Source organism: Macrosteles quadrilineatus, unplaced genomic scaffold (genome assembly GCF_028750875.1).
Source record: "Macrosteles quadrilineatus isolate MER2022 unplaced genomic scaffold, UCM_ALF_1.0 Scaffold_2__2_contigs__length_208266976, whole genome shotgun sequence".
Lineage (NCBI taxonomy): Eukaryota > Metazoa > Arthropoda > Insecta > Hemiptera > Cicadellidae > Macrosteles > Macrosteles quadrilineatus.
The window spans coordinates 81,581,854-81,653,942 of NW_026542595.1; the positions used below are offsets into that span (position 1 = coordinate 81,581,854).

Sequence of the window (72,089 nt, forward strand, 5' to 3'; positions counted from 1 at the left end):
TAGACCACTTCTAGATGAGCTAGAGACTTGAAATTTTCGGTGGTTGTAGGTCTAGTGCCCAAACCACCCATAAAATTCCAAAAAGTCGCATTTTCAAATTTTAACCCCCCCGAAAATTCGAATTCCCCCCCCCATGTTATTCTTATGGGGAATAACATTAAAAATGGCCGACTTTCGTGTTCCCATCTGAACCACTTAGAAACGTGCTAGAGACTTCAAATTTGCGTAGTATTGTAGTAAAAGATCTTACATTACCGGTGGAATATGCAAAAGTCCCATTTTCAAATTTTAACCCACCCAAAAATCCAAAACGGCGGACCTCTGAAAACGAAAAAACACTTTTTTTTCAACCGGATGTAGCTCGAAAACGGTAAGAGCTAGAAAAGATTTGACAGTATATCCAGGAACAGGAATTAAATTTTCTACAAAACCCTCTTAGGCGTTTTCAGAAAATCGCACTCCTTAAGCTTCAAAAAACGCCCAACTTTCAAAATTTTGTAAATTTTTTTCAAATTTTTATCGGTTTTTGCTATGTTTTCGTACCTAAATAATTATTTTTTGCAAATATTATTAATGTTTCGTATTCTCCTTAGTTTACTTTACATTTCACCCTTTACATGTATTTTCGTAACTTTACTCCTTGACCCCCAAAAACTTAATTTTAATGTGAAAATTTGATTGGTTTTTACCGGTTTTACCAGCCCCATGTTATCCTTATGGAGAATAGCTATGTAATTTTAATACTTTGGTATGCTCATCTGATTAGTTTAGAAACGTTCTAAAGACTTTAAATTTTTGTAGTATTGCAGTATGGGATCATCCGTTAATGGTGGAATTTGCAAAAATGCCTTTTAAAAATTTTAACCCCCAAAAAAATCCAAAATGGTAGACGTATAAAAACGAAAAAACACGGTTTTTAATACCGACTATAACTAAAAAACGGTAATAGCTAGCAAAAATTTGAAAGAATCTTCATGAACAGGAATTAAATTTCCTACAAGACACTATTACGCGTTTTTAGAAAATCGCACTCCTTCACCTAAAAAAAACGCCCTACTTTCAAATTTTGGTAAATTTTCTTCAAATTTTTAACGGTTTTTGATAATTTTTCGTACATAAAAATTTTTTTCTTCAAATATTATTAATGTTTCGTACTTTCGTCGACGTCAGTTCCCACTGATGTTGGCCTATTGCATGACCGGACACAAGAGCCAAGGTCAGACAATAGATTCAGTCGGTGTTGATTTACGGACCGATTGCTTCACGCACGGGCAACTATACGTCTTGCTCAGTAGGGTCAGACATCCAGACCATATTGTTGTTCTCGTACACCCCGAACGTGTCCGAGATGGAATCGCATACGCAAAGAACATCGTGTATGGCGATCTCCTTCTCTAAACCTGATTTGACATTAGCAGTAGGCTAGGGGATCTGCTTAATCAAAACTCCCCGTTGTGACTTGACAACATCGGCAGTACGATAGGGGGCCTGCCTTATCAAAAGTCCCCGTTGTTGTATAAAGTAGTTAGTAAAGTTTACTAACTTGTACATTTGTAAATAATTGTAAATATGGTTCCGACGTTTCCTGGCCTCCCCGTGGCGGAACTGGATATGCCATAAATTGTATGGCTAACCGACAGGGAAACAAACATTACTTGATCTATTTTCATAAATATATACATGAATATCTACTATAATCTATTTAATTCATATGATACTTTACTATTATCAACTTATTCACTTATCAATCGACATACTAATCAATCTACTCATCTTATACAACAGTTCTCTAATTTGTACATTTGTAAGTAATTGTAAATATGGTTCCAACGTTTCCTGGCCTCCTCGTGGCGGAACTGGATATGCCATACAGTTTGTGGCTAACTGACAGGGAAACAAACATTACTTAATCTATTTTCATAAATATATATACGTCATGAATATCTACTATAATCTATTTTCTATTTACATCATATATACATGAATATCTAATATAATCTATTCACATCATATAATACTTTACTATTATCAACTTATTAACCTATCAATGAACATCAATATAAATTTACTTATCTTGTACAAAAGTTTACTAACTTGTACATATTCAAATAATTGCAAATATGGTTCCGACGTTTCCTGGCCTCCTCGTGGCGGAACTGGATATGCCATAAAGTTTATGGCTAACCGACAGGGAAACAAACCTTACTTAATCTATTTTCGTAATTATATACTTGAATATCTACTATAATCTATTTACTTCATATAATACTTTACTATTATCAACTTATTTACTTATCAATCTCCTCTAATAAATTCATGAAATCGTTATTACTTTAATGTCGATTTTTACTATAACGAACCCTTCTCTCCTCATATTATTACTTCCTTTGACCAAAAACTCAATTGTAAAAATACTTGACTAACATACTCACTTACCGCAACTTAAAAAATGATTTTTTTATGAGGTGTTCCTTAAGCTAGAAGTTATCTTACTCAAAGTTAACTTATATAACTTAATATTGACGGTTTCACTTCTTGCTTTGTTACAACTTAACTCTAATCTACTAATGACGACTAACAGCTAGGGGGCCTGGGGGCGGAGCCCCCAGCGAGCCAAAGGCGAGTATATATATATATATATATATACGTCCGTGAACGCGATAACTTGAGTAATTTTTGTCCGATTTTGATGAAAATTGGTTTAAAGGTGTAAAGCGGGATAAACTTGAATGAGTTCGCAAACCAGCACGATCGGACCATGGGAATGGGGCTTTACGGGGGGTTTTATGGGGTAAAAATTGGTTTTTCTCACTTTTGACCCTCAAAACACAAAATTTCCCGATTTCTCTTTAGACCTTTTTAAAGAGCTTAAAAACACAAATAATTTAGTATATAAAAGTATGTTTATTCGATTATTAGTAACGGAGAACATTAAAAAAATTGTAAATTTAAAATTCCCATGTTATTCTTATGGAGAATATTGTCAAATGTTGTAGTTTGCTTGTTTATGGATATATTTTGATCAAACTTGGCAAATTTATTTATTTTGTACTAAGCTATCAATATTTTACTCAAAAACACACTTTACTAGTTTCCTTGTAGCAGCAAACCTAGGTACTCGTTAAACCTAATGTTGTTAAAATATATTTAACTGAAAATCAATTCAGACAAATGGAAATTCGCTTAGTCGGCAGGACCTGGGATCACAAGAAGAAAATGTTCATTTATTTTACATTAAGCAACATTGAAATAAGATCGAATATGTAGAAGAACCTTTTAAATTATAATTTAAGGATCTGAAAGTCGTGCATGTTAGTGTTTTAATCATTGGCTTGTGAATTAAACAATTTATTAATCATTGATCGATGATGTAGAAATAGAGTAAATGATGAAGATAGTTCATAGAAAATATATTATGATCTAAATTTGGTTACATATCGGGGAGAATCCCTGTTTTTTCATTGTTGAGCCACAAACAACAAACAATTATCTACAATCTGTATCAATATGACTTCATAACAACAAAAGCCAAGTTAAATTTGGGTCTTTTTGTAGGTGTGAGTAAATTGAATTTTAGCATTACTTGTGCGTTTATATAAATGGTAGAATTCAATTGATTCCATATATTTAGGATACCTCGGTGTGAACTACCAACTGTTCTATTGATACAATAGGGGAGGGATGATTTAGTAGGTGGTTAATTGTTCTGTTGTCAAACAATCGTCAGCGATCAATAATTTATCTAGATGGACCTGTTATTTCACTTTTGATAAAACGTATCTATTCTAGTGTTATCTAATTAACTATACAGCCCGATGTGTAACTCACTGATCAGGTATACTAATGTTTGGGCACTTCTAGATGAGCTAGAGACTTGAAATTTTCGGCGTTTTGTAGGTCTAGTGCCCAAACCCCCGGGAAAATTCCGAAAAGTAGCATTTTCCCCTTTCAACCCCCCCTAAATTAACAATTTCCCCCCCCATGTTATTCTTATGGGAAAAATACCGACTTTCGTACGCTCATCTGAACCGTTTAGAAAAATGCTAGAGACTTGGAATTTGCGTAGTATTGCACTATAGGATCTTATGTTACCGGTGAAGTTCGTAAAAATTCCATTTTCAAAATTCATCCCCCCCAAAAAAAATTCCATTAAAATCCCGGTTTTTGGAAAAACACGTTTTTTTTAAAACGGCTGTAGCTCGAAAACGGTAAGAGCTAGAATCGATTTGAGGAAAAATCGTGAGTTTGGAATGAAATTTTCTACAAGACACCATTAAGCGTTTTTCGAAAATCGCACTCCTTCACCTTCAAAAAACGCCCTACTTCCAAAAATTTTGAAAATGCTCGATTTTTTTACGTGTTTTTAATTTTTAAAACGACTTTTCGTTCGTATATTTGTACTTTTTATGCTCCCAACATTGAAAGGAAACTGCCTCAAGTGACCTTCTATAATTTTAACGTACTAAAAAAAATTTAAAATGGCGGATATTTAATCGAAAATATTATTTTTAACGTATTTCTTATGGAGAATTAACATGCTTCGACAAGCAAACGTCAGTAGGTGAAATATGGGCGTTTGGCGACAGAAAAAGCATTTTTGTCACTTCTAGAGTTGCTACGGAGCTGAAATTTTTTGTAAAATCTTGTCTGGGTACCAAACCATCCAGAAAGTCCCAAAATTTAGTCTTTTCCAACCGAAACCCATTAAAAGAAATCCCTTAAAACCCTAGTTTTTGGGAAAAACACGTTTTTTTACAACTGCTGTAGCTCGAAAACGGTAAGAGCTAGAATCGAATTGAGGGAAAATCGTAGGTTCAGAATTAAATTTTCTACAAGACACTTTTCTCAAAGAAGGGATCATATCGAAAATCTGCCTCCTTCACCTTCAAAAAACGCCCTACTTCGAAAAATTGTGAAAATTCTTGATTTTGTTTTTGTTTTTAATTTATAAAACGACTTTTCGTCCATATATATGTACTTTTTATGGTCTTAACGTTGAAAAGAAAATCCTTTGAGTGACCTTCTATAATTTCAACGTGCTAAAAAATTTAAAATAGGTAGTTTTTAACTCTTTTTTAACGTATTCTTTATAGAAGATTAACATGCTTATACACGCAAACGAGATCTAAATGTAAGTAGGTGAATTATGGATATTTAGACCAATCCCATTCTAACCCCCCCTCTTTCATCCCCATTAATAAAATTTTACCATTAGCAACAGGGTGCAGCCCTATTATTTTTTTAAATTTATGACAATAGCTAATTTGCAACCAACAGGTGAGTGAGCTTAGCGAACGAGCTAACCTAAAGGCAAGTGAGCGCAGCGAACAAGCTCCAACCTTAAGGTGAGTGAGCGTCGCGAACGAGCTCCAACCTAAAAGTGAGTGAGCGCAGCGAACGAGCTCCAACCTAAAGGTGAGTGAGCGTAGCGAACGAGCTAACCTGAAGGCAAGTGAGCGCAGCAAACGAGCTCCAAACTAAAGGTGAGTGAGCGTAGCGAACGAACTTCAACCAGGATATGATTGAGCCATGCGTTTAGTTTAATTTTTCCCATCTTTCCCACCCCAAATTCGTGTTTAAACCTGAAATTTTACCTTATTTTCCCTATTTTTGGTGATTTTGACTGCGCAAGGGGTCCATTCTTCATGCCGATGATTTTTACCAACCCCCCGCCCCCGAAGGGGGCCTAAGATTATTTTAAAATATTATTTTACCTCACTCTAACTCCCAAGACTTTATATCGATGCTTATTGATGTGAAGAAAGTTTTAGGGTTGTGACTTAGCAAATTTAATTCATCATAGCACCGGCCCTACATCGAGACTCTAACATGCCAAGACTGGTTTGGTTTGCACTAAACAACCCCCCTATGGAATACTTCGCAACTGCCAAGTTATCACTACGTCTTTTACGCAAAAAGCAAAAATGTTTCCGGACAACATCCTGTCCCCCGTGACAATTTCTCATCACGGCTACTATTAAAAGGGGGCCTGGGGGCGGAGCCCCCAGCGAGCCAAAGGCGAGTCTAAATACTATACAATCCGATGTGTAACTGACTGGGGATACAAATTCTAGACCACTTCTAGATGAGCTAGAGACTTGAAATTTTCGGTGGTTGTAGGTCTAGTGCCCAAACCACCCATAAAATTCCAAAAAGTCGCATTTTCAAATTTTAACCCCCCCGAAAATTCGAATTCCCCCCCCCATGTTATTCTTATGGGGAATAACATTAAAAATGGCCGACTTTCGTGTTCCCATCTGAACCACTTAGAAACGTGCTAGAGACTTCAAATTTGCGTAGTATTGTAGTAAAAGATCTTACATTACCGGTGGAATATGCAAAAGTCCCATTTTCAAATTTTAACCCACCCAAAAATCCAAAACGGCGGACCTCTGAAAACGAAAAAACACTTTTTTTTCAACCGGATGTAGCTCGAAAACGGTAAGAGCTAGAAAAGATTTGACAGTATATCCAGGAACAGGAATTAAATTTTCTACAAAACCCTCTTAGGCGTTTTCAGAAAATCGCACTCCTTAAGCTTCAAAAAACGCCCTACTTTCAAAATTTTGTAAATTTTTTTCAAATTTTTATCGGTTTTTGCTATGTTTTCGTACCTAAATAATTATTTTTTGCAAATATTATTAATGTTTCGTATTCTCCTTAGTTTACTTTACATTTCACCCTTTACATGTATTTTCGTAACTTTACTCCTTGACCCCCAAAAACTTAATTTTAATGTGAAAATTTGATTGGTTTTTACCGGTTTTACCAGCCCCATGTTATCCTTATGGAGAATAGCTATGTAATTTTAATACTTTGGTATGCTCATCTGATTAGTTTAGAAACGTTCTAAAGACTTTAAATTTTTGTAGTATTGCAGTATGGGATCATCCGTTAATGGTGGAATTTGCAAAAATGCCTTTTAAAAATTTTAACCCCCAAAAAAATCCAAAATGGTAGACGTATAAAAACGAAAAAACACGGTTTTTAATACCGACTATAACTAAAAAACGGTAATAGCTAGCAAAAATTTGAAAGAATCTTCATGAACAGGAATTAAATTTCCTACAAGACACTATTACGCGTTTTTAGAAAATCGCACTCCTTCACCTAAAAAAAACGCCCTACTTTCAAATTTTGGTAAATTTTCTTCAAATTTTTAACGGTTTTTGATAATTTTTCGTACATAAAAATTTTTTTCTTCAAATATTATTAATGTTTCGTACTTTCGTCGACGTCAGTTCCCACTGATGTTGGCCTATTGCATGACCGGACACAAGAGCCAAGGTCAGACAATAGATTCAGTCGGTGTTGATTTACGGACCGATTGCTTCACGCACGGGCAACTATACGTCTTGCTCAGTAGGGTCAGACATCCAGACCATATTGTTGTTCTCGTACACCCCGAACGTGTCCGAGATGGAATCGCATACGCAAAGAACATCGTGTATGGCGATCTCCTTCTCTAAACCTGATTTGACATTAGCAGTAGGCTAGGGGATCTGCTTAATCAAAACTCCCCGTTGTGACTTGACAACATCGGCAGTACGATAGGGGGCCTGCCTTATCAAAAGTCCCCGTTGTTGTATAAAGTAGTTAGTAAAGTTTACTAACTTGTACATTTGTAAATAATTGTAAATATGGTTCCGACGTTTCCTGGCCTCCCCGTGGCGGAACTGGATATGCCATAAATTGTATGGCTAACCGACAGGGAAACAAACATTACTTGATCTATTTTCATAAATATATACATGAATATCTACTATAATCTATTTAATTCATATGAGGCAGGTCATAGCAAAACTGGCTAAGTGAAAATACATAAATTTTTCAGGAAGCACAAAAAACATATATCTTTTGTTCTGTTAAAGTTATTAAGTTGTAATTTTTTTTGCAAGTACATTAAGTACTTAAATATCTTGGGAAACAAATATTTTTCAGCTGTTACTATTAACTAGCCAGTAAAAATACATTAAACATACCACTTAGCCAGTTTTGCTGTGACAGACTAAAAATAACCAGTTTTGCAACAACCATTGTTATAAAAAAACCAGTTTTGCTTCGGCAAACATTTTAAAATGGCATATAAGGATTATAAAATAAAAGCATAGGTTTGACATATAAAAACTTTTAATAACGTTCTTAACTCCCTAGATTAGCATGACGTGAAACAATTATTTTAAAAATCAAGACTTACTCTTCAAAAGTTGATGTGTACACAAACTGAAAGTCACGTGATCATAAGCTGCGCTACCATTGGTCGGTAAGCAAATGACCAGTTCTGCTACAAAAGTCGGGATGGAAATGGCGAGTTTTGCTGCAACCGCTAAACTTAAAAACGATTTTTAAATAGGAAATAGCCAGTTTTGACATAAAGTGAGCACACGGTCTGGTGTATTGACTCCCATAGAATAATAAAACGTCAAAATCTCAATTTCGAAAAAAATGTCACTTAGCCAGTTTTGCTATGACCCGCCTCATATGATACTTTACTATTATCAACTTATTCACTTATCAATCGACATACTAATCAATCTACTCATCTTATACAACAGTTCTCTAATTTGTACATTTGTAAGTAATTGTAAATATGGTTCCAACGTTTCCTGGCCTCCTCGTGGCGGAACTGGATATGCCATACAGTTTGTGGCTAACTGACAGGGAAACAAACATTACTTAATCTATTTTCATAAATATATACGTCATGAATATCTACTATAATCTATTTTCTATTTACATCATATATACATGAATATCTAATATAATCTATTCACATCATATAATACTTTACTATTATCAACTTATTAACCTATCAATGAACATCAATATAAATTTACTTATCTTGTACAAAAGTTTACTAACTTGTACATATTCAAATAATTGCAAATATGGTTCCGACGTTTCCTGGCCTCCTCGTGGCGGAACTGGATATGCCATAAAGTTTATGGCTAACCGACAGGGAAACAAACCTTACTTAATCTATTTTCGTAATTATATACTTGAATATCTACTATAATCTATTTACTTCATATAATACTTTACTATTATCAACTTATTTACTTATCAATCTCCTCTAATAAATTCATGAAATCGTTATTACTTTAATGTCGATTTTTACTATAACGAACCCTTCTCTCCTCATATTATTACTTCCTTTGACCAAAAACTCAATTGTAAAAATACTTGACTAACATACTCACTTACCGCAACTTAAAAAATGATTTTTTTATGAGGTGTTCCTTAAGCTAGAAGTTATCTTACTCAAAGTTAACTTATATAACTTAATATTGACGGTTTCACTTCTTGCTTTGTTACAACTTAACTCTAATCTACTAATGACGACTAACAGCTAGGGGGCCTGGGGGCGGAGCCCCCAGCGAGCCAAAGGCGAGTCTAACTAAATATACAGCCCGATGTGTAACTCACTCACTCACTCACTGATCAGGTATACTAATGTTTACCGACTTCTAGAATAGCTAGAGATCTGAAATTTCGTACAATTATAGGTATTAGTCCCAAATCACCCAGAAAATTGCCAAAAGTGACATTTTCAAATTTCAACCCTCCCAAAATAATTCAAGAGGGTGGATTTTAGAAAATCCCGAAAAAGGCGTTTTTTTTAAACGTTTATTGTGCTTAAACCGTTGGTCTAATCAAAAAACGGAGCACACTTACTGTATTTAGAATTAAACGAGCTACAATTTTATAATATAAAGTTTCTTTCTATCTCCACCCCTTCCCCCCTATATTTCGCTCTAAACACAAAATTTTGGAATTTTTCATCATGTTTTTTTGTTCAAACGTCCGTCGCGGCTCAACCGTAGGTCTGATCAAGAAACGGATAGCACCTACGTATCTTTACTTTTGACGATCTACAACTTTGTATTTTAAAATTTTTTTCCATCTTCACTCCTTCACCCCCAAATTCATGCTTAAACTTGAAATTTAGCCATTTTTCCTTGTTTTTTGGGGGGTTGGCTGCCCTGGAGAAGGTTAAAATCCGTTTTGGGTATGTTTGACCTATTACTTGTTTTTAAATATGCCTAAAGTTCATCCTTAACCGATTTCGGAATTTTTACTCACCCTACTTAACCCTCAAATTCGGGGGGATAATTTTAGTTAAAATAAAAAATCCCGATTTTAAAGATTCTCATCAATTAAAAATTATATAAACGCAAGATTATATATAAACAAACAAATGTTTTGTATACAAAATTTTATGGTGTACATTTTGTTCCATTGTGCCTTTTACCTATCTATACTCCAACCCCCTCAAAAAACCCCATTTCGATAGTTGTGTCCTTGGAATTTAGGAATAAGCCTACTTACACACTCATTTTAGCGATAGAACATTGAAATTTTAGCGGTGTTGGTATTCGGTTCAAATTACCTTAAATATAATTAAAATCGATATTGTCTAATTTTAAACCCCCCCCCTTGGTTTAAAATATCCCCCATGTTAATCAAAAAGAGAATTTGCATGCGAGCAATAAAATGGTATTTTAAGCATATTAAGGTCTCAGTAAAAATTAGTAAGTTATTCATGGTCGTAAGTCATTTGAAAAATAAAAAAGAGGCCAATCTCATCTTATACACCCCCGAACCTACAACACCCCCCTTTAAAAAAAAACTCAAATCTCATGTAAAACTGTTTCTCGTCGTTCTAGATATTTTTAATTTGTGTAGGTTTAATGTTGTGAAACGGTAGTTTTTTTTTAGTACAACCAAGTTGAAAGTCGTTGTTTATGTCACCCACCCCCATAACCCCTCTTGCAGAAACTGTACAAGTGGCAATAATATTAACTTTTATAATAAAAGTATACTATTTTTTATTTTTTAATGTTTTTATTACAATAGCGTGGCTTGCCCCCGAAGGGGGCCCATTCCCTTCAATGATGATTTTAACCAACCATCCAGCCCCCGAAGGGGCCTAATTTTATTTGTAATATTTTTGCCTCCCTCTTACTCCAAAGATTATAACTTTATTGCAACACTTATTGAACTCAATATAAGTTTTACAGTAAATTAGCAAATTTTCAATCTTAAGAGCAGCAACTCCACATCGGGACTGTAACATGTCAAGACGTGTTTGATATTCACCACAAACGACCCTTCTATTAAATACTTTCAACTGCCTGATTTTCATTGGTTTTTTAACGCTGAAAAAAAAATTACCGGAAAAATTCTTGCCCCCCGTAGAAAGAACATTCCCACTATCCACTTCTAGAATAGCTAGAGATCTGAAATTTCGTACAATCATAGGTATTGGTCCCAAACCACCCAGAAAATTGCCAAAAGTGACATTTTCAAATTTCAACACCCCCCCCCCTAAAAAAAAATCAAAAGGTTGGATTTGAGAAAATACCGAAAAAGGCGTTTTTTTTTTAATTCTTATGTTATTCTTACGGAGAATAAATATTAAATTTTAAAACTTTGTAATGCTCATCTGATTCTCTTTGAAATGTGCTAGAGACATGCTATTTGGTAGTATTGTGGTATGGGATCTTAAAAAGAAATCTCAAATTCTAATTTTAACCCTTCCTCATAATCTAAAATGGCGGACCCCTAAATACCACAAAACACTGCTACAGCTGAAAAACGGTAAGAGCTGGAAAGGATTTGAAAGAATTTGCATGGACAGGAATTACATGTTCTACTAAATACTCTTAGGCATTTTTCGAAAATCTCACCCCTTTGCCCCCAAAAAACGCCCTACTTTAAAAATTTGGTAAATTTCTTTAAATGGTTTTCGGTTTTCGCTATTTTCTCCTTAGTATTTTTTTTTGCAAATACTATTAATGCTTCGTGTTCTCCTTAGTTTTCTTAAAATTTCACCTTTTACATGATTTTTCGTAACTTGTCTCCTTGACCCCGAAAACTTAGGTTTAATGCCAAAATTTGAATGGTTTTACCACTTTTACGAGCCCCATGTTTTTCTTATGAAGGATAAGATTGAAATATTGACTTTGGTATGCTCAACTGAATCGTTTAGACAGGTGCTAGAGACTTGAAATTTGAATAGGGTGTAGACTGCCAAATCCCCATTTTCAAATTTTAACGCCACAAAAAATTCAAGTTGGCGGACATCTAAAAACGACAAAACACGTTTTTTTACAGCTATAACTAAAAAACTGTAAGAGTTAGAACAGATTTGAAAGAAATTTCAATGTCAGGAATTACATTTTCTACAAAACACTGTTAGGCGTTTTCCGAACAACCCTTCACTCTTAAAAAACACCCTTTCTTTCAAAAACAGTAAATTTCGTTCAAATTTCTTATGGTTTTCGCTACTTTTTTATACCTCAGCAATTTTTTTTGCAAATATTGTTCATTTCCAAAGAGTGACGTTTGAAAATAGTAACCCCCCCCCAAATGTTGAATTACCCCCCCCCCCATGTTATTCTTACAGGTGCATAGCCCCACTTTTAGATTAGCTGGGGATCTGAGATTTGGCACGATTGTAGGTCTTGCACCTTTTTCGAAAAGTGACATTTTATAATATTAAACTTCCCCTCTGAAATATGGAATCCCCCCCTTTGTTATTCTTCTAGGGAATAACCTTGAAAGTGGCCGACTTTGGTATGCGGATATAACAAGTTTTGAATCGTGCTAAAGAATTAAAATTTTACAATAGAGTACAACGTTACCAAAAAATAACCCTTACAATTTTCATAAGCCCCATTTTCACGTCCTAACCCCCCAAACCCGAAATTCAAGATGGGGGACATCTGAAAACCACATAAGACTGTAGTGTTTAGTATTTTACAAACTTCTTATTATTGTATTATTTTACTCAGGAGCATATTTTCTCCGAGGATATTTCCAACAATCCCCCTTACCACCCTAGGGGGGCTGGGTTGAAGAAGATGTTGAACGTTATTTTGAATAATCCAGAAAATTTTCAAAAGTGACATTTTCAAATTTCTACTCCCCCAACAATAAAAAAATTGCGGACAATTAAAAACGACAAAACACATTTTTTAAACGGTTATAAATTAAAAACGGTAAGAGATCTTCCCCACCTTCCAATCTGGGTAAATTAAGAGCGATTGACTTATCCTAAATAATTCTTACACCATCTCCCCGACAAACATGTACGCTTTTTCGGACCAAAAATAGGTTGTATACCTACTGTACTGTGATTCATTAATGTAAAACTACTGTAAAAACTTCATGGACGTTTATCTATGTGTTTTTTGGACAATTACTTGGGCTCCAACTTTAGTCGTCTTGAATCTTCTGAACTGATTTATATAATTTCCCCAGCAATCTAATCTTAAAAATATATACATAGGGTATGACAATCTAGGTTCCTGAAATTTAATTTACGATGAAACTTAAAAAAGCTCATAAAAAACGTTTTGGGGTGTATAATTCCGGATTGCATATTTACTAATAACGTAAATACATTACAGTAGAGTAAAACTACATTTAGTATGATTCATAAAAATATACCACCGAACAATAACTTATAGGCACTTAAAAACGTAAACGTTTCATTGACAGTTTTTGGAAAGAGATCCATCTGTTAGCCCAAAGTACCAGGGGACCGAGCATATTTCTTGGTGTTTGAGAGGTTAAATAACAAAGGCCTACGATATATCTACGATTTCCATAATTATAAAATACAGTATAAAATATGTTGCAATAACCCCACCACAGCTAACATGCACACTAAATAAATTTATATTTGCCTGATTGGATTATCACTAAAATAAATTCTTCTTAAAATGTTACGTTTTCCCTTGATTAACAAATAATCAAAAATAGTATAATATGAAATAAACAACTTTTCCATTTTTTTCGTTCGTAAATGTCAAATTAAGTCGTTACGGTGTTTTAATTTTTACTACGCACTCAGTCTTAAATGTGTTTTCGCTACACTAATGTGAAATGACCTGTTTTCGTCGTAAGTTTATTACCTGTGAAAATCCATCATTACATTCTTTACTACAGAAAAATAATGTTTACTGTGCGAAAGTAATGTTGACTATCTTTTTGGGATTTCACCGACGTAAACAAACAAAGATTTGTTATTGTTTTGTCAACTATTTTAATTTTCAACGACCAAAACTGTAAACCCAAAGTAAATATTAACTTGACATTTAAGGCATCGCCTAAAATAAAGAAATATCCAATGTCTGTTTTAATTAAGAAAATAATATTAGTCTTTGTAGTGTAGTGTTTGTAGTTTTTTGTATTGTTCAAAGCACTAGTGAAAGTTGGGTTATACATATTCTCGACCATTTATAATCTCGATAAATCTCGCACCTCAAACATGGTCTAAAAATATGTAATGACTCACTTTCTAATCTTGTTATGTAATATACTATTAAGTTCTTGTGTTCGCACCTTAATTAAGTACTCGTGTATTACCTATACTATTTTGTATGTCGGCCGTAGTTCATTAACGGTTGTAATTTTACGCCAGCTGCTTTATGATAATGTAATAATTATTAGGTTCTGAAAAACACCATAGTAATAGCATTTAAATTTGGAAGAAAGATTACAGTCTTATTAGTTACAAGTTACAATAAATTACTTTAATGTGTTCAATTGTTATGAAATTAAGACTAAATTGCTTTATTGTGGCTGTTATTTAAAATTGGTGAATCCTGTAGATTATACACAGACTTCTAAACATACTGCAGATTTTACTAGCATAACATTATTTTTTAATGCTCATACTGATAAATACTTTTATGACAGCTACTACTAGCAATAAATGCTGTGTAGCTTTATATTTTATATGCTTTCCGCCTGTTGTAGGAATATTTTCTTTCGCATTATTACGGGTAAATAATAGCTTGGTACCTTGCCGATGGTTAGGGCAGTATTATTACTTCGAATTGTCTAGTAGAATTTCAATAACGAGGGATCTGATTTAATTTTTAAACTAAACTATATACACTGCTATTTGAACAATATTGTCGCGTATCCATTCTCACAGGAGGAGGAGAGGGGGTCAGTGCCTACGTCAGAACCCCCTCCATGGTAGTAGTAGAAGGGGTAACTTTCACCCCGACGCCGACGTCTCATTTCTTGCTCAGCCACGTTCCTTGTCGGTTCATACTCCTGCTTGGTTCTTCCTTTGCTTTAGAAAATTCTTTGTTTTTCTCAAGTTTAGCTGACTTTTGTTGGATTTAAGTCTTCAGTGCTGTTGTGTAGCATTTGAGACTACTGAGTGGTTTTTATTGGAAATTTATTGGTTTTTTTCGTCCGTCAGTTATTGTTTTATAGTTTGGAGTTTTCACTGACTGTTTGAACAACTTGTTGTTAGAGAGTTGATTAGTTGTTTAACAGTAAATAGAAGTAGAAATCAAATATTGTGTGGTTTTTACTGTAGATTTAAGTTTTTTTGGTCAGCTAGTACGTGTTGCCATCGTTTTATTAGTTCTTATTTATACTTTGGTTTACTGACTACTACAAAAATTAGTAGCCAGTAGTCTTATTTCTTGTTGTTAGTTAATAATTTAGTAGGTTTAGTTTTTGAGTAGCTGGCTTGTATAGCTGGCACCATTTATAGATTTAGTAGTCAGTGGTCTCATTTCTTGTCAGGTGAAAATCGAGTACTTAAGTTTTTGAGTACCTGAATTTTATTTCCACCATTTATATTTACATTCCCTAACGGCTTTTAGTTGTTTTTGTCGCTGGTGCCGTACAGTATAAGTGGTTTTGGTTTTTAGTTTTTCACCGTATAATCCCAGGGATTTTTTAGCTTAATCCTGAGTAGGTAACATCTTTATTGAGCCTACCTTTTGTTTAGTAGGCTAAGTTAATTTGGTTTTTTAAGACTGGTTGTGTTATTAGTTACTTTGTACCTGCTTAGGGACTCTTTGTAGTGCTTTACTTAGACGCAAAACTTCTGCGTTTAATTGTTGTTTATACAGTTTGTCTCTTAGTTCAATTATCGTGTTAAATTCCGGAGTTATTAAGTATAAACATGGCATATACTTGTGTTGCCAGTGGATCGTTTCATCAAGGGGATTCGAGGTTTACTTACAGCAGAAACGCCCAATGTGTGGCAAACTCAGCCTGTGCCATCGCTTGGAAGTCTCTGGGGAAAGAATTCTCTACTTTTGCCATTGATTCCATACTCTTAAGTGGTGATGCATTGTATAGGTCATTACGTAATGAGGGTTGTGTTGGTGGCAATAGGTTTTTGTTCCCTGATGAAATTCCACACGAGTTTACGGTTGCTGGAAATGAAGTTCGTGTTGATATTTCTTATGTATATGATGCTTTGTACCCAGTAACTCGTGATTTATTAGATGATAGCATCGCAGAGCTCGCCTGTGAGTTAGAGCTATTGTTTGTAGGAGCTACTGTGAATGTCGGGTTTTTATTTACTGGGTTGAACGTGACTGTTGGCTTTTGGCACAGCCAAGATAAATACTTTTTGTTTGATCCACATGCAGTAAATGAACATCGTCAGCATGACATCAGTATCAGGGGCAACAACTTGGCTCGACTGTTTGCGTGTGATAGCTACATATCTTTAGCGTCCCTACTGCTATGTAACGTAGTGTATGAAGCCAATGCACATCAATATTCGATAACACAATTGAAATTCGATAGCCATGTCGCATCCGCTTCGCTTGACTTTGTGTTCAACCCTGTTATCACACCACTCCCCAGTTTGAATTTTACTCCTACCCCACATTGTCCTAGCCCTGAATTTCTAATTCTTAACGATTCTATCAACGAATCACTTTCACAGTGCCCCAGTCCTGATTTCCTCCAAGATCCAAAATTGAATACCCTATATCCAGTTGTAGTGATTTCTCCTTTGAGAAAGTTTAAATCCCTCCCCAATCTCGAAACTCCCCGAAAAGGACCCGGAAGGCCAAAAAAATTGAAACGTGGGCGTCCTAAAGTTTTAAACACGACTAAGGACGAACAAATTGCTGCCGCAAAGAAGAAATATACGGATAATCACCCGGACAAAAATGTAGACGATGCTCGCCGTCACCGAGAAACCCACCCTGATTCTCATAGGGAGGCTGTCCGTATATACAGCCAATCTCATCCAGAAGTGAATAGGGAGGCTGTAGGGCGCTACAGCCAATCTCATCCAGAAGTGAATAGGGAGGCTGTAGGGCGCTACAGCCAAACTCATCCTGAAGTGAATAGGGAGGCTGTAGGGCGCTACAGCCAAACTCATCCCGAGGTAAATAGGGAAGCTGTTGGAAGATACAGTCAAAAGAATCCAGACGCCTCTCGGCAAAGGGTAGCCATTTTCCGTCTGAAAAATCCTATGCTTTCTGAGCTTCGTCATTTGCCAGCAGCACTTGCTAGACATATTTTTCATCACGGTCCAATGGGTTCTTGGGAGGGGGAGTTGCTGAACAATATTCCTGCTTTTAATCTCAACAAAATTAGCCTTTGGGATGATAGTATTTTCAAGTGTTCTTACTGTGGTGCTCGACTATTTGAAGAGGAAAAGGGTAGAAAGAAGTGGTGTTGTGGTCAAGGGGCAAACAACGTTCTTAATCTACAGCCTCTTCAGGAATCGTTCTACTCAGATCGCCGTTTTCTCGATAGGGCTCGTGCTTACAACGACATGTTTGCGTTTTGTGCATTAGAACTATCTGGTGGGTACAGGCATCCAAGTGGTCTTTCATTTTTCAAAATTGAAGGGAGAATGTACCACCAGGTTTACAATCTGTCCGACTCTGGTCAAAAGTTTACTACTAAGGCTGGGGACGTTCAGTTTGTAAATCGTTCTCGCATGTACATCGATGACGGTGAAGAACGTCGGAATATTGCCTTGGGTAGATCTCTCGACGGTGGCATAATTGACTTAATTACGCGATTTTTGTCACAGGAAAATCCGTACATTGTTCACTATCGGCGTTTAGGTAGTGAACCTGCAGTCAACGCTCACTTGGACTTCCAAGTAACAAGTAGAGCTACCCATGGCCCTATTCTAGGCGACAGGCAAACAGGTGTTGAGGTACACGCTGTTCTAAGCACTGAGGAAACTGTTTACGAGCCCCGTAAGCTTACGATTTGGAAAGTTGGCTCTGGTAGGCCCAGTTCCATAAATCTGTTCAGTCCCCTTATGGAGCCATTTCAATATCCTCTGCTCTATCCCCATGGCACTTTAGGCTGGCACATAGGACGCTTGGACAACTTTAATAAGAAATTGTCGCAATATGATTATTCGCGTTGCCTCCTACTATCCGATCCTCGGTTTTCGCATCTCGGCCGACTGTCTCAAGCTTGGCAGGTCGAGATGTATGCAAGATACGAGGAAGAAAGGCTTAACTATATAAAGTTTACGCAGACTAAATCAGTTGAAAATGCCATGCGGATAGGACCGTTGGATGAAGTTGAGACGGTTACTCGAGGTGGACATCAAGCAGGACGTCAGGTTTTGAACGACATTGCTAATGATGAAACTGTTCAGGGGGAGGGTGGGATACAAGCTGGCAAAGTTTACCTCCCAAGTTCGTTCACAGGGGGGCCGAGGTATATGAAATTGCGTTACGAGAATGCTATGGCCTTAGTTTCTCGTCTCGGCTTTCCTACGTTTTTCCTTACATTTACCTACAGTGCGACTTGGGAGGAAAACAAAAGGGCTTGTCCTCGAGGCAGTGGTCGTAGTGATCCCAGTACAGCCTGCAGGGTCTTTTACATTAAGCTCCTGGAACTTCTTCGGGATCTACGTAGCGGAGCTATGTTCGGTCGTTCTGTGTACATAGTCCACGTTATCGAAATGCAGATGCGGGGCCTTCCACATGCCCACATCGTGTTCAAAATCGAAGGCGATGGACCTGTTCAGGCAGCAGACATAGACTCCATCATTCGAGCTGATATCCCGTCGAAGGAAGAGGCAGGTGGCAGATTAAGGGCGTTGGTTCTGAGACATATGGTTCATGGTCCTTGTGGCACGGATCACAGAACCGACTTCCCTTGCTGGGACTCTGACAAAGGTAGCTGTACGAAATTCTTCCCTAAGCCTCCCTGTGAAACAACCCACGTAGATGAAAGAGGGTTTGTACAATATCGGCGTGATTACAATAATGAAGGGAGTATAACGTCAAGGAACAGATCGATTCCTGTGCATGACGGCTGGGTTGTACCGTATAACTCAGCATTGCTTCTAAAATATGAGGCACACATCAACTTAGAGGTAGCTTCCACTCGACGAGTGATTAAGTATCTATTTAAATATCTAATGAAGGGTGGCTCGCTTCAGAACGTCAAAGTTACTCCTTTGAGTAAACAAGACGATGAAGTCGAGCACTATGTGACTAAGCGTATGGTGGGAGCCAGTGATGCATGCTGGCGTCTCTTGGATTTCCCAATATCAAAGTCTGAGCCCACCGTTGAATGTCTCCCTGTTCATCTAGAGGGAAAACAGAATGTGTGTTTTCGACCTAACAACTTGACACACGCCACTTCTGGAGCTACCTCTGACTTGATCTTTTATTTCAATAGGCCTCGTGACCCAATGTTTGACAATTTGACGTACCAGTGTTTTTTTGAACAATACATTGTTCACAGCAAACGTCCAAGTAGTGCTGAGGTTTACGAACATCCAGACGGTAAGCACTTCTTAACTTCCAGAAAACGTGGCCAAAAGATCTGTCGACTCTTCTGGGTTTCACCAAACAGGAGTGAGCAATATTTTCTTCGGCTGTTGCTCATGATAATACCATGCCGTGGTTACGCCGATCTGCTCGCTCGAGGTGGTGATGGTTGCACTACATTCCAACAAGTAGCACGCACCCTCGGTTTGGTTGAAGATGAGGACGAGTACCACCAGGCACTGAAGGAAGCTGCTCGATTTATGGTCGGCCCGAGGCTCCGCTCTTTCTTTGTTCTACTTTGTAACATGGGAGCTCCCGCGGCCCTCTTGTGGGATGCTTTCCGGGATACATTGTGTGAGGACCATTTGGAGCGGAATCCTCTTGATCACGACGTTGCTTTCAAGCTGGGTCTGATTGAAATCGATCGAAGTCTTCGCCGTCAGGGATCCTGCTTGGCCGACCACGGTCTGCCCATTGTAGATGACGACACGACCGAATTGGGTAGGGAACTACTCATCTACGGTGAGAATCAACAGAGATCACTGGTAGATGAGTGGGAACCAAAGCTTTCCAACGACCAGAGAGTGGTGTTTGATTATGTAAGATCGATATTACATGGCCAGGTTGGTAGTCGGTCCATAAAACTTATCTTCCTCGACGGACCTGGTGGCTACGGCAAGACCTTCTTAATTCATGTGATCCTCGCATACGTTCGTAGTCTTAACAGGGTTGCTATTGCTGTCGCTAGCTCCGGCATTGCTGCTGGTAGTCTGCCTGGTGGCACGACAGCACACAGTATGTTTAGGCTGCCACTTGATCTCGGCGATGGCACTGGGTATTGGAACTTGACCAACGGATCTCAGCGTGCAGAACTCATCAGAGCAGCCCAGCTCATAGTTTTTGATGAGGCCCCGATGGCTCACCGGTACATTTTTGAAATCATCGACAGATCTCTGCGTGACCTCATGAATTCACCTGAGCCATTTGGGAACAAGATCTTCCTCTGCTGCGGAGATTTCCGTCAGATCGCACCAGTTGTAGCTAAAGCTCGTACTCCAGCAGACATTGCTTGTGTGTCACTGTGTGCGTCATCTCTGTGGTCAAGCTTCAAAATCTTTTCCCTGTCCACCCCTCACAGAACTTCTGGCTCCACTGCGTACTCCGAGTTTCTCCTAAAAGTAGGCAATGGAACAATTAGATCTGTAGATTTTGAAGAAGGCCGTGGCTGCTCAAGTCTGATTCCTTTGAGCGGTATTAGATATGTGACATCACTTCACGATTTAGTTGACTTTGTATTCCCCGTTTGTGACCTGAGCCATACAGATAGAATCGCAGGCCGGGCTATTCTTTCAACCATGAACACCAATGTCCAGCAGATCAACAACGCCGTTCTTAATCTGACTGACGGCTTCGTTCATGAGTTGAGAAGTGCTGATTCCGTGGACAAGGAGCACGACGACGGTATGGATGTGGACGTTCACTTGTTGAACCAGGCTACTGGCAAGGGCGTGCCAGACCATGTCCTGCGACTCAAGATTGGCTCCGTGTGTCTCGTCATGAGGAACCTGAACATTGACAGCGGACTCGTAAACGGCACCAAAGTGATCGTGACCGCTATTAGACCTCGTCTGATCACGGTGCGACTTCCTGGACAACGCGATTCGATTTGTATTCCCCGGATTCAATTCGTTTTCCCGTTTGTCGAGGGGTCTCCGCTTCGCGTCCGCCGTCTCCAGTTTCCTCTCATGCTGGCCTATTCCATGACTGGCCACAAAAGCCAGGGCCAGACGATTGATCGTGTCGGAGTCGATCTTCGCAGTGACTGTTTCACGCATGGTCAACTGTACGTCCTTCTCAGTAGAGTCAGACATCCTGACGACATCGTTGTTCTGGTCCATCCTGACAGGGTCCACGAAGGAGTTGCCTATGCAAAGAACATTGTATACGACGAGCTCCTTCGTTAATTCCTACTTTGACCTAAGCAGTAGGCTAGGGGATCTGCTTTAACAAAACTCCCCGTCGTGATTTGACATCCACGGCAGTACGACAAGGGGTCTGCCTTAACAAAAGTCCCCGACCTTTAGTTTGTTATTGTGTGTTTTGTGTGTTTCGTGTGTTTTTGTGTGTTTCTTGTGTTTTTGTGTGTTTCGTGTGTTTTTGTGTGTTTTGTGTTACTGTTTGTGGTTCCGACGTTTCCCGGCCTCCCCGTGGCGGAACTGGATATGCCATACAGTTTGTGGCTAACTGACAAGGAAACAAACATTACATAATTGATTCCCATTACTATATTTATAAATATTTACTACCATCTTTTTAATTGAAATACTATTACTGTTTATCTATATAACTGTAAATAAAATGGTTTCGACGTTTCCTGGCCTCCCCGTGGCGGAACTGGATATGCCATACACTTTATGGCTAACTGACAGGGAAACAAACATTAGTTCATAGATATATATTTTTTTATACATAAACTACTGCCAATCCACTACCCCACAGTATTATCATAGACTAAGCTATGATTTATCTATGGTATTATTAATATTCTTCTATTAATACATATACATTTTTACTACCATCTTCTAACTTAATATACCAAAACTTTCAATTTCAACCAATGTTACTTTCGTCAATAATATCACAATTCTTCATTAACTATATAAACAATTTACTTCATTTACTATATCGATAATTATAAAATATAGTTCCGACTTTTCCTGGCCTCCCCGTTGCGGAACTGGATATACCATACAGTTTATGGCTAACCGACAGGGAAACAAACATTACTTAATCGATTTTAATTTATAAATATTCCTGCTTTGTTACAACTAAACTCTTATCTACTAATCTTTTTTTATCAGCCTTAAGAATGATTTTTTATAAGGGGTTCGTTAAGGTGGAGCTTGAAATTAACTTGCCAACCTCCTCTAATGTAGGGGGCCTGGGGGCGGAGCCCCCAGCGAGCCAAAGGCGAGTCTAAATACTATACAATCCGATGTGTAACTGACTGGGGATACAAATTCTAGACCACTTCTAGATGAGCTAGAGACTTGAAATTTTCGGTGGTTGTAGGTCTAGTGCCCAAACCACCCATAAAATTCCAAAAAGTCGCATTTTCAAATTTTAACCCCCCCGAAAATTCGAATTCCCCCCCCCCATGTTATTCTTATGGGGAATAACATTAAAAATGGCCGACTTTCGTGTTCCCATCTGAACCACTTAGAAACGTGCTAGAGACTTCAAATTTGCGTAGTATTGTAGTAAAAGATCTTACATTACCGGTGGAATATGCAAAAGTCCCATTTTCAAATTTTAACCCACCCAAAAATCCAAAACGGCGGACCTCTGAAAACGAAAAAACACTTTTTTTTCAACCGGATGTAGCTCGAAAACGGTAAGAGCTAGAAAAGATTTGACAGTATATCCAGGAACAGGAATTAAATTTTCTACAAAACCCTCTTAGGCGTTTTCAGAAAATCGCACTCCTTAAGCTTCAAAAAACGCCCTACTTTCAAAATTTTGTAAATTTTTTTCAAATTTTTATCGGTTTTTGCTATGTTTTCGTACCTAAATAATTATTTTTTGCAAATATTATTAATGTTTCGTATTCTCCTTAGTTTACTTTACATTTCACCCTTTACATGTATTTTCGTAACTTTACTCCTTGACCCCCAAAAACTTAATTTTAATGTGAAAATTTGATTGGTTTTTACCGGTTTTACCAGCCCCATGTTATCCTTATGGAGAATAGCTATGTAATTTTAATACTTTGGTATGCTCATCTGATTAGTTTAGAAACGTTCTAAAGACTTTAAATTTTTGTAGTATTGCAGTATGGGATCATCCGTTAATGGTGGAATTTGCAAAAATGCCTTTTAAAAATTTTAACCCCCAAAAAAATCCAAAATGGTAGACGTATAAAAACGAAAAAACACGGTTTTTAATACCGACTATAACTAAAAAACGGTAATAGCTAGCAAAAATTTGAAAGAATCTTCATGAACAGGAATTAAATTTCCTACAAGACACTATTACGCGTTTTTAGAAAATCGCACTCCTTCACCTAAAAAAAACGCCCTACTTTCAAATTTTGGTAAATTTTCTTCAAATTTTTAACGGTTTTTGATAATTTTTCGTACATAAAAATTTTTTTCTTCAAATATTATTAATGTTTCGTACTTTCGTCGACGTCAGTTCCCACTGATGTTGGCCTATTGCATGACCGGACACAAGAGCCAAGGTCAGACAATAGATTCAGTCGGTGTTGATTTACGGACCGATTGCTTCACGCACGGGCAACTATACGTCTTGCTCAGTAGGGTCAGACATCCAGACCATATTGTTGTTCTCGTACACCCCGAACGTGTCCGAGATGGAATCGCATACGCAAAGAACATCGTGTATGGCGATCTCCTTCTCTAAACCTGATTTGACATTAGCAGTAGGCTAGGGGATCTGCTTAATCAAAACTCCCCGTTGTGACTTGACAACATCGGCAGTACGATAGGGGGCCTGCCTTATCAAAAGTCCCCGTTGTTGTATAAAGTAGTTAGTAAAGTTTACTAACTTGTACATTTGTAAATAATTGTAAATATGGTTCCGACGTTTCCTGGCCTCCCCGTGGCGGAACTGGATATGCCATAAATTGTATGGCTAACCGACAGGGAAACAAACATTACTTGATCTATTTTCATAAATATATACATGAATATCTACTATAATCTATTTAATTCATATGATACTTTACTATTATCAACTTATTCACTTATCAATCGACATACTAATCAATCTACTCATCTTATACAACAGTTCTCTAATTTGTACATTTGTAAGTAATTGTAAATATGGTTCCAACGTTTCCTGGCCTCCTCGTGGCGGAACTGGATATGCCATACAGTTTGTGGCTAACTGACAGGGAAACAAACATTACTTAATCTATTTTCATAAATATATACGTCATGAATATCTACTATAATCTATTTTCTATTTACATCATATATACATGAATATCTAATATAATCTATTCACATCATATAATACTTTACTATTATCAACTTATTAACCTATCAATGAACATCAATATAAATTTACTTATCTTGTACAAAAGTTTACTAACTTGTACATATTCAAATAATTGCAAATATGGTTCCGACGTTTCCTGGCCTCCTCGTGGCGGAACTGGATATGCCATAAAGTTTATGGCTAACCGACAGGGAAACAAACCTTACTTAATCTATTTTCGTAATTATATACTTGAATATCTACTATAATCTATTTACTTCATATAATACTTTACTATTATCAACTTATTTACTTATCAATCTCCTCTAATAAATTCATGAAATCGTTATTACTTTAATGTCGATTTTTACTATAACGAACCCTTCTCTCCTCATATTATTACTTCCTTTGACCAAAAACTCAATTGTAAAAATACTTGACTAACATACTCACTTACCGCAACTTAAAAAATGATTTTTTTATGAGGTGTTCCTTAAGCTAGAAGTTATCTTACTCAAAGTTAACTTATATAACTTAATATTGACGGTTTCACTTCTTGCTTTGTTACAACTTAACTCTAATCTACTAATGACGACTAACAGCTAGGGGGCCTGGGGGCGGAGCCCCCAGCGAGCCAAAGGCGAGTCTAACTAAATATACAGCCCGATGTGTAACTCACTCACTCACTCACTGATCAGGTATACTAATGTTTACCGACTTCTAGAATAGCTAGAGATCTGAAATTTCGTACAATTATAGGTATTAGTCCCAAATCACCCAGAAAATTGCCAAAAGTGACATTTTCAAATTTCAACCCTCCCAAAATAATTCAAGAGGGTGGATTTTAGAAAATCCCGAAAAAGGCGTTTTTTTTAAACGTTTATTGTGCTTAAACCGTTGGTCTAATCAAAAAACGGAGCACACTTACTGTATTTAGAATTAAACGAGCTACAATTTTATAATATAAAGTTTCTTTCTATCTCCACCCCTTCCCCCCTATATTTCGCTCTAAACACAAAATTTTGGAATTTTTCATCATGTTTTTTTGTTCAAACGTCCGTCGCGGCTCAACCGTAGGTCTGATCAAGAAACGGATAGCACCTACGTATCTTTACTTTTGACGATCTACAACTTTGTATTTTAAAATTTTTTTCCATCTTCACTCCTTCACCCCCAAATTCATGCTTAAACTTGAAATTTAGCCATTTTTCCTTGTTTTTTGGGGGGTTGGCTGCCCTGGAGAAGGTTAAAATCCGTTTTGGGTATGTTTGACCTATTACTTGTTTTTAAATATGCCTAAAGTTCATCCTTAACCGATTTCGGAATTTTTACTCACCCTACTTAACCCTCAAATTCGGGGGATAATTTTAGTTAAAATAAAAAATCCCGATTTTAAAGATTCTCATCAATTAAAAATTATATAAACGCAAGATTATATATAAACAAACAAATGTTTTGTATACAAAATTTTATGGTGTACATTTTGTTCCATTGTGCCTTTTACCTATCTATACTCCAACCCCCTCAAAAAACCCCATTTCGATAGTTGTGTCCTTGGAATTTAGGAATAAGCCTACTTACACACTCATTTTAGCGATAGAACATTGAAATTTTAGCGGTGTTGGTATTCGGTTCAAATTACCTTAAATATAATTAAAATCGATATTGTCTAATTTTAAACCCCCCCCCTTGGTTTAAAATATCCCCCATGTTAATCAAAAAGAGAATTTGCATGCGAGCAATAAAATGGTATTTTAAGCATATTAAGGTCTCAGTAAAAATTAGTAAGTTATTCATGGTCGTAAGTCATTTGAAAAATAAAAAAGAGGCCAATCTCATCTTATACACCCCCGAACCTACAACACCCCCCTTTAAAAAAAAACTCAAATCTCATGTAAAACTGTTTCTCGTCGTTCTAGATATTTTTAATTTGTGTAGGTTTAATGTTGTGAAACGGTAGTTTTTTTTTAGTACAACCAAGTTGAAAGTCGTTGTTTATGTCACCCACCCCCATAACCCCTCTTGCAGAAACTGTACAAGTGGCAATAATATTAACTTTTATAATAAAAGTATACTATTTTTTATTTTTTAATGTTTTTATTACAATAGCGTGGCTTGCCCCCGAAGGGGGCCCATTCCCTTCAATGATGATTTTAACCAACCATCCAGCCCCCGAAGGGGCCTAATTTTATTTGTAATATTTTTGCCTCCCTCTTACTCCAAAGATTATAACTTTATTGCAACACTTATTGAACTCAATATAAGTTTTACAGTAAATTAGCAAATTTTCAATCTTAAGAGCAGCAACTCCACATCGGGACTGTAACATGTCAAGACGTGTTTGATATTCACCACAAACGACCCTTCTATTAAATACTTTCAACTGCCTGATTTTCATTGGTTTTTTAACGCTGAAAAAAAAATTACCGGAAAAATTCTTGCCCCCCGTAGAAAGAACATTCCCACTATCCACTTCTAGAATAGCTAGAGATCTGAAATTTCGTACAATCATAGGTATTGGTCCCAAACCACCCAGAAAATTGCCAAAAGTGACATTTTCAAATTTCAACACCCCCCCCCCTAAAAAAAAATCAAAAGGTTGGATTTGAGAAAATACCGAAAAAGGCGTTTTTTTTTTAATTCTTATGTTATTCTTACGGAGAATAAATATTAAATTTTAAAACTTTGTAATGCTCATCTGATTCTCTTTGAAATGTGCTAGAGACATGCTATTTGGTAGTATTGTGGTATGGGATCTTAAAAAGAAATCTCAAATTCTAATTTTAACCCTTCCTCATAATCTAAAATGGCGGACCCCTAAATACCACAAAACACTGCTACAGCTGAAAAACGGTAAGAGCTGGAAAGGATTTGAAAGAATTTGCATGGACAGGAATTACATGTTCTACTAAATACTCTTAGGCATTTTTCGAAAATCTCACCCCTTTGCCCCCAAAAAACGCCCTACTTTAAAAATTTGGTAAATTTCTTTAAATGGTTTTCGGTTTTCGCTATTTTCTCCTTAGTATTTTTTTTTGCAAATACTATTAATGCTTCGTGTTCTCCTTAGTTTTCTTAAAATTTCACCTTTTACATGATTTTTCGTAACTTGTCTCCTTGACCCCGAAAACTTAGGTTTAATGCCAAAATTTGAATGGTTTTACCACTTTTACGAGCCCCATGTTTTTCTTATGAAGGATAAGATTGAAATATTGACTTTGGTATGCTCAACTGAATCGTTTAGACAGGTGCTAGAGACTTGAAATTTGAATAGGGTGTAGACTGCCAAATCCCCATTTTCAAATTTTAACGCCACAAAAAATTCAAGTTGGCGGACATCTAAAAACGACAAAACACGTTTTTTTACAGCTATAACTAAAAAACTGTAAGAGTTAGAACAGATTTGAAAGAAATTTCAATGTCAGGAATTACATTTTCTACAAAACACTGTTAGGCGTTTTCCGAACAACCCTTCACTCTTAAAAAACACCCTTTCTTTCAAAAACAGTAAATTTCGTTCAAATTTCTTATGGTTTTCGCTACTTTTTTATACCTCAGCAATTTTTTTTGCAAATATTGTTCATTTCCAAAGAGTGACGTTTGAAAATAGTAACCCCCCCCCAAATGTTGAATTACCCCCCCCCCCATGTTATTCTTACAGGTGCATAGCCCCACTTTTAGATTAGCTGGGGATCTGAGATTTGGCACGATTGTAGGTCTTGCACCTTTTTCGAAAAGTGACATTTTATAATATTAAACTTCCCCTCTGAAATATGGAATCCCCCCCTTTGTTATTCTTCTAGGGAATAACCTTGAAAGTGGCCGACTTTGGTATGCGGATATAACAAGTTTTGAATCGTGCTAAAGAATTAAAATTTTACAATAGAGTACAACGTTACCAAAAAATAACCCTTACAATTTTCATAAGCCCCATTTTCACGTCCTAACCCCCCAAACCCGAAATTCAAGATGGGGGACATCTGAAAACCACATAAGACTGTAGTGTTTAGTATTTTACAAACTTCTTATTATTGTATTATTTTACTCAGGAGCATATTTTCTCCGAGGATATTTCCAACAATCCCCCTTACCACCCTAGGGGGGCTGGGTTGAAGAAGATGTTGAACGTTATTTTGAATAATCCAGAAAATTTTCAAAAGTGACATTTTCAAATTTCTACTCCCCCAACAATAAAAAATTGCGGACAATTAAAAACGACAAAACACATTTTTTAAACGGTTATAAATTAAAAACGGTAAGAGATCTTCCCCACCTTCCAATCTGGGTAAATTAAGAGCGATTGACTTATCCTAAATAATTCTTACACCATCTCCCCGACAAACATGTACGCTTTTTCGGACCAAAAATAGGTTGTATACCTACTGTACTGTGATTCATTAATGTAAAACTACTGTAAAAACTTCATGGACGTTTATCTATGTGTTTTTTGGACAATTACTTGGGCTCCAACTTTAGTCGTCTTGAATCTTCTGAACTGATTTATATAATTTCCCCAGCAATCTAATCTTAAAAATATATACATAGGGTATGACAATCTAGGTTCCTGAAATTTAATTTACGATGAAACTTAAAAAAGCTCATAAAAAACGTTTTGGGGTGTATAATTCCGGATTGCATATTTACTAATAACGTAAATACATTACAGTAGAGTAAAACTACATTTAGTATGATTCATAAAAATATACCACCGAACAATAACTTATAGGCACTTAAAAACGTAAACGTTTCATTGACAGTTTTTGGAAAGAGATCCATCTGTTAGCCCAAAGTACCAGGGGACCGAGCATATTTCTTGGTGTTTGAGAGGTTAAATAACAAAGGCCTACGATATATCTACGATTTCCATAATTATAAAATACAGTATAAAATATGTTGCAATAACCCCACCACAGCTAACATGCACACTAAATAAATTTATATTTGCCTGATTGGATTATCACTAAAATAAATTCTTCTTAAAATGTTACGTTTTCCCTTGATTAACAAATAATCAAAAATAGTATAATATGAAATAAACAACTTTTCCATTTTTTTCGTTCGTAAATGTCAAATTAAGTCGTTACGGTGTTTTAATTTTTACTACGCACTCAGTCTTAAATGTGTTTTCGCTACACTAATGTGAAATGACCTGTTTTCGTCGTAAGTTTATTACCTGTGAAAATCCATCATTACATTCTTTACTACAGAAAAATAATGTTTACTGTGCGAAAGTAATGTTGACTATCTTTTTGGGATTTCACCGACGTAAACAAACAAAGATTTGTTATTGTTTTGTCAACTATTTTAATTTTCAACGACCAAAACTGTAAACCCAAAGTAAATATTAACTTGACATTTAAGGCATCGCCTAAAATAAAGAAATATCCAATGTCTGTTTTAATTAAGAAAATAATATTAGTCTTTGTAGTGTAGTGTTTGTAGTTTTTTGTATTGTTCAAAGCACTAGTGAAAGTTGGGTTATACATATTCTCGACCATTTATAATCTCGATAAATCTCGCACCTCAAACATGGTCTAAAAATATGTAATGACTCACTTTCTAATCTTGTTATGTAATATACTATTAAGTTCTTGTGTTCGCACCTTAATTAAGTACTCGTGTATTACCTATACTATTTTGTATGTCGGCCGTAGTTCATTAACGGTTGTAATTTTACGCCAGCTGCTTTATGATAATGTAATAATTATTAGGTTCTGAAAAACACCATAGTAATAGCATTTAAATTTGGAAGAAAGATTACAGTCTTATTAGTTACAAGTTACAATAAATTACTTTAATGTGTTCAATTGTTATGAAATTAAGACTAAATTGCTTTATTGTGGCTGTTATTTAAAATTGGTGAATCCTGTAGATTATACACAGACTTCTAAACATACTGCAGATTTTACTAGCATAACATTATTTTTTAATGCTCATACTGATAAATACTTTTATGACAGCTACTACTAGCAATAAATGCTGTGTAGCTTTATATTTTATATGCTTTCCGCCTGTTGTAGGAATATTTTCTTTCGCATTATTACGGGTAAATAATAGCTTGGTACCTTGCCGATGGTTAGGGCAGTATTATTACTTCGAATTGTCTAGTAGAATTTCAATAACGAGGGATCTGATTTAATTTTTAAACTAAACTATATACACTGCTATTTGAACAATATTGTCGCGTATCCATTCTCACAGGAGGAGGAGAGGGGGTCAGTGCCTACGTCAGAACCCCCTCCATGGTAGTAGTAGAAGGGGTAACTTTCACCCCGACGCCGACGTCTCATTTCTTGCTCAGCCACGTTCCTTGTCGGTTCATACTCCTGCTTGGTTCTTCCTTTGCTTTAGAAAATTCTTTGTTTTTCTCAAGTTTAGCTGACTTTTGTTGGATTTAAGTCTTCAGTGCTGTTGTGTAGCATTTGAGACTACTGAGTGGTTTTTATTGGAAATTTATTGGTTTTTTTCGTCCGTCAGTTATTGTTTTATAGTTTGGAGTTTTCACTGACTGTTTGAACAACTTGTTGTTAGAGAGTTGATTAGTTGTTTAACAGTAAATAGAAGTAGAAATCAAATATTGTGTGGTTTTTACTGTAGATTTAAGTTTTTTTGGTCAGCTAGTACGTGTTGCCATCGTTTTATTAGTTCTTATTTATACTTTGGTTTACTGACTACTACAAAAATTAGTAGCCAGTAGTCTTATTTCTTGTTGTTAGTTAATAATTTAGTAGGTTTAGTTTTTGAGTAGCTGGCTTGTATAGCTGGCACCATTTATAGATTTAGTAGTCAGTGGTCTCATTTCTTGTCAGGTGAAAATCGAGTACTTAAGTTTTTGAGTACCTGAATTTTATTTCCACCATTTATATTTACATTCCCTAACGGCTTTTAGTTGTTTTTGTCGCTGGTGCCGTACAGTATAAGTGGTTTTGGTTTTTAGTTTTTCACCGTATAATCCCAGGGATTTTTTAGCTTAATCCTGAGTAGGTAACATCTTTATTGAGCCTACCTTTTGTTTAGTAGGCGCTAAGTTAATTTGGTTTTTTAAGACTGGTTGTGTTATTAGTTACTTTGTACCTGCTTAGGGACTCTTTGTAGTGCTTTACTTAGACGCAAAACTTCTGCGTTTAATTGTTGTTTATACAGTTTGTCTCTTAGTTCAATTATCGTGTTAAATTCCGGAGTTATTAAGTATAAACATGGCATATACTTGTGTTGCCAGTGGATCGTTTCATCAAGGGGATTCGAGGTTTACTTACAGCAGAAACGCCCAATGTGTGGCAAACTCAGCCTGTGCCATCGCTTGGAAGTCTCTGGGGAAAGAATTCTCTACTTTTGCCATTGATTCCATACTCTTAAGTGGTGATGCATTGTATAGGTCATTACGTAATGAGGGTTGTGTTGGTGGCAATAGGTTTTTGTTCCCTGATGAAATTCCACACGAGTTTACGGTTGCTGGAAATGAAGTTCGTGTTGATATTTCTTATGTATATGATGCTTTGTACCCAGTAACTCGTGATTTATTAGATGATAGCATCGCAGAGCTCGCCTGTGAGTTAGAGCTATTGTTTGTAGGAGCTACTGTGAATGTCGGGTTTTTATTTACTGGGTTGAACGTGACTGTTGGCTTTTGGCACAGCCAAGATAAATACTTTTTGTTTGATCCACATGCAGTAAATGAACATCGTCAGCATGACATCAGTATCAGGGGCAACAACTTGGCTCGACTGTTTGCGTGTGATAGCTACATATCTTTAGCGTCCCTACTGCTATGTAACGTAGTGTATGAAGCCAATGCACATCAATATTCGATAACACAATTGAAATTCGATAGCCATGTCGCATCCGCTTCGCTTGACTTTGTGTTCAACCCTGTTATCACACCACTCCCCAGTTTGAATTTTACTCCTACCCCACATTGTCCTAGCCCTGAATTTCTAATTCTTAACGATTCTATCAACGAATCACTTTCACAGTGCCCCAGTCCTGATTTCCTCCAAGATCCAAAATTGAATACCCTATATCCAGTTGTAGTGATTTCTCCTTTGAGAAAGTTTAAATCCCTCCCCAATCTCGAAACTCCCCGAAAAGGACCCGGAAGGCCAAAAAAATTGAAACGTGGGCGTCCTAAAGTTTTAAACACGACTAAGGACGAACAAATTGCTGCCGCAAAGAAGAAATATACGGATAATCACCCGGACAAAAATGTAGACGATGCTCGCCGTCACCGAGAAACCCACCCTGATTCTCATAGGGAGGCTGTCCGTATATACAGCCAATCTCATCCAGAAGTGAATAGGGAGGCTGTAGGGCGCTACAGCCAATCTCATCCAGAAGTGAATAGGGAGGCTGTAGGGCGCTACAGCCAAACTCATCCTGAAGTGAATAGGGAGGCTGTAGGGCGCTACAGCCAAACTCATCCCGAGGTAAATAGGGAAGCTGTTGGAAGATACAGTCAAAAGAATCCAGACGCCTCTCGGCAAAGGGTAGCCATTTTCCGTCTGAAAAATCCTATGCTTTCTGAGCTTCGTCATTTGCCAGCAGCACTTGCTAGACATATTTTTCATCACGGTCCAATGGGTTCTTGGGAGGGGGAGTTGCTGAACAATATTCCTGCTTTTAATCTCAACAAAATTAGCCTTTGGGATGATAGTATTTTCAAGTGTTCTTACTGTGGTGCTCGACTATTTGAAGAGGAAAAGGGTAGAAAGAAGTGGTGTTGTGGTCAAGGGGCAAACAACGTTCTTAATCTACAGCCTCTTCAGGAATCGTTCTACTCAGATCGCCGTTTTCTCGATAGGGCTCGTGCTTACAACGACATGTTTGCGTTTTGTGCATTAGAACTATCTGGTGGGTACAGGCATCCAAGTGGTCTTTCATTTTTCAAAATTGAAGGGAGAATGTACCACCAGGTTTACAATCTGTCCGACTCTGGTCAAAAGTTTACTACTAAGGCTGGGGACGTTCAGTTTGTAAATCGTTCTCGCATGTACATCGATGACGGTGAAGAACGTCGGAATATTGCCTTGGGTAGATCTCTCGACGGTGGCATAATTGACTTAATTACGCGATTTTTGTCACAGGAAAATCCGTACATTGTTCACTATCGGCGTTTAGGTAGTGAACCTGCAGTCAACGCTCACTTGGACTTCCAAGTAACAAGTAGAGCTACCCATGGCCCTATTCTAGGCGACAGGCAAACAGGTGTTGAGGTACACGCTGTTCTAAGCACTGAGGAAACTGTTTACGAGCCCCGTAAGCTTACGATTTGGAAAGTTGGCTCTGGTAGGCCCAGTTCCATAAATCTGTTCAGTCCCCTTATGGAGCCATTTCAATATCCTCTGCTCTATCCCCATGGCACTTTAGGCTGGCACATAGGACGCTTGGACAACTTTAATAAGAAATTGTCGCAATATGATTATTCGCGTTGCCTCCTACTATCCGATCCTCGGTTTTCGCATCTCGGCCGACTGTCTCAAGCTTGGCAGGTCGAGATGTATGCAAGATACGAGGAAGAAAGGCTTAACTATATAAAGTTTACGCAGACTAAATCAGTTGAAAATGCCATGCGGATAGGACCGTTGGATGAAGTTGAGACGGTTACTCGAGGTGGACATCAAGCAGGACGTCAGGTTTTGAACGACATTGCTAATGATGAAACTGTTCAGGGGGAGGGTGGGATACAAGCTGGCAAAGTTTACCTCCCAAGTTCGTTCACAGGGGGGCCGAGGTATATGAAATTGCGTTACGAGAATGCTATGGCCTTAGTTTCTCGTCTCGGCTTTCCTACGTTTTTCCTTACATTTACCTACAGTGCGACTTGGGAGGAAAACAAAAGGGCTTGTCCTCGAGGCAGTGGTCGTAGTGATCCCAGTACAGCCTGCAGGGTCTTTTACATTAAGCTCCTGGAACTTCTTCGGGATCTACGTAGCGGAGCTATGTTCGGTCGTTCTGTGTACATAGTCCACGTTATCGAAATGCAGATGCGGGGCCTTCCACATGCCCACATCGTGTTCAAAATCGAAGGCGATGGACCTGTTCAGGCAGCAGACATAGACTCCATCATTCGAGCTGATATCCCGTCGAAGGAAGAGGCAGGTGGCAGATTAAGGGCGTTGGTTCTGAGACATATGGTTCATGGTCCTTGTGGCACGGATCACAGAACCGACTTCCCTTGCTGGGACTCTGACAAAGGTAGCTGTACGAAATTCTTCCCTAAGCCTCCCTGTGAAACAACCCACGTAGATGAAAGAGGGTTTGTACAATATCGGCGTGATTACAATAATGAAGGGAGTATAACGTCAAGGAACAGATCGATTCCTGTGCATGACGGCTGGGTTGTACCGTATAACTCAGCATTGCTTCTAAAATATGAGGCACACATCAACTTAGAGGTAGCTTCCACTCGACGAGTGATTAAGTATCTATTTAAATATCTAATGAAGGGTGGCTCGCTTCAGAACGTCAAAGTTACTCCTTTGAGTAAACAAGACGATGAAGTCGAGCACTATGTGACTAAGCGTATGGTGGGAGCCAGTGATGCATGCTGGCGTCTCTTGGATTTCCCAATATCAAAGTCTGAGCCCACCGTTGAATGTCTCCCTGTTCATCTAGAGGGAAAACAGAATGTGTGTTTTCGACCTAACAACTTGACACACGCCACTTCTGGAGCTACCTCTGACTTGATCTTTTATTTCAATAGGCCTCGTGACCCAATGTTTGACAATTTGACGTACCAGTGTTTTTTTGAACAATACATTGTTCACAGCAAACGTCCAAGTAGTGCTGAGGTTTACGAACATCCAGACGGTAAGCACTTCTTAACTTCCAGAAAACGTGGCCAAAAGATCTGTCGACTCTTCTGGGTTTCACCAAACAGGAGTGAGCAATATTTTCTTCGGCTGTTGCTCATGATAATACCATGCCGTGGTTACGCCGATCTGCTCGCTCGAGGTGGTGATGGTTGCACTACATTCCAACAAGTAGCACGCACCCTCGGTTTGGTTGAAGATGAGGACGAGTACCACCAGGCACTGAAGGAAGCTGCTCGATTTATGGTCGGCCCGAGGCTCCGCTCTTTCTTTGTTCTACTTTGTAACATGGGAGCTCCCGCGGCCCTCTTGTGGGATGCTTTCCGGGATACATTGTGTGAGGACCATTTGGAGCGGAATCCTCTTGATCACGACGTTGCTTTCAAGCTGGGTCTGATTGAAATCGATCGAAGTCTTCGCCGTCAGGGATCCTGCTTGGCCGACCACGGTCTGCCCATTGTAGATGACGACACGACCGAATTGGGTAGGGAACTACTCATCTACGGTGAGAATCAACAGAGATCACTGGTAGATGAGTGGGAACCAAAGCTTTCCAACGACCAGAGAGTGGTGTTTGATTATGTAAGATCGATATTACATGGCCAGGTTGGTAGTCGGTCCATAAAACTTATCTTCCTCGACGGACCTGGTGGCTACGGCAAGACCTTCTTAATTCATGTGATCCTCGCATACGTTCGTAGTCTTAACAGGGTTGCTATTGCTGTCGCTAGCTCCGGCATTGCTGCTGGTAGTCTGCCTGGTGGCACGACAGCACACAGTATGTTTAGGCTGCCACTTGATCTCGGCGATGGCACTGGGTATTGGAACTTGACCAACGGATCTCAGCGTGCAGAACTCATCAGAGCAGCCCAGCTCATAGTTTTTGATGAGGCCCCGATGGCTCACCGGTACATTTTTGAAATCATCGACAGATCTCTGCGTGACCTCATGAATTCACCTGAGCCATTTGGGAACAAGATCTTCCTCTGCTGCGGAGATTTCCGTCAGATCGCACCAGTTGTAGCTAAAGCTCGTACTCCAGCAGACATTGCTTGTGTGTCACTGTGTGCGTCATCTCTGTGGTCAAGCTTCAAAATCTTTTCCCTGTCCACCCCTCACAGAACTTCTGGCTCCACTGCGTACTCCGAGTTTCTCCTAAAAGTAGGCAATGGAACAATTAGATCTGTAGATTTTGAAGAAGGCCGTGGCTGCTCAAGTCTGATTCCTTTGAGCGGTATTAGATATGTGACATCACTTCACGATTTAGTTGACTTTGTATTCCCCGTTTGTGACCTGAGCCATACAGATAGAATCGCAGGCCGGGCTATTCTTTCAACCATGAACACCAATGTCCAGCAGATCAACAACGCCGTTCTTAATCTGACTGACGGCTTCGTTCATGAGTTGAGAAGTGCTGATTCCGTGGACAAGGAGCACGACGACGGTATGGATGTGGACGTTCACTTGTTGAACCAGGCTACTGGCAAGGGCGTGCCAGACCATGTCCTGCGACTCAAGATTGGCTCCGTGTGTCTCGTCATGAGGAACCTGAACATTGACAGCGGACTCGTAAACGGCACCAAAGTGATCGTGACCGCTATTAGACCTCGTCTGATCACGGTGCGACTTCCTGGACAACGCGATTCGATTTGTATTCCCCGGATTCAATTCGTTTTCCCGTTTGTCGAGGGGTCTCCGCTTCGCGTCCGCCGTCTCCAGTTTCCTCTCATGCTGGCCTATTCCATGACTGGCCACAAAAGCCAGGGCCAGACGATTGATCGTGTCGGAGTCGATCTTCGCAGTGACTGTTTCACGCATGGTCAACTGTACGTCCTTCTCAGTAGAGTCAGACATCCTGACGACATCGTTGTTCTGGTCCATCCTGACAGGGTCCACGAAGGAGTTGCCTATGCAAAGAACATTGTATACGACGAGCTCCTTCGTTAATTCCTACTTTGACCTAAGCAGTAGGCTAGGGGATCTGCTTTAACAAAACTCCCCGTCGTGATTTGACATCCACGGCAGTACGACAAGGGGTCTGCCTTAACAAAAGTCCCCGACCTTTAGTTTGTTATTGTGTGTTTTGTGTGTTTCGTGTGTTTTTGTGTGTTTCTTGTGTTTTTGTGTGTTTCGTGTGTTTTTGTGTGTTTTGTGTTACTGTTTGTGGTTCCGACGTTTCCCGGCCTCCCCGTGGCGGAACTGGATATGCCATACAGTTTGTGGCTAACTGACAAGGAAACAAACATTACATAATTGATTCCCATTACTATATTTATAAATATTTACTACCATCTTTTTAATTGAAATACTATTACTGTTTATCTATATAACTGTAAATAAAATGGTTTCGACGTTTCCTGGCCTCCCCGTGGCGGAACTGGATATGCCATACACTTTATGGCTAACTGACAGGGAAACAAACATTAGTTCATAGATATATATTTTTTTATACATAAACTACTGCCAATCCACTACCCCACAGTATTATCATAGACTAAGCTATGATTTATCTATGGTATTATTAATATTCTTCTATTAATACATATACATTTTTACTACCATCTTCTAACTTAATATACCAAAACTTTCAATTTCAACCAATGTTACTTTCGTCAATAATATCACAATTCTTCATTAACTATATAAACAATTTACTTCATTTACTATATCGATAATTATAAAATATAGTTCCGACTTTTCCTGGCCTCCCCGTTGCGGAACTGGATATACCATACAGTTTATGGCTAACCGACAGGGAAACAAACATTACTTAATCGATTTTAATTTATAAATATTCCTGCTTTGTTACAACTAAACTCTTATCTACTAATCTTTTTTTATCAGCCTTAAGAATGATTTTTTATAAGGGGTTCGTTAAGGTGGAGCTTGAAATTAACTTGCCAACCTCCTCTAATGTAGGGGGCCTGGGGGCGGAGCCCCCAGCGAGCCAAAGGCGAGTCTAAATACTATACAATCCGATGTGTAACTGACTGGGGATACAAATTCTAGACCACTTCTAGATGAGCTAGAGACTTGAAATTTTCGGTGGTTGTAGGTCTAGTGCCCAAACCACCCATAAAATTCCAAAAAGTCGCATTTTCAAATTTTAACCCCCCCGAAAATTCGAATTCCCCCCCCCCATGTTATTCTTATGGGGAATAACATTAAAAATGGCCGACTTTCGTGTTCCCATCTGAACCACTTAGAAACGTGCTAGAGACTTCAAATTTGCGTAGTATTGTAGTAAAAGATCTTACATTACCGGTGGAATATGCAAAAGTCCCATTTTCAAATTTTAACCCACCCAAAAATCCAAAACGGCGGACCTCTGAAAACGAAAAAACACTTTTTTTTCAACCGGATGTAGCTCGAAAACGGTAAGAGCTAGAAAAGATTTGACAGTATATCCAGGAACAGGAATTAAATTTTCTACAAAACCCTCTTAGGCGTTTTCAGAAAATCGCACTCCTTAAGCTTCAAAAAACGCCCTACTTTCAAAATTTTGTAAATTTTTTTCAAATTTTTATCGGTTTTTGCTATGTTTTCGTACCTAAATAATTATTTTTTGCAAATATTATTAATGTTTCGTATTCTCCTTAGTTTACTTTACATTTCACCCTTTACATGTATTTTCGTAACTTTACTCCTTGACCCCCAAAAACTTAATTTTAATGTGAAAATTTGATTGGTTTTTACCGGTTTTACCAGCCCCATGTTATCCTTATGGAGAATAGCTATGTAATTTTAATACTTTGGTATGCTCATCTGATTAGTTTAGAAACGTTCTAAAGACTTTAAATTTTCGGCGTTTTGTAGGTCTAGTGCCCAAACCCCCGGGAAAATCCCGAAAAGTCGCATTTTCCCCTTCCAACCCCCCCTAAATTAACAATTTCCCCCCCATGTTATTCTTATGGAAAATAACGTTGAAAAACACCGATTTTCTTACGCTCATCTGAAACGTTTAGAAACGTGCTAGAGACTTGGAATTTGCGTAGGATTGTACTATGGGATCCTACATTACCATTAAAATTCGTAAAAACCCCGTTTTCAAAATTCTACCCCCCCAAAAAAATTCCATAAAAATTTCGGTTTTCGGAAAAACATGTTTTTTTAAAACGGCTCTAGCTCGAAAACCGTAAGAGCTAGAATCGATTTGAGGAAAAATCGTGAGTTCGAAATTAAATTTTCTACAAGACAGTTTTGTCAGAGAAGGCGTCATATCGAAATTCGCACTCCTTCACCTTCAAAAAACGCTCAAACTCCAAAAATTGTAAAAATCCTCTATTTTTTTACGTGTTTTTAATTTTTAAAACGACTTTTCGTATATATATTTCTATTTTTTATGCTCCCAACATTAAGAGAAAAGTTACGTAAGTGACCTTCTATAATTTTAATTTACGAAAAAAAATTTAAAATTGCGAATTTTCAATCAAAAAGGTAATTTTTTACGCATTTTCTTATGGAGAATTAGCATGTTTTGACAGGCATTTTCGAGCACTTCTAGACGTGCCAGGGAGATGAAATTTGGCACGCACGTGGGTCTTGGGCCCACCCGCTCGGTAAAATTCCGAATAGTCGCATTTTCCTCTTTCAACCCCCTCTAAATTAACAATTCCCTCCCCATGTTATTCTTTTGGGAAATAACATTGAAAAATACCGACATTCGGACGCTCATCTGAACCGTTAAGAAACGTGCTAGAGACTTGAGATTTTGTAGTTTTGTAGTAAGGGATCTTACATTACCGGTGAAATTAGTAAAAGCCCCATTTTCAAGATTCAACCCCACCAAAAAAATCTATTAAAAACCCCTATTTTTGGAAAAAACGTTTTTTTTTAACAGCTGTAGCTCGAAATCGGTATCCAGACGCGATTTGAGGAAAAATCGTAGGTTCGCAATGAAATTTTCTACAATACGGTTTTGTCCGAGAAGGCGTCATATCGAAATTTGCACTCCTTCACCTTCAAAAAACGCTCTAACTCCAAAAATTGTAAAAATCCTCTATTTTTTTACGTGTTTTTAATTTTTAAAACCACTTTTCGTATATATATTTCTACTTTTTATGCTCCCAACGTTGAAAGGAAAGTCCCTAGAGTGACCCTCAGTAATTTAAACCCACAAAAAAATTCAAAAAGGCGGATTTCCAATTTAAAAGATGATTTTTTAAGCATTTTCTTATGGAGAATTAGCATGCGTCGACAGGCAAACTAGACGTAAACGTCAGTAGGTGAAATATGGGCGTTTGGTGACAGAAAAAACACTTTTGTCACTTCTAGAGTAGCTACGGAGCTGAAACTTTTTGTAAAGGTTTGTCTGGGTACCAAACCACCCACAAAGTCCCGAAATGTAGTTTTTGTTACTATTATGACAATAGCTAATTTGCAACCAAAAGGTGAGTGAGCGTAGCGAACGAGCTAACCTGAAGGCAAGTGAGCGCAGCGAACGAGCTCCAACCTAAAGGTGAGTGAGCGTAGCGAACGAGCTGACCTGAAGGCAAGTGAGCGCAGCGAACGAGCTCCAACCTAAAGGTGAGTGAGCGTAGCGAACGAACTTCAACCAGGATTTGATTGAGCCATGACCTAAAGGTGAGTGAGCGTAGCGAACGAGCTAACCTGAAGGCAAGTGAGCGCAGCGAACGAGCTCCAAACTAAAGGTGAGTGAGCGTAGCGAACGAACTTCAACCAGGATATGATTGAGCCATGCGTTTAGTTTAATTTTTTCCCATCTCCACCCCAAATTCGTGTTTAAACCTGAAATTTTACTTTATTTTCCCTATTTATGGTGATTTTTACTGCGCAAAGGGTCCATTCTTCATGCCGATAATTTTTACCAACCCTTCGCCCACGAAGGGGGCCTAAGATTATTTTAAAATATTATTTTACCTCACTCTAACTCCTAAGACTTTATATCGATGCTTATTGATGTGTAGAAAGTTTTAGAGGTTGTGACTTAGCAAACTTAATTTATCATGGCACCGGCCCTACATCGAGACTGTAACATGTCAAGACTGGTTTGGTTTGCACTAAACAACCCCCCTATGGAATACTTCGCAACTGCCAAGTTATCACTACATCTTTTACGCAAAAATGTTTCCGAACAACATCCTGTCCCCCGTGACAACTTCTCATCATGGATACTATTAAAAGGGGGCCTGGGGGCAACTATCCCCCAACCAAAAAAGGGGGCCTGGGGGCGGAGCCCCCAGCGAGCACAAGGCGAGTCTATATTATATACAGCCCGATGTGTAACTGACTGACTGACTGACTGACTGATTCATCAGGTATACAAATGTTTGGGCACTTCTAGAATAGCTAGGAAGCTGAAATTTTTTTTGGAGGTCCGTCTAGGTCCCACAGCACCAGCAAAATCCCAAAAAGTTACATTTTCAAAATGCAACCCCCCCAAAAAAATTCCATTAAAAACTCCCTTTTTTGGGGAAAACACGTTTTTTTAAAACGGCTGTAGCTCGAAAACGGTAAGAGCTAGAATCGATTTGAGGAAAAATCGTGAGTTTGGAATTAAATTTTCTACAAGACACTATTAAGCGTTTTTCGAAAATCGCACTCCTTTACCTTCAAAAAACGCCCTACTTCCAAAAATTGTAAAAATTCTTGATTTTTTTAAGTGTTTTTAATTTTTTAAATGACTTTTCGCACATATATTTCTACTTTTAATGCTCCCAACGTTGAAAGGAATGTCCCTAGAGTGACCTTCCATAATTTTAACCTACAAAAAAAATTCAAAATGGCGGATTTTCAATCAAAAAGATCGTTTTTTTAATGTGTTTCTTATGGAGAATTAACATGCTACGACAAGCAAACTAGAAGTAAACGTGAGTAGGTGAAATATGGGCGTTTGGCGACAGAAAAAGCATTATTGTCACTTCTAGAGTAGCTACGGAGCTGAAATTTTTTGTAAAAGTTTGTCTGGGTACCAACCCACCCAGAAAGTCCCAAAATTTAGTTTTTCCAACTGAAACCCACCAAAAGAAATCCTTTAAAACCCTAGTTTTTTTGGGAAAAACATGTTTTTTTAAAACTGCTGTAGCTCGAAAACGGTAAGAGCTAGAAACGATTTGAGGGAAAATCGTAGGTTCAGAATCAAATTTTCTACAAGACAGTTTTCTCAAAGAAGGGGTCATATCGAAAATCTGACTCCTTCACCTTCAAATAACGCCCTACTTCCAAAAATTGTAAAAACTCTTGATTTTTTAAGTGTTTTTATTTTCGTACATATATTTGTACCTTTTATGGTCCCAACGTTGAAAACAAAGTCCCTTGAGTGACCTTCTATAATTTGAACGTACTAAAAAATTAAAAATGGCAGGGTTTCAATCAAGAAGGGAGTTTTTAAAGATTTTTTTAACGTATTCCAATCCCATTCCAACCCCCTCTCTTTCATCCCCATTAAAATTTTTAAATTCATGACAATAGCTAATTTGCAACCAAAAGGTGAGTGAGCGTAGCGAACGAGCTAACCTGAAGGCAAGTGAGCACAGCGAACGAGCTCCAACCTAAAGGTGAGTGAGCGAAGCGAACGAGCTAACCTGAAGGCAAGTGAGCGCAGCGAACGAGCTCCAACCTACAGGTGAGTGAGCGCAGCGAACGAGCTCCAACCTACAGGTGAGTGAGCGTAGCGAACGAACTTCAACCTAAAGGTGAGTGAGCGTAGCGAACGAGCTAACCTGAAGGCAAGTGAGCGCAGCGAACGAGCTCCAACCTAAAGGTGAGTGAGCGTAGCGAACGAGCTAACCTGAAGGTGAGTGAGCGTAGCGAACGAGCTAACTTGAAGGCAAGTGAGCGCAGCGAACGAGCTCCAACCTAAAGGTGAGTGAGCTTAGCGAACGAACTTCAACCAGGATTTAGTTGAGCCATGCGTTTAGTTTAATTTTTTTCCCATCTCCACCCCAAATTCGTGTTTAAACCTTAAATTTTACCTTATTTTCCCTATTTTTCGTGATTTTGACTGCGCAAGGGGTCCATTCTTCATGCCGATAATTTTCACCAACCCCCGCCCCTAAGATTATTTTAAAATATTATTTTACATCACTCTAACTCCTAAGATTTTATATCGATGCTTATTGATGTGAAGAAAGTTTTTTGAGGTTGTGACTTAGCAAATTTAATTTATCATAGCACCGGCCCTACATCGAGACACTAACATGTCAAGACTGGTTTGGTTTGCACTTAACAACCCCTCTATAGAATACTTCGCAACTGCCAAGTTATCACTACGTCTTTTACGCAAAAATGTTTCCGGACAAAAAATGTTTCCGGACAACATCCTGTCCCCCGTGAACATTTCTCATCACGGCTACTATTAAAAGGGGGCCTGGGGCGGAGCCCCCAGCGAGCACAAGGCGAGTCTAAATACTATACAATCCGATGTGTAACTGACTGGGGATACAAATTCTAGACCACTTCTAGATGAGCTAGAGACTTGAAATTTTCGGTGGTTGTAGGTCTAGTGCCCAAACCACCCATAAAATTCCAAAAAGTCGCATTTTCAAATTTTAACCCCCCCGAAAATTCGAATTCCCCCCCCCCATGTTATTCTTATGGGGAATAACATTAAAAATGGCCGACTTTCGTGTTCCCATCTGAACCACTTAGAAACGTGCTAGAGACTTCAAATTTGCGTAGTATTGTAGTAAAAGATCTTACATTACCGGTGGAATATGCAAAAGTCCCATTTTCAAATTTTAACCCACCCAAAAATCCAAAACGGCGGACCTCTGAAAACGAAAAAACACTTTTTTTTCAACCGGATGTAGCTCGAAAACGGTAAGAGCTAGAAAAGATTTGACAGTATATCCAGGAACAGGAATTAAATTTTCTACAAAACCCTCTTAGGCGTTTTCAGAAAATCGCACTCCTTAAGCTTCAAAAAACGCCCTACTTTCAAAATTTTGTAAATTTTTTTCAAATTTTTATCGGTTTTTGCTATGTTTTCGTACCTAAATAATTATTTTTTGCAAATATTATTAATGTTTCGTATTCTCCTTAGTTTACTTTACATTTCACCCTTTACATGTATTTTCGTAACTTTACTCCTTGACCCCCAAAAACTTAATTTTAATGTGAAAATTTGATTGGTTTTTACCGGTTTTACCAGCCCCATGTTATCCTTATGGAGAATAGCTATGTAATTTTAATACTTTGGTATGCTCATCTGATTAGTTTAGAAACGTTCTAAAGACTTTAAATTTTTGTAGTATTGCAGTATGGGATCATCCGTTAATGGTGGAATTTGCAAAAATGCCTTTTAAAAATTTTAACCCCCAAAAAAATCCAAAATGGTAGACGTATAAAAACGAAAAAACACGGTTTTTAATACCGACTATAACTAAAAAACGGTAATAGCTAGCAAAAATTTGAAAGAATCTTCATGAACAGGAATTAAATTTCCTACAAGACACTATTACGCGTTTTTAGAAAATCGCACTCCTTCACCTAAAAAAAACGCCCTACTTTCAAATTTTGGTAAATTTTCTTCAAATTTTTAACGGTTTTTGATAATTTTTCGTACATAAAAATTTTTTTCTTCAAATATTATTAATGTTTCGTACTTTCGTCGACGTCAGTTCCCACTGATGTTGGCCTATTGCATGACCGGACACAAGAGCCAAGGTCAGACAATAGATTCAGTCGGTGTTGATTTACGGACCGATTGCTTCACGCACGGGCAACTATACGTCTTGCTCAGTAGGGTCAGACATCCAGACCATATTGTTGTTCTCGTACACCCCGAACGTGTCCGAGATGGAATCGCATACGCAAAGAACATCGTGTATGGCGATCTCCTTCTCTAAACCTGATTTGACATTAGCAGTAGGCTAGGGGATCTGCTTAATCAAAACTCCCCGTTGTGACTTGACAACATCGGCAGTACGATAGGGGGCCTGCCTTATCAAAAGTCCCCGTTGTTGTATAAAGTAGTTAGTAAAGTTTACTAACTTGTACATTTGTAAATAATTGTAAATATGGTTCCGACGTTTCCTGGCCTCCCCGTGGCGGAACTGGATATGCCATAAATTGTATGGCTAACCGACAGGGAAACAAACATTACTTGATCTATTTTCATAAATATATACATGAATATCTACTATAATCTATTTAATTCATATGATACTTTACTATTATCAACTTATTCACTTATCAATCGACATACTAATCAATCTACTCATCTTATACAACAGTTCTCTAATTTGTACATTTGTAAGTAATTGTAAATATGGTTCCAACGTTTCCTGGCCTCCTCGTGGCGGAACTGGATATGCCATACAGTTTGTGGCTAACTGACAGGGAAACAAACATTACTTAATCTATTTTCATAAATATATACGTCATGAATATCTACTATAATCTATTTTCTATTTACATCATATATACATGAATATCTAATATAATCTATTCACATCATATAATACTTTACTATTATCAACTTATTAACCTATCAATGAACATCAATATAAATTTACTTATCTTGTACAAAAGTTTACTAACTTGTACATATTCAAATAATTGCAAATATGGTTCCGACGTTTCCTGGCCTCCTCGTGGCGGAACTGGATATGCCATAAAGTTTATGGCTAACCGACAGGGAAACAAACCTTACTTAATCTATTTTCGTAATTATATACTTGAATATCTACTATAATCTATTTACTTCATATAATACTTTACTATTATCAACTTATTTACTTATCAATCTCCTCTAATAAATTCATGAAATCGTTATTACTTTAATGTCGATTTTTACTATAACGAACCCTTCTCTCCTCATATTATTACTTCCTTTGACCAAAAACTCAATTGTAAAAATACTTGACTAACATACTCACTTACCGCAACTTAAAAAATGATTTTTTTATGAGGTGTTCCTTAAGCTAGAAGTTATCTTACTCAAAGTTAACTTATATAACTTAATATTGACGGTTTCACTTCTTGCTTTGTTACAACTTAACTCTAATCTACTAATGACGACTAACAGCTAGGGGGCCTGGGGGCGGAGCCCCCAGCGAGCCAAAGGCGAGTCTAAATACTATACAATCCGATGTGTAACTGACTGGGGATACAAATTCTAGACCACTTCTAGATGAGCTAGAGACTTGAAATTTTCGGTGGTTGTAGGTCTAGTGCCCAAACCACCCATAAAATTCCAAAAAGTCGCATTTTCAAATTTTAACCCCCCCGAAAATTCGAATTCCCCCCCCCATGTTATTCTTATGGGGAATAACATTAAAAATGGCCGACTTTCGTGTTCCCATCTGAACCACTTAGAAACGTGCTAGAGACTTCAAATTTGCGTAGTATTGTAGTAAAAGATCTTACATTACCGGTGGAATATGCAAAAGTCCCATTTTCAAATTTTAACCCACCCAAAAATCCAAAACGGCGGACCTCTGAAAACGAAAAAACACTTTTTTTTCAACCGGATGTAGCTCGAAAACGGTAAGAGCTAGAAAAGATTTGACAGTATATCCAGGAACAGGAATTAAATTTTCTACAAAACCCTCTTTGGCGTTTTCAGAAAATCGCACTCCTTAAGCTTCAAAAAACGCCCTACTTTCAAAATTTTGTAAATTTTTTTCAAATTTTTATTGGTTTTTGCTATGTTTTCGTACCTAAATAATTATTTTTTGCAAATATTATTAATGTTTCGTATTCTCCTTAGTTTACTTTACATTTCACCCTTTACATGTATTTTCGTAACTTTACTCCTTGACCCCCAATAACTTAATTTTAATGTGAAAATTTGATTGGTTTTTACCGGTTTTACCAGCCCCATGTTATCCTTATGGAGAATAGCTATGTAATTTTAATACTTTGGTATGCTCATCTGATTAGTTTAGAAACGTTCTAAAGACTTTAAATTTTTGTAGTATTGCAGTATGGGATCATCCGTTAATGGTGGAATTTGCAAAAATGCCTTTTAAAAATTTTAACCCCCAAAAAAATCCAAAATGGTAGACGTATAAAAACGAAAAAACACGGTTTTTAATACCGACTATAACTAAAAAACGGTAATAGCTAGCAAAAATTTGAAAGAATCTTCATGAACAGGAATTAAATTTCCTACAAGACACTATTACGCGTTTTTAGAAAATCGCACTCCTTCACCTAAAAAAAACGCCCTACTTTCAAATTTTGGTAAATTTTCTTCAAATTTTTAACGGTTTTTGATAATTTTTCGTACATAAAAATTTTTTTCTTCAAATATTATTAATGTTTCGTACTTTCGTCGACGTCAGTTCCCACTGATGTTGGCCTATTGCATGACCGGACACAAGAGCCAAGGTCAGACAATAGATTCAGTCGGTGTTGATTTACGGACCGATTGCTTCACGCACGGGCAACTATACGTCTTGCTCAGTAGGGTCAGACATCCAGACCATATTGTTGTTCTCGTACACCCCGAACGTGTCCGAGATGGAATCGCATACGCAAAGAACATCGTGTATGGCGATCTCCTTCTCTAAACCTGATTTGACATTAGCAGTAGGCTAGGGGATCTGCTTAATCAAAACTCCCCGTTGTGACTTGACAACATCGGCAGTACGATAGGGGGCCTGCCTTATCAAAAGTCCCCGTTGTTGTATAAAGTAGTTAGTAAAGTTTACTAACTTGTACATTTGTAAATAATTGTAAATATGGTTCCGACGTTTCCTGGCCTCCCCGTGGCGGAACTGGATATGCCATAAATTGTATGGCTAACCGACAGGGAAACAAACATTACTTGATCTATTTTCATAAATATATACATGAATATCTACTATAATCTATTTAATTCATATGATACTTTACTATTATCAACTTATTCACTTATCAATCGACATACTAATCAATCTACTCATCTTATACAACAGTTCTCTAATTTGTACATTTGTAAGTAATTGTAAATATGGTTCCAACGTTTCCTGGCCTCCTCGTGGCGGAACTGGATATGCCATACAGTTTGTGGCTAACTGACAGGGAAACAAACATTACTTAATCTATTTTCATAAATATATACGTCATGAATATCTACTATAATCTATTTTCTATTTACATCATATATACATGAATATCTAATATAATCTATTCACATCATATAATACTTTACTATTATCAACTTATTAACCTATCAATGAACATCAATATAAATTTACTTATCTTGTACAAAAGTTTACTAACTTGTACATATTCAAATAATTGCAAATATGGTTCCGACGTTTCCTGGCCTCCTCGTGGCGGAACTGGATATGCCATAAAGTTTATGGCTAACCGACAGGGAAACAAACCTTACTTAATCTATTTTCGTAATTATATACTTGAATATCTACTATAATCTATTTACTTCATATAATACTTTACTATTATCAACTTATTTACTTATCAATCTCCTCTAATAAATTCATGAAATCGTTATTACTTTAATGTCGATTTTTACTATAACGAACCCTTCTCTCCTCATATTATTACTTCCTTTGACCAAAAACTCAATTGTAAAAATACTTGACTAACATACTCACTTACCGCAACTTAAAAAATGATTTTTTTATGAGGTGTTCCTTAAGCTAGAAGTTATCTTACTCAAAGTTAACTTATATAACTTAATATTGACGGTTTCACTTCTTGCTTTGTTACAACTTAACTCTAATCTACTAATGACGACTAACAGCTAGGGGGCCTGGGGGCGGAGCCCCCAGCGAGCCAAAGGCGAGTCTAAATACTATACAATCCGATGTGTAACTGACTGGGGATACAAATTCTAGACCACTTCTAGATGAGCTAGAGACTTGAAATTTTCGGTGGTTGTAGGTCTAGTGCCCAAACCACCCATAAAATTCCAAAAAGTCGCATTTTCAAATTTTAACCCCCCCGAAAATTCGAATTCCCCCCCCCATGTTATTCTTATGGGGAATAACATTAAAAATGGCCGACTTTCGTGTTCCCATCTGAACCACTTAGAAACGTGCTAGAGACTTCAAATTTGCGTAGTATTGTAGTAAAAGATCTTACATTACCGGTGGAATATGCAAAAGTCCCATTTTCAAATTTTAACCCACCCAAAAATCCAAAACGGCGGACCTCTGAAAACGAAAAAACACTTTTTTTTCAACCGGATGTAGCTCGAAAACGGTAAGAGCTAGAAAAGATTTGACAGTATATCCAGGAACAGGAATTAAATTTTCTACAAAACCCTCTTTGGCGTTTTCAGAAAATCGCACTCCTTAAGCTTCAAAAAACGCCCTACTTTCAAAATTTTGTAAATTTTTTTCAAATTTTTATTGGTTTTTGCTATGTTTTCGTACCTAAATAATTATTTTTTGCAAATATTATTAATGTTTCGTATTCTCCTTAGTTTACTTTACATTTCACCCTTTACATGTATTTTCGTAACTTTACTCCTTGACCCCCAATAACTTAATTTTAATGTGAAAATTTGATTGGTTTTTACCGGTTTTACCAGCCCCATGTTATCCTTATGGAGAATAGCTATGTAATTTTAATACTTTGGTATGCTCATCTGATTAGTTTAGAAACGTTCTAAAGACTTTAAATTTTTGTAGTATTGCAGTATGGGATCATCCGTTAATGGTGGAATTTGCAAAAATGCCTTTTAAAAATTTTAACCCCCAAAAAAATCCAAAATGGTAGACGTATAAAAACGAAAAAACACGGTTTTTAATACCGACTATAACTAAAAAACGGTAATAGCTAGCAAAAATTTGAAAGAATCTTCATGAACAGGAATTAAATTTCCTACAAGACACTATTACGCGTTTTTAGAAAATCGCACTCCTTCACCTAAAAAAAACGCCCTACTTTCAAATTTTGGTAAATTTTCTTCAAATTTTTAACGGTTTTTGATAATTTTTCGTACATAAAAATTTTTTTCTTCAAATATTATTAATGTTTCGTACTTTCGTCGACGTCAGTTCCCACTGATGTTGGCCTATTGCATGACCGGACACAAGAGCCAAGGTCAGACAATAGATTCAGTCGGTGTTGATTTACGGACCGATTGCTTCACGCACGGGCAACTATACGTCTTGCTCAGTAGGGTCAGACATCCAGACCATATTGTTGTTCTCGTACACCCCGAACGTGTCCGAGATGGAATCGCATACGCAAAGAACATCGTGTATGGCGATCTCCTTCTCTAAACCTGATTTGACATTAGCAGTAGGCTAGGGGATCTGCTTAATCAAAACTCCCCGTTGTGACTTGACAACATCGGCAGTACGATAGGGGGCCTGCCTTATCAAAAGTCCCCGTTGTTGTATAAAGTAGTTAGTAAAGTTTACTAACTTGTACATTTGTAAATAATTGTAAATATGGTTCCGACGTTTCCTGGCCTCCCCGTGGCGGAACTGGATATGCCATAAATTGTATGGCTAACCGACAGGGAAACAAACATTACTTGATCTATTTTCATAAATATATACATGAATATCTACTATAATCTATTTAATTCATATGATACTTTACTATTATCAACTTATTCACTTATCAATCGACATACTAATCAATCTACTCATCTTATACAACAGTTCTCTAATTTGTACATTTGTAAGTAATTGTAAATATGGTTCCAACGTTTCCTGGCCTCCTCGTGGCGGAACTGGATATGCCATACAGTTTGTGGCTAACTGACAGGGAAACAAACATTACTTAATCTATTTTCATAAATATATACGTCATGAATATCTACTATAATCTATTTTCTATTTACATCATATATACATGAATATCTAATATAATCTATTCACATCATATAATACTTTACTATTATCAACTTATTAACCTATCAATGAACATCAATATAAATTTACTTATCTTGTACAAAAGTTTACTAACTTGTACATATTCAAATAATTGCAAATATGGTTCCGACGTTTCCTGGCCTCCTCGTGGCGGAACTGGATATGCCATAAAGTTTATGGCTAACCGACAGGGAAACAAACCTTACTTAATCTATTTTCGTAATTATATACTTGAATATCTACTATAATCTATTTACTTCATATAATACTTTACTATTATCAACTTATTTACTTATCAATCTCCTCTAATAAATTCATGAAATCGTTATTACTTTAATGTCGATTTTTACTATAACGAACCCTTCTCTCCTCATATTATTACTTCCTTTGACCAAAAACTCAATTGTAAAAATACTTGACTAACATACTCACTTACCGCAACTTAAAAAATGATTTTTTTATGAGGTGTTCCTTAAGCTAGAAGTTATCTTACTCAAAGTTAACTTATATAACTTAATATTGACGGTTTCACTTCTTGCTTTGTTACAACTTAACTCTAATCTACTAATGACGACTAACAGCTAGGGGGCCTGGGGGCGGATGTTTATGCTCCCAACATTAAGAGAAAAGTTACGTAAGTGACCTTCTATAATTTTAATTTACGAAAAAAAATTTAAAATTGCGAATTTTCAATCAAAAAGGTAATTTTTTACGCATTTTCTTATGGAGAATTAGCATGTTTTGACAGGCATTTTCGAGCACTTCTAGACGTGCCAGGGAGATGAAATTTGGCACGCACGTGGGTCTTGGGCCCACCCGCTCGGTAAAATTCCGAATAGTCGCATTTTCCTCTTTCAACCCCCTCTAAATTAACAATTCCCTCCCCATGTTATTCTTTTGGGAAATAACATTGAAAAATACCGACATTCGGACGCTCATCTGAACCGTTAAGAAACGTGCTAGAGACTTGAGATTTTGTAGTTTTGTAGTAAGGGATCTTACATTACCGGTGAAATTAGTAAAAGCCCCATTTTCAAGATTCAACCCCACCAAAAAAATCTATTAAAAACCCCTATTTTTGGAAAAAACGTTTTTTTTTAACAGCTGTAGCTCGAAATCGGTATCCAGACGCGATTTGAGGAAAAATCGTAGGTTCGCAATGAAATTTTCTACAATACGGTTTTGTCCGAGAAGGCGTCATATCGAAATTTGCACTCCTTCACCTTCAAAAAACGCTCTAACTCCAAAAATTGTAAAAATCCTCTATTTTTTTACGTGTTTTTAATTTTTAAAACCACTTTTCGTATATATATTTCTACTTTTTATGCTCCCAACGTTGAAAGGAAAGTCCCTAGAGTGACCCTCAGTAATTTAAACCCACAAAAAAATTCAAAAAGGCGGATTTCCAATTTAAAAGATGATTTTTTAAGCATTTTCTTATGGAGAATTAGCATGCGTCGACAGGCAAACTAGACGTAAACGTCAGTAGGTGAAATATGGGCGTTTGGTGACAGAAAAAACACTTTTGTCACTTCTAGAGTAGCTACGGAGCTGAAACTTTTTGTAAAGGTTTGTCTGGGTACCAAACCACCCACAAAGTCCCGAAATGTAGTTTTTGTTACTATTATGACAATAGCTAATTTGCAACCAAAAGGTGAGTGAGCGTAGCGAACGAGCTAACCTGAAGGCAAGTGAGCGCAGCGAACGAGCTCCAACCTAAAGGTGAGTGAGCGTAGCGAACGAGCTGACCTGAAGGCAAGTGAGCGCAGCGAACGAGCTCCAACCTAAAGGTGAGTGAGCGTAGCGAACGAACTTCAACCAGGATTTGATTGAGCCATGACCTAAAGGTGAGTGAGCGTAGCGAACGAGCTAACCTGAAGGCAAGTGAGCGCAGCGAACGAGCTCCAAACTAAAGGTGAGTGAGCGTAGCGAACGAACTTCAACCAGGATATGATTGAGCCATGCGTTTAGTTTAATTTTTTCCCATCTCCACCCCAAATTCGTGTTTAAACCTGAAATTTTACTTTATTTTCCCTATTTATGGTGATTTTTACTGCGCAAAGGGTCCATTCTTCATGCCGATAATTTTTACCAACCCTTCGCCCACGAAGGGGGCCTAAGATTATTTTAAAATATTATTTTACCTCACTCTAACTCCTAAGACTTTATATCGATGCTTATTGATGTGTAGAAAGTTTTAGAGGTTGTGACTTAGCAAACTTAATTTATCATGGCACCGGCCCTACATCGAGACTGTAACATGTCAAGACTGGTTTGGTTTGCACTAAACAACCCCCCTATGGAATACTTCGCAACTGCCAAGTTATCACTACATCTTTTACGCAAAAATGTTTCCGAACAACATCCTGTCCCCCGTGACAACTTCTCATCATGGATACTATTAAAAGGGGGCCTGGGGGCAACTATCCCCCAACCAAAAAAGGGGGCCTGGGGGCGGAGCCCCCAGCGAGCACAAGGCGAGTCTAAATACTATACAATCCGATGTGTAACTGACTGGGGATACAAATTCTAGACCACTTCTAGATGAGCTAGAGACTTGAAATTTTCGGTGGTTGTAGGTCTAGTGCCCAAACCACCCATAAAATTCCAAAAAGTCGCATTTTCAAATTTTAACCCCCCCGAAAATTCGAATTCCCCCCCCCCATGTTATTCTTATGGGGAATAACATTAAAAATGGCCGACTTTCGTGTTCCCATCTGAACCACTTAGAAACGTGCTAGAGACTTCAAATTTGCGTAGTATTGTAGTAAAAGATCTTACATTACCGGTGGAATATGCAAAAGTCCCATTTTCAAATTTTAACCCACCCAAAAATCCAAAACGGCGGACCTCTGAAAACGAAAAAACACTTTTTTTTCAACCGGATGTAGCTCGAAAACGGTAAGAGCTAGAAAAGATTTGACAGTATATCCAGGAACAGGAATTAAATTTTCTACAAAACCCTCTTAGGCGTTTTCAGAAAATCGCACTCCTTAAGCTTCAAAAAACGCCCTACTTTCAAAATTTTGTAAATTTTTTTCAAATTTTTATCGGTTTTTGCTATGTTTTCGTACCTAAATAATTATTTTTTGCAAATATTATTAATGTTTCGTATTCTCCTTAGTTTACTTTACATTTCACCCTTTACATGTATTTTCGTAACTTTACTCCTTGACCCCCAAAAACTTAATTTTAATGTGAAAATTTGATTGGTTTTTACCGGTTTTACCAGCCCCATGTTATCCTTATGGAGAATAGCTATGTAATTTTAATACTTTGGTATGCTCATCTGATTAGTTTAGAAACGTTCTAAAGACTTTAAATTTTCGGCGTTTTGTAGGTCTAGTGCCCAAACCCCCGGGAAAATCCCGAAAAGTCGCATTTTCCCCTTCCAACCCCCCCTAAATTAACAATTTCCCCCCCATGTTATTCTTATGGAAAATAACGTTGAAAAACACCGATTTTCTTACGCTCATCTGAAACGTTTAGAAACGTGCTAGAGACTTGGAATTTGCGTAGGATTGTACTATGGGATCCTACATTACCATTAAAATTCGTAAAAACCCCGTTTTCAAAATTCTACCCCCCCAAAAAAATTCCATAAAAATTTCGGTTTTCGGAAAAACATGTTTTTTTAAAACGGCTCTAGCTCGAAAACCGTAAGAGCTAGAATCGATTTGAGGAAAAATCGTGAGTTCGAAATTAAATTTTCTACAAGACAGTTTTGTCAGAGAAGGCGTCATATCGAAATTCGCACTCCTTCACCTTCAAAAAACGCTCAAACTCCAAAAATTGTAAAAATCCTCTATTTTTTTACGTGTTTTTAATTTTTAAAACGACTTTTCGTATATATATTTCTATTTTTTATGCTCCCAACATTAAGAGAAAAGTTACGTAAGTGACCTTCTATAATTTTAATTTACGAAAAAAAATTTAAAATTGCGAATTTTCAATCAAAAAGGTAATTTTTTACGCATTTTCTTATGGAGAATTAGCATGTTTTGACAGGCATTTTCGAGCACTTCTAGACGTGCCAGGGAGATGAAATTTGGCACGCACGTGGGTCTTGGGCCCACCCGCTCGGTAAAATTCCGAATAGTCGCATTTTCCTCTTTCAACCCCCTCTAAATTAACAATTCCCTCCCCATGTTATTCTTTTGGGAAATAACATTGAAAAATACCGACATTCGGACGCTCATCTGAACCGTTAAGAAACGTGCTAGAGACTTGAGATTTTGTAGTTTTGTAGTAAGGGATCTTACATTACCGGTGAAATTAGTAAAAGCCCCATTTTCAAGATTCAACCCCACCAAAAAAATCTATTAAAAACCCCTATTTTTGGAAAAAACGTTTTTTTTTAACAGCTGTAGCTCGAAATCGGTATCCAGACGCGATTTGAGGAAAAATCGTAGGTTCGCAATGAAATTTTCTACAATACGGTTTTGTCCGAGAAGGCGTCATATCGAAATTTGCACTCCTTCACCTTCAAAAAACGCTCTAACTCCAAAAATTGTAAAAATCCTCTATTTTTTTACGTGTTTTTAATTTTTAAAACCACTTTTCGTATATATATTTCTACTTTTTATGCTCCCAACGTTGAAAGGAAAGTCCCTAGAGTGACCCTCAGTAATTTAAACCCACAAAAAAATTCAAAAAGGCGGATTTCCAATTTAAAAGATGATTTTTTAAGCATTTTCTTATGGAGAATTAGCATGCGTCGACAGGCAAACTAGACGTAAACGTCAGTAGGTGAAATATGGGCGTTTGGTGACAGAAAAAACACTTTTGTCACTTCTAGAGTAGCTACGGAGCTGAAACTTTTTGTAAAGGTTTGTCTGGGTACCAAACCACCCACAAAGTCCCGAAATGTAGTTTTTGTTACTATTATGACAATAGCTAATTTGCAACCAAAAGGTGAGTGAGCGTAGCGAACGAGCTAACCTGAAGGCAAGTGAGCGCAGCGAACGAGCTCCAACCTAAAGGTGAGTGAGCGTAGCGAACGAGCTGACCTGAAGGCAAGTGAGCGCAGCGAACGAGCTCCAACCTAAAGGTGAGTGAGCGTAGCGAACGAACTTCAACCAGGATTTGATTGAGCCATGACCTAAAGGTGAGTGAGCGTAGCGAACGAGCTAACCTGAAGGCAAGTGAGCGCAGCGAACGAGCTCCAAACTAAAGGTGAGTGAGCGTAGCGAACGAACTTCAACCAGGATATGATTGAGCCATGCGTTTAGTTTAATTTTTTCCCATCTCCACCCCAAATTCGTGTTTAAACCTGAAATTTTACTTTATTTTCCCTATTTATGGTGATTTTTACTGCGCAAAGGGTCCATTCTTCATGCCGATAATTTTTACCAACCCTTCGCCCACGAAGGGGGCCTAAGATTATTTTAAAATATTATTTTACCTCACTCTAACTCCTAAGACTTTATATCGATGCTTATTGATGTGTAGAAAGTTTTAGAGGTTGTGACTTAGCAAACTTAATTTATCATGGCACCGGCCCTACATCGAGACTGTAACATGTCAAGACTGGTTTGGTTTGCACTAAACAACCCCCCTATGGAATACTTCGCAACTGCCAAGTTATCACTACATCTTTTACGCAAAAATGTTTCCGAACAACATCCTGTCCCCCGTGACAACTTCTCATCATGGATACTATTAAAAGGGGGCCTGGGGGCAACTATCCCCCAACCAAAAAAGGGGGCCTGGGGGCGGAGCCCCCAGCGAGCACAAGGCGAGTCTATAATCTATACAGCCCGATGTGTAACTGATAAGGTATACAAATTCTAGACCACTTCTAGACGTGCTAGAGACTTGAAATTTTCGGCGTTTTGTAGGTCTAGTGCCCAAACCCCCGGGAAAATCCCGAAAAGTCGCATTTTCCCCTTCCAACCCCCCCTAAATTAACAATTTCCCCCCCATGTTATTCTTATGGAAAATAACGTTGAAAAACACCGATTTTCTTACGCTCATCTGAAACGTTTAGAAACGTGCTAGAGACTTGGAATTTGCGTAGGATTGTACTATGGGATCCTACATTACCATTAAAATTCGTAAAAACCCCGTTTTCAAAATTCTACCCCCCCAAAAAAATTCCATAAAAATTTCGGTTTTCGGAAAAACATGTTTTTTTAAAACGGCTCTAGCTCGAAAACCGTAAGAGCTAGAATCGATTTGAGGAAAAATCGTGAGTTCGAAATTAAATTTTCTACAAGACAGTTTTGTCAGAGAAGGCGTCATATCGAAATTCGCACTCCTTCACCTTCAAAAAACGCTCAAACTCCAAAAATTGTAAAAATCCTCTATTTTTTTACGTGTTTTTAATTTTTAAAACGACTTTTCGTATATATATTTCTATTTTTTATGCTCCCAACATTAAGAGAAAAGTTACGTAAGTGACCTTCTATAATTTTAATTTACGAAAAAAAATTTAAAATTGCGAATTTTCAATCAAAAAGGTAATTTTTTACGCATTTTCTTATGGAGAATTAGCATGTTTTGACAGGCATTTTCGAGCACTTCTAGACGTGCCAGGGAGATGAAATTTGGCACGCACGTGGGTCTTGGGCCCACCCGCTCGGTAAAATTCCGAATAGTCGCATTTTCCTCTTTCAACCCCCTCTAAATTAACAATTCCCTCCCCATGTTATTCTTTTGGGAAATAACATTGAAAAATACCGACATTCGGACGCTCATCTGAACCGTTAAGAAACGTGCTAGAGACTTGAGATTTTGTAGTTTTGTAGTAAGGGATCTTACATTACCGGTGAAATTAGTAAAAGCCCCATTTTCAAGATTCAACCCCACCAAAAAAATCTATTAAAAACCCCTATTTTTGGAAAAAACGTTTTTTTTTAACAGCTGTAGCTCGAAATCGGTATCCAGACGCGATTTGAGGAAAAATCGTAGGTTCGCAATGAAATTTTCTACAATACGGTTTTGTCCGAGAAGGCGTCATATCGAAATTTGCACTCCTTCACCTTCAAAAAACGCTCTAACTCCAAAAATTGTAAAAATCCTCTATTTTTTTACGTGTTTTTAATTTTTAAAACCACTTTTCGTATATATATTTCTACTTTTTATGCTCCCAACGTTGAAAGGAAAGTCCCTAGAGTGACCCTCAGTAATTTAAACCCACAAAAAAATTCAAAAAGGCGGATTTCCAATTTAAAAGATGATTTTTTAAGCATTTTCTTATGGAGAATTAGCATGCGTCGACAGGCAAACTAGACGTAAACGTCAGTAGGTGAAATATGGGCGTTTGGTGACAGAAAAAACACTTTTGTCACTTCTAGAGTAGCTACGGAGCTGAAACTTTTTGTAAAGGTTTGTCTGGGTACCAAACCACCCACAAAGTCCCGAAATGTAGTTTTTGTTACTATTATGACAATAGCTAATTTGCAACCAAAAGGTGAGTGAGCGTAGCGAACGAGCTAACCTGAAGGCAAGTGAGCGCAGCGAACGAGCTCCAACCTAAAGGTGAGTGAGCGTAGCGAACGAGCTGACCTGAAGGCAAGTGAGCGCAGCGAACGAGCTCCAACCTAAAGGTGAGTGAGCGTAGCGAACGAACTTCAACCAGGATTTGATTGAGCCATGACCTAAAGGTGAGTGAGCGTAGCGAACGAGCTAACCTGAAGGCAAGTGAGCGCAGCGAACGAGCTCCAAACTAAAGGTGAGTGAGCGTAGCGAACGAACTTCAACCAGGATATGATTGAGCCATGCGTTTAGTTTAATTTTTTCCCATCTCCACCCCAAATTCGTGTTTAAACCTGAAATTTTACTTTATTTTCCCTATTTATGGTGATTTTTACTGCGCAAAGGGTCCATTCTTCATGCCGATAATTTTTACCAACCCTTCGCCCACGAAGGGGGCCTAAGATTATTTTAAAATATTATTTTACCTCACTCTAACTCCTAAGACTTTATATCGATGCTTATTGATGTGTAGAAAGTTTTAGAGGTTGTGACTTAGCAAACTTAATTTATCATGGCACCGGCCCTACATCGAGACTGTAACATGTCAAGACTGGTTTGGTTTGCACTAAACAACCCCCCTATGGAATACTTCGCAACTGCCAAGTTATCACTACATCTTTTACGCAAAAATGTTTCCGAACAACATCCTGTCCCCCGTGACAACTTCTCATCATGGATACTATTAAAAGGGGGCCTGGGGGCAACTATCCCCCAACCAAAAAAGGGGGCCTGGGGGCGGAGCCCCCAGCGAGCACAAGGCGAGTCTATAATCTATACAGCCCGATGTGTAACTGATAAGGTATACAAATTCTAGACCACTTCTAGACGTGCTAGAGACTTGAAATTTTCGGCGTTTTGTAGGTCTAGTGCCCAAACCCCCGGGAAAATCCCGAAAAGTCGCATTTTCCCCTTCCAACCCCCCCTAAATTAACAATTTCCCCCCCATGTTATTCTTATGGAAAATAACGTTGAAAAACACCGATTTTCTTACGCTCATCTGAAACGTTTAGAAACGTGCTAGAGACTTGGAATTTGCGTAGGATTGTACTATGGGATCCTACATTACCATTAAAATTCGTAAAAACCCCGTTTTCAAAATTCTACCCCCCCAAAAAAATTCCATAAAAATTTCGGTTTTCGGAAAAACATGTTTTTTTAAAACGGCTCTAGCTCGAAAACCGTAAGAGCTAGAATCGATTTGAGGAAAAATCGTGAGTTCGAAATTAAATTTTCTACAAGACAGTTTTGTCAGAGAAGGCGTCATATCGAAATTCGCACTCCTTCACCTTCAAAAAACGCTCAAACTCCAAAAATTGTAAAAATCCTCTATTTTTTTACGTGTTTTTAATTTTTAAAACGACTTTTCGTATATATATTTCTATTTTTTATGCTCCCAACATTAAGAGAAAAGTTACGTAAGTGACCTTCTATAATTTTAATTTACGAAAAAAAATTTAAAATTGCGAATTTTCAATCAAAAAGGTAATTTTTTACGCATTTTCTTATGGAGAATTAGCATGTTTTGACAGGCATTTTCGAGCACTTCTAGACGTGCCAGGGAGATGAAATTTGGCACGCACGTGGGTCTTGGGCCCACCCGCTCGGTAAAATTCCGAATAGTCGCATTTTCCTCTTTCAACCCCCTCTAAATTAACAATTCCCTCCCCATGTTATTCTTTTGGGAAATAACATTGAAAAATACCGACATTCGGACGCTCATCTGAACCGTTAAGAAACGTGCTAGAGACTTGAGATTTTGTAGTTTTGTAGTAAGGGATCTTACATTACCGGTGAAATTAGTAAAAGCCCCATTTTCAAGATTCAACCCCACCAAAAAAATCTATTAAAAACCCCTATTTTTGGAAAAAACGTTTTTTTTTAACAGCTGTAGCTCGAAATCGGTATCCAGACGCGATTTGAGGAAAAATCGTAGGTTCGCAATGAAATTTTCTACAATACGGTTTTGTCCGAGAAGGCGTCATATCGAAATTTGCACTCCTTCACCTTCAAAAAACGCTCTAACTCCAAAAATTGTAAAAATCCTCTATTTTTTTACGTGTTTTTAATTTTTAAAACCACTTTTCGTATATATATTTCTACTTTTTATGCTCCCAACGTTGAAAGGAAAGTCCCTAGAGTGACCCTCAGTAATTTAAACCCACAAAAAAATTCAAAAAGGCGGATTTCCAATTTAAAAGATGATTTTTTAAGCATTTTCTTATGGAGAATTAGCATGCGTCGACAGGCAAACTAGACGTAAACGTCAGTAGGTGAAATATGGGCGTTTGGTGACAGAAAAAACACTTTTGTCACTTCTAGAGTAGCTACGGAGCTGAAACTTTTTGTAAAGGTTTGTCTGGGTACCAAACCACCCACAAAGTCCCGAAATGTAGTTTTTGTTACTATTATGACAATAGCTAATTTGCAACCAAAAGGTGAGTGAGCGTAGCGAACGAGCTAACCTGAAGGCAAGTGAGCGCAGCGAACGAGCTCCAACCTAAAGGTGAGTGAGCGTAGCGAACGAGCTGACCTGAAGGCAAGTGAGCGCAGCGAACGAGCTCCAACCTAAAGGTGAGTGAGCGTAGCGAACGAACTTCAACCAGGATTTGATTGAGCCATGACCTAAAGGTGAGTGAGCGTAGCGAACGAGCTAACCTGAAGGCAAGTGAGCGCAGCGAACGAGCTCCAAACTAAAGGTGAGTGAGCGTAGCGAACGAACTTCAACCAGGATATGATTGAGCCATGCGTTTAGTTTAATTTTTTCCCATCTCCACCCCAAATTCGTGTTTAAACCTGAAATTTTACTTTATTTTCCCTATTTATGGTGATTTTTACTGCGCAAAGGGTCCATTCTTCATGCCGATAATTTTTACCAACCCTTCGCCCACGAAGGGGGCCTAAGATTATTTTAAAATATTATTTTACCTCACTCTAACTCCTAAGACTTTATATCGATGCTTATTGATGTGTAGAAAGTTTTAGAGGTTGTGACTTAGCAAACTTAATTTATCATGGCACCGGCCCTACATCGAGACTGTAACATGTCAAGACTGGTTTGGTTTGCACTAAACAACCCCCCTATGGAATACTTCGCAACTGCCAAGTTATCACTACATCTTTTACGCAAAAATGTTTCCGAACAACATCCTGTCCCCCGTGACAACTTCTCATCATGGATACTATTAAAAGGGGGCCTGGGGGCAACTATCCCCCAACCAAAAAAGGGGGCCTGGGGGCGGAGCCCCCAGCGAGCACAAGGCGAGTCTAATTAACTATACAGCCCGATGTGTAACTCACTGATCAGGTATACTAATTCTAAACCACTTCTAGATGAGCTAGAGACTTGAAATTTTCGGCGTTTTGTAGGTCTTGTGCCCAAACCCTTGGGAAAATTCTGAAAAGTCGCATTTTTTTTATTTTAACCCCCCCTTATTCAAGAATTCCCCCCCCAATGCTATTCTTATGGGAAATAACATTGAAAAATGCCGACTTTGGTATGCTCATCTGAACCACTTAGAAACGTGCTAGAGACTTGAAACTTGGTGGTATTGTAGTATGGGATCTTACATTATCGGTGAAATTCTCAAAAGTCCCATTTTCAAATTTTAACCCCCCCAAAAATCCAAAATGGCGTACCTCTGAAAACGAAAAAACACGTTTTTTTTCAACCGGATGTAGCTCGAAAACGGTAAGAGCTAGAAAAGATTTGAAAGAATCTTAGCGAAAGGAAATTAAATTTTCTACAAAACCCTTGAAGGGCGTTTTCCGAAAATCGCACTCCTTAACCTTCAAAAAACGCCCTACTTTCAAAATTTGGTAATTTTTTTCAAATTTTAACGGTTTTTGCTACTTTTCCCAACTTAAGTAAATTATTTTTGCAAATATTATTAATGCTTTTTATTAACTATGGCTTACCTTAAATTTCAGTAATTTAATATTTTTTCGTATCTTTACTCCTTGACCCCCAAAACTTAGGTTTAATGTCAAAAATTGAAAGGTTTTTACACTATTACGAAGCCCCATGTTATTCTTATGGAGAATAGCTAAGCAATTTTAAGATTTTGGTATGCTCATCTGATCTGTTTAGAAACGTGCTAGAGACTTGAAATTTGGTAGTATTGTAGTTTGGGATCTTTAATTATCGGTTAAATTTGCAAAAATCCCATTTCCAAATTTAAACCTCCCAAAAAATCCAAAATAGCGGACATAGAAAAATGACAAAAATTTCAAACTCCTATCGTTCAAAAACGGTAAGAGCTAGAAACAATTTGAGGGAAAATCGTAGGTTTGGAATAAAATTTCCTACAAGACACTGTTGTGCGATTTTCGGAAATCACACTCCTTCACCTTAAAAAAACGCCCTACTTAAAAAATTTGGTAAGTTTCTTTCAAATTTTCATCGGTTTTCGCTATTTTTTCGTACCTATATATTTTTTTTTTTGCAAATATTATTAATGCTTTGTATACTCCTTAGTTTACTTTAAGTTTTACTCATTACATGTTTTTTCGTATTTTTACTCATTGACCCCCAAAAATTAGGTTTAATGTTGAAAATTGAAAGGTTTTACCACTATTACGAAGCACCATGTTATTCTTATGGAGAATAGCTATGAAATTTAAAGACTTTCGTAAACTCATCTGAGTTGTATAGAAACGTGCTAGAGACTGAAAATTTGAAGAGGATGTGTAACGTTACCTTGAATTATCCACAAAACTTTCAAAAGTCTCATTTTCTAATTCCCCCCCCCGATCCAAAATGGCGGACATCTAAAAACCACAAAATATGTTTTTTACGGCTGTAGCTAAAAAAAACTGTAAAAGCTAGCAAAGATTTAAATCAAACAGGAAAGGTAATAAAGTGGGGTTTTCGTAATAATTTCAACAGCTAGATTAGTATTTATTAAAAAAAATCCAAATTTTATCATAATTTAATCTATAAATAAACAACGTACAAAAGTTTATTTATTTATATCATTTAAAAAAAGCTACGGGGTTAAGACTAGGCATGTTTTTAGATATTGGTCCACCAGAAAATCCACAAAGAAAGTTTCTAAAGTGACATTTTTACATTTTAACCTTCTAAAAAAATAAGAATAAAAATGGCGGGTTTCGAAAAGTTTACATTTAGCGTTCTTTTAATACGTACGTATGTTGCTGCACAACTGTCGGTCTGATCGAAAACCGAGATCCTTATTTCCCTTAATTTAAAAATATCTACAAGAAATTTGTAATTGATAATTTCTTTCGATGTCACCCTTAGGTAACGTCTGATTTTTCTAATTTAGGGATTTTTACCTAATATTTTTTTTGTTCAAACGTTTGTTGCGGCTCAACGATCGGTGTGATCTAAAAACTGAGAATACTTACAGCTCCACAGCACCTTATTTTAAACGATTTACAACTTTGTAATTTATATGTTGTCCATTTTCACATTCTAACTTATGAATATTCCTCATTTCAATCTTTTTAAGTGTTTAAACCCTACAAAAAGGGCTAAAGACAAGAATATTATAAATTTCGACTACATGTAATTTCAAATTTAAATATGTGTGGATTTAAGAGTGTTCCACATATCCCTAATAATCTCCCACCCTCTCCCCGACAAAGATGTACGCTTTTTCGGACAGGATAATTACGGCCATACGGTAGTACTAGGATAATTATGGTATGAGATGAATTTATTTTGGTTTATCTTGATAGCCATTTAGACTTCAACTAGATAGATTAATATTGCAAACTTAAATTATTTTCATTTCAAATTAACGTATAGGTACCGACGGACGGGAAAAATATCAACCGTTTATAATGGGACCAAATTAACGAAAATTGGCTAATAGAAGCATTTCCCTAACATTGGTTCTAATCTTTATAGAATAAAATTACTATCACATGAATTCAATTTAAGATGAAACTTCTTATATAAATTATTATGGAGAATATAGCTCAATACTATACACTTCCTGAAAGCACAAAGCCTTGAAGGTAGGAAAAGATTACATTTAGTAGATCAATATTTTGTAAACAACTTAAAACGTAAACATTTCAGTGACAGTTTTCAGAAAGATACCCAGCTGCTAGATAAACTACATTGTTGTTGTATTAATAGTAAAAGATTGTATTAATACTTTACAATGAAATTGTATTGCATTAAAACAAACGTATAATCTTAGCATCGGCTGTTACGAAAAAAATTATAAAAACGCAATTCCTTGAAAACATAAATCCAAAATAAAAATTGCTTTGACATTCCCCATACTCTTAAAATTATCTTTCTTTCAACAGAATAATAATGAAAATCCGAGGTTGGTTTAGAACCTTTGAATAGAAGAAAAATCTCCACACGTTTGCATTAAAACAAACGTATAATCTTAGCATCGGCTGTTAGGAAAAAAATTATAAAAACGCAATTCCTTGAAAACATAAATCCAAAATAAAAATTGCTTTGACATTCCCCATACTCTTAAAATTATCTTTCTTTCAACAGAATAATAATGAAAATCCGAGGTTGGTTTAGAACCTTTGAATAGAAGACAAATCTCCACACGTTATAATATACACATACGATCATATTAATTCATTCATTCGTACTTATCAAATTAAGGTGTTAAGGTGTTTAAATTTTTACAGCGCACTCCATTGTAAGAAAATGACAGTTTTAAGCACCTGAATTAAGTAATTGTGTATTGCTTATGATATTTTGTAGGTCGGCCGCAATTCATGAACGACCGTTTTGGCACCAGCTCCTGTACAATAAAGAAATTTAGTTATGAAACGTCATTGCAATATTAATTAAAGTTTGAAGGAAAAACCAGTCTTATAAAATTTTAATTATTTTCATATATTGTGTTAAATTACGTAATGATCAAATAGCCTGACTGCGGTGTTAAATAATATTGTTAAGCCCAGCAGATTATACACATACTTTCATTACCTAACATACGATTATGTTATGTTATAAGGCCTAAATAAGTGTACGTAAGCTACTAATAGCAATAACTAGACCTACTGCAGTTGTGTCCAGTTTTATGTTTCATATGCTTTCAAGTTTCAACTTTGGAATCATATATACTATATGAAATTCACCTATTTGTTTTTCAATAACGAGGTATTTATTTTCTATACATTAAATTTTATACAAAATTAATTGTTCATATTGTCACATACACCAGAGGATATATCAGAGGAGAGGGGGTGAGTGCCTACGTCAGAACCCCCTCCATGGTAGTAGTAGAAGGGGTAACTTTCACCGCGACGCCGACGCCGACGTCTCATTTCTTGCTCAGCCACGTTCCTTGTCGGTTCATACTCCTGCCTGGTTCTTCCTTTGCTTTAGAAAATTCTTAGTTTTCTCCAAAGTTTAGCTTACTTTTACCGTGTTGAAGCCTTTGTAGCATTTAATTCTATTTCGTGGTTTTCATTGGATTTATCTGTTTTTCGTCCTTCAGTTATTGTCATTTAGTTTGGAAGTTTTCACTGACTGTTTTATAAACTCGTAGTTAGTGGACCCATTAGTTGTTAAGTAGTAAATATAAGTAGAAACCAAATATTGTGTGGTTTTTACTCTAGTTAAAAGTTTTTTGTTTGTTCCGTCGAGTTTTCTTTTAGCTAGAAAGTACGCGTTTTCATAGTTTTTTAGTTCTTAATCATATGTTGTTTTACTGACTACCACTATCATCAGTAGTGAGTAGTCTATTTCTTGTCAGTGAATAAATAATTTAGTAGTTTTATTTTTAGAGTAGTTGTCTTTTAATCGTAGGTTGTTTTACTGACTACCACTAACATTAATAGTGAGTAGTCTATTTCTTGTCAGTTAATAAATAATTTAGTAGTTTTAGTTTTTGAGTAGCTATATTTTAATTCCACAATCTGTGGAATTAGTAGTCAGTAGTCGTCTCATTACTTGTCTGGTTGTAATAGTTGTGTTTGGTCGCTGAAACCGTATGGTATCATTATTTAGATTTTTAGTTCTTCGTTATGTAAGTCTAGGGTTTTTTGTTATCTAGATCCTGGCGTGTTTACTTAGCCTACCGTTTGTATTAGTATATTAGCCTATTAAGTCAGGTTGTACTAACTTACCACCTGCTTAGGGACTCTTTGTGGTGTTTTACTTAGTTGCAAAACTTCTGCGTTTTATTTTTTATTTATCTTTTGTAGATTTTTTCTTGTATTTCAATTATTGCGTTAGAATCCGAATTTATTGAAGATAAAAATGGCATTTACTTGTGTGGCAAGCGGGTCGTTTCATCAAGGTGATCTGAGGTTTACCTACAGTAGAAACGCCCAATGTGTGGCAAACTCAGCCTGTGCCATCGCTTGGAAGTCTCTCGGGAAGGAATTTTGTACTTCTGCAATTGACTCCATACTCCTAAGTGGCGATACTTTGTATAGGTCGTTGCGTAGTGAGGCGTGTGTTGGTGGTGACAGGTTTTTGTTTCCCAACGAGATTCCACGTGAGTTTAATGTAGATGGAATTCAAGTTCACGTTGATGTTTCATATGTACATGATGCTTTGTATCCTCTCTCACGTGATGTATTTAATGATAGCGTTGTAGAGCTGGCCTGTGAACTAGAGGTATTGTTGGTGGAATCTTCGGAAAATGTAGGTTTTTTATTCACAGGGTTAAATGTGACTGTTGGCTTTTGGCGTAGGCAAGATAAGCTATTTCTGTTTGATCCACACGCAGTAAATGAAAAGCGTCGGCACGACATCAGTAACTGCCACAATAACTTGGCTCGCCTTTTCACTTGTGATAACTACTTTTCCTTGGCATCTCTGTTGCTATGCAATGTAGTCTATGACGCCAATGTACGCCAATTTTCGATAACACAATTGAAATTCAATAGCCATGTCTCATCCGCTTCACTTGACTTTGTGTTCAACCCTGTTATAACACCACTGCCCAGTCTAAATTTTACTCCTACCCCACATTGCCCTAGCCCTGAATTTCTAATTCTTAACGATTCTATCAACGAATCACTTTCACAGTGCCCCAGTCCTGATTTCCTCCAAGATCCTAAACTAAATTCCCTGAATCCAATTGTAGTAATTTCTCCTTTGAGAACGTCTAGATCCCTCCCCAATCTCCAATCTCCCCGAAAACGACCCGGAAGGCCAAAAAAGTTGAAACGTGGGCGCCCTAAATCTTTAAAAACAACAAAGGACGAACAAATTGCCGACGCAAAGAAAAGATATACGGATAGTCACCCGGGAAAAAATGCAGACGATGCTCGTCGTCACCGAGAAAACAACCCTGATTCTCATAGGGAGGCTGTCCGTATATACAGCCAATCCCACCCGGAAGTCAATAGGGAAGCTGTAGGTCGGTACAGCCAAACCCACCCTGGAGCCTCTCTTGAAAGGGTTCAAATTTTCCGACTGAAAAATCCTAAGCTCATTGAACTGAGACATTTGAACATTACCCTTGCAAGGACAATTTTTAACCAAGGCCCCATGGGAAGTTGGACGGGGGATCTACTTAATTCTATCTTACCATATAAATTGGCCAATACAAGTTTGTGGAGTAGTGAAGTTTTTAAGTGTCCTCATTGTGGCGCTCGGCTATTTGAGGAAGAAAAAAATCGCAGTATGTGGTGTTGTGGTAAAGGAGCCTACAATGTCCTTAATCTACCTCCACTTGTAGAAAATTTCTACTCGAATCGTTGCTTCCTCGAGAGAGCCCGAGCCTATAATGACCTTTTTGCCTTTTGTGCTCTCGAGGTATCAGGAGGTTACCGTCATCCTAGTGGCCTCTCCTTTTTCAAAATAGAAGGCAGAATGTATCATCAAATTTATAATTTGGACGCTCCGGGCCAAAAGTTCACCACTAAAGCTGGGGTAGTCCAATTTGTAAATCGATCGCGATTGTACATTGATGATGGTGAAGAGCGGAGAAATATCGCCTCTGGTAGATCACTAGATGCGGATATAGTTGATTCTATTTCTGAATTTCTCTCCCATGAAAATCCGTATATTATTAACTATCGCCGTTTGGGTAATGAGCCAGCGGTTAATGCTCACTTGGATTTTCAAGTCACAAGTAGAGCCACTCACGGTCCGGTCTTAGGTGACGGGCAGACAGGCGTCGAGGTACATGCAGTGCTCAGTACCGATGAGACTGTTCATGAACCTCGGAAATTGACAATTTGGAAAGTTGGGTCTCCTAAACCAACCTCTATAAACCTTTTTAGTCCCCTTATGGAACCCTTCCAGTACCCATTGCTCTATCCGGATGGCACTTTGGGCTGGCATATAGGTCGCCTTGATAATTTCAATAACAAGTTATCTCAGTATAACTACGCACGTTGCCTTTTGTTATCTGATCCTCGTTTTTCTCACATCGGCCGACTGTCTCAAGCTTGGCAGGTCGAGATGTTCGCACGATTCGAAGAGGAGAGGTTGAATTTTATCAAATATAATCAAACCAGGTCAGCTGAAAATGCCATGCGGATAGGGCCATTGGACGAACTGGAGACAGCTAGACGTAATAGTAATCAGCCAACGGGACAGATTTTTAACGAAATTGCCAATGACGAAACGATCCGAGGGGAGGGTGGAGCACAGCCGGGTAAAGTTTATCTTCCCAGTTCATTTACGGGGGGACCAAGATACATGAAGCTTCGTTACTTGAACGCAATGGCTCTTGTTTCTCGTCTTGGTTTCCCTACTTTCTTCCTCACATTTACATATAGTGCTACGTGGGAAGAAAACAAGAAGGCATGTCCCCGGAACAGCGGCCGCAGCGACCCCAGTACCGCTTGCAGAGTTTTCTACATTAAACTCCTAGAACTTCTCCGAGATCTCCGCAGTGGAGCAATGTTCGGCCGGTCCGTGTACATCGTACATGTCATCGAAATGCAAATGCGAGGCCTTCCACACGCCCACATTGTATTTAAGATTGACGGCGATGGACCGGTGCAGGCTGCTGACATTGATTTAATCATTCGATCTGACATCCCTTCGGAGGAGGAGGCTGGGGGCAGACTAAGGGAGTTAGTTCTGAGACACATGATCCATGGCCCATGTGGTACAGAATACAGAACTGACTTCCCTTGTTGGAACTCAGACAAAGGCTGCTGTTCCAAATTTTTTCCAAAACCTGTTTGCGAAACAACTCATATTGATGAAAAGGGGTTTGTTCAATACAAGCGCAGTTATGAGAACAAAGGAGTTATTACGTCAAGGAGAAAGTCTGTCACTGTTCATGATGGCTGGGTTGTTCCTTATAACTCTGCGCTACTTCTGAAATATGAAGCTCATATCAATTTAGAGCTAGCTTCAACTCGAAAAGTTGTTAAGTATTTGTTCAAGTACCTGATGAAGGGTGGTTCACTGCAGAATGTTACTGTTACGCCCTTAGGTCAGCAAGAAGATGAAGTACAGCACTATGTCACAAAGCGGATGGTGGGTGCTAGTGATGCGTGCTGGCGGCTTTTAGACTTTCCAATCTCTAAGTCTGAGCCAACAGTAGAGTGCCTTCCTGTACACCTTGAGGGAAAGCAAACAGTAACATTCTGTCCAACAAACTTGGCTGACGCGACTCTACAAGCTAGCTCTAATTTGCTATTGTACTTTAACAGACCTCTTCACTCTATTTTTGATAATTTAACATACCAATCATTCTTCGAGCAGTTTATAGTCCATTCTAAACGTCCACGTAGTGGAGAAGTATACGACCATCCCGACGGCAAACATTATATTACACCTCGACAACGTGGTACCAAGATCTGCCGGCTTTTTTGGGTTTCGCCAAACAGAAGCGAGCAATATTTTCTTCGTTTGCTGCTCATGATTTTACCATGCCGTGGTTACGCTGATCTGCTTGCACGTGGAGGTGATGGTTGTAGTACTTTCCAACAGGTAGCGCGAAAACTCGGCTTGGTTGAAGATGAGGATGAGTATGGCATTGCCATTAGGGAAGCTGCTCAATTCATGATTGGTTCGAAACTTCGATCATTTTTCGTTCTACTCTGCAACATGGGGGCGCCTGCGGCTCTTTTGTGGGAATCTTTCCGAAATACGCTTTGTGAGGACCATTTGGAACGCAACCCTCTTGATCATGAGCTCGCCTTTAAGCTATCTCTGCTCGAAATTGATCGCAGTCTCCGTCGACAGGGGTCTTGTTTGGCTGACCATGGCCTCCCAAGTGTGGAAGATGATACCACAGAATTAGGCAGAGAACTACTCGTCTACGGTGAGAACCAACAGAAATCACTTGTAGATGAGTGGGAACCAAAATTGTCAAATGATCAGAGGGCAGTCTTAAATCACGTTCGTTCGTTATTACAAGGAGATCGCCGGACAAACAGACTAATCTTCCTAGACGGACCAGGTGGCTACGGGAAAACGTTGTTAATTAGCGTGCTTCTCGCTTACGTTCGAAGCCAAAGTCAGGTTGCTATTGCTGTCGCTAGCTCTGGTATCGCCTCTGGCAACATGCCAGGAGGTACGACAGCTCATAGCATGTTCAGATTGCCACTTGACCTCGGTGACGGCACAGGCTATTGGAACTTGACCAACGGGTCTCAGCGGGCAGAACTAATCAGAGCCGCACAGCTCATAGTTTTTGATGAGGCACCGATGGCTCATCGCTACATTTTTGAGATTCTCGACAGATCTCTGCGGGATCTTATGAATTCACGTGAACCATTCGGTAACAAGATCTTTATCTGCTCGGGAGATTTCCGTCAGATCGCGCCCGTTGTTGCCAGAGCTCGAACGCCCGCTGATATCGCTTGTGTATCGCTCCGTGCGTCGCATCTTTGGTCAAGTTTCAAGGTGTTCTCTCTTTCTACACCTCACAGGACTAGTAATTCCAATGCATACTCCAAATTCTTGCTTGAAGTAGGCAATGGAACTATCAATACTGTTGTGTTTGGCGAGGGAAAGGACAGTTGCAGCTTGATACCACTGTCTGGCATTAGATATGTGACTTCCCTGTCAGATCTCATCGCTTTTGTTTTCCCCGATTGTGACCTGAATGACCCCGAACTTACGGCTAGACGAGCTATTCTTTCAACAATGAACGTTAACGTACGAAATATTAACGACATTGTTCTTAACACTTCAAGCGGGGTCGTACATAAGTTGAGAAGCGCCGATACTGTGGACAAGGAAAATGATGACGGCATGGACGTCGATGTACACTTGCTGAACCAGGCCACCGGCAAGGGTGTGCCAGACCATGTCCTGCGAATCAAGATCGGCTCCGTTTGCCTCATTATGAGGAATTTGAATATCGACAACGGACTTGTGAACGGTACAAAGGTAATTGTTACGGCGATTAGTCCTCGCTTGATTACTGCTAGACTTCCCGGCAAAACTGATCCAATTTGTATCCCTAGGATTCAATTTGTGTTTCCGTTTGTCGAAGGGTCGCCGCTTCGCATCCGCCGTCTTCAATTCCCTCTAATGTTGGCTTATTGTATGACTGGTCACAAAAGCCAAGGCCAGACGATCGATCGCGTTGGAGTCGATCTTCGGAGCGACTGTTTCACACACGGTCAATTATACGTCC

The 72,089-nt window shown here is 37.9% G+C and overlaps 3 protein-coding genes across 3 annotated transcripts in view; all 3 read left to right on the forward strand.

Moving 5' to 3' along the window:
• Positions 1 to 15,943: 15,943 nt before the first annotated feature.
• Positions 15,944 to 21,502, forward strand: LOC128984487 (uncharacterized). Its single transcript, XM_054403815.1, has one exon. It carries the CDS (start codon positions 15,944 to 15,946, stop codon positions 21,500 to 21,502), a length of 5,559 nt encoding a protein of 1,852 aa, XP_054259790.1.
• A 10,233-nt stretch (positions 21,503 to 31,735) lies between these two features.
• On the forward strand, positions 31,736 to 37,294 carry LOC128984488 (uncharacterized). Its single transcript, XM_054403817.1, has one exon. It carries the CDS (start codon positions 31,736 to 31,738, stop codon positions 37,292 to 37,294), a length of 5,559 nt encoding a protein of 1,852 aa, XP_054259792.1.
• Positions 37,295 to 66,784: 29,490 nt separating this feature from the next.
• The window catches only part of LOC128984489 (uncharacterized), a 5,418-nt gene continuing 113 nt past the window's right edge, over positions 66,785 to 72,089 (forward strand). The window contains exon 1 of the mRNA XM_054403818.1: positions 66,785 to 72,089. This exon is cut by the window's right edge and continues 113 nt beyond it. Within this exon, the coding sequence (XP_054259793.1) occupies positions 66,785 to 72,089 (5,305 nt within the window).

What these genes read in the sequence shown, in the direction of transcription:
- LOC128984487 (XM_054403815.1), top strand. Translation starts at nt 15,944, where the DNA reads ATGGCATATACTTGTGTTGCCAGTGGATCGTTTCATCAAGGGGATTCG.
- LOC128984488 (XM_054403817.1), top strand. Translation starts at nt 31,736, where the DNA reads ATGGCATATACTTGTGTTGCCAGTGGATCGTTTCATCAAGGGGATTCG.